The 72,089-nt window shown below is 40.1% G+C and overlaps 1 protein-coding gene across 1 annotated transcript; it reads left to right on the top strand.

The window, feature by feature from the left end:
* The first annotated feature begins 41,156 nt into the window (after positions 1-41,156).
* Positions 41,157-58,321, top strand: mrpl16.S (mitochondrial ribosomal protein L16 S homeolog). The gene is made up of 4 exons (NM_001097032.1): positions 41,157-41,521; positions 50,721-50,792; positions 52,051-52,199; positions 57,711-58,321. Exons 1-4 carry the CDS (start codon positions 41,467-41,469, stop codon positions 58,194-58,196), a joined length of 762 nt encoding a protein of 253 aa, NP_001090501.1. The 5' UTR covers positions 41,157-41,466; the 3' UTR covers positions 58,197-58,321.
* Positions 58,322-72,089: the final 13,768 nt, after the last annotated feature.

The raw sequence follows: 72,089 nt of genomic DNA, 5'->3' as shown, positions 1-72,089 counted from the left end.
ATTCGGGCGAACCCCCGATCCACCCTGAAAGATTTGGGCGAATACCAAACCGAATCCTAATTTGCATATGCAAATTAGGATTCGGTTCGGCCGGCCAGAAGGATTCGGCCGAATCCTGGTAAAAAAGGCAGAATCCTGAACCGAATCCTGGATTCGGTGCATCCGTAATTGTATTGTGTTTATAGATCTTTAAGTCACCTATGTAGAGCAAGATAGGTAGTGGCAGCCAATTTCTTTTTATGAGCAGTTAAAGCTATAAGGTGGCCTCTAATAGTTGCTTTGTGAGCTTCCCAAAGATTGATGGGCTCTGTCCAGTAGCCAGGAGCATATATGTAAGCAGAGGTCCTTAAAGAGATACTGACACCAGAAAATTACCTTTTTTTGTATATGTCATAACATTATTTTTGAATGTTAATTATAATGTTGCCATAAAAGTATTTGTGTGATGGCTTTACATTACCTTTCTTATCCCTTTGTTCCTCTAGGAGGGGCAGGGCCGGAACTAGGGGTAGGCAGAGTAGGCACGTGCCTAGGGTGCAAAGCTGGGGGGCGCCAGGCACGTACCTGCTCTGTCGCCTACCCTGTGCCTGGTCCCGTCTCTCCCCGACTGCTGCTGGTATCTTTCGCGTTGGAGCGAAGTTTCGTGCACGAGCAGTCGAGCGCGCACTGAGCCAGAGCCGTGGCCCGCCAGGTTGAATCAATAAGGCAATTAACATATTTAAGACATAGTCAGTAAGGCAATTAACATATTTAAAAAGTTCAACTAACCTCTGCCATTGACTTGTAAATTAACTCGGCAGGTTTTAAGTTGCGAATATTCGAATTAGAACTGTTTCCATGGTCAAGTTGTGATAAATCTCACATTCAAATTGGTGCTTTTAAATACATATTTGAGTTTTGACACAAAAAAAAATTAGAAATTCAAATACCATTCAAACCTTAATAAATCTACCCCAAAAAGTAGGATTGGAAAAGGTTTGGGCCATGAAAAAATCAAAAAAAAACACATTTAGCTTTATTTGACAAATGTAAATATTAAATTGTTTTATTTATTTAAAACATATCATGCCCATGTTGCCAAGTAGTGATTAGGGAAATTGGTACTTTTTGCTCTGAAAAAACACAACATTGGAGAAATTACACTGCAGTTAAGTTATTTTTAGCTTTCCAGTAGCATATACCGTATATACTCGAGTATAAGCCGAGTTTTTAAGCATCCAAAATGTGCTGAAAAGGTCTACCTCGGCTTATACTCGAGTCAGCGGGCAGTAGCTGAGATTGCAGTCACTTTTAATTATTCCTATACCAACAGTACGCTTGGGGAGAGACTGCAATATCACACAGCGCCCTCTGTTGGTTATATGAAAGAATAACAGTGACTGCAATATCACACAGTGCCCTCTGTTGGTTATATGAAAGAATAACAGTGCGCCCTCTGTTGGTTATATGAAAGAATAACAGTGACTGCAATATCACACAGCGCCATCTGTTGGTTATACGAAAGAATAACAGTGACTGCAATATCACACAGCACCCTCTGTTGGTTATATGAAAGAATAACAGTGCGCCCTCTGTTGGTTATATGAAAGAATAACAGTGACTGCAATATCACACAGCGCCATCTGTTGGTTATATGAAAGAATAACGGTGCCCCTCTGTTGGTTATACAAAAGATTAACAGTGATGGCAATATCACACAGCACCCTCTGCACATGGTAGTGGGACAGTGCACACAGTAATCCTTTTGGCAATTCTCTGTCACCATCAACTTTGCAAAGAAGTCCGGTAGATCGCTGGGGGGTCGCTTTGGCGGAATGTGCGCTGCTGGGAGACAGGGCTGTAGTTGTGTCTAGGCTTATACTCAAGTCAATAAGTTTTCCCAGTTTTCGTAGGTTAAATTAGGTACCTCGGCTTATACTCGGGTCGGCTTATACTCGAGTATATACAGTACAGTACATGCTCATTTCAACTAAGCTACAACTGTTCTTCATAAAAAAAGGCTCCCATGTTGCCAGTTTCTTCCAAACATGGCACCTGGAGAACACCTTAGACAGACAGGAGGAGGGCTGGGGAGGGCTCTGATGCTGTTGGTTGATGCTGATTTTTGCCATTTTTTCTGGTGCAGCTGACAACTTTTCCGGCAAAATAGTATGCATAGTAAATATTTACCTCTGGCAAAACTGCATGTACAGAGGCTTGAAGACCAATCATTGCTTCTTAGAACAGGCAAAACTTTCAAAATTAAATTAGGCATTAGGAAAATGCTTTAGTCCCATATGCATTCCTACTTTGTAGATAAGTAAGTTTGCAGGTAAAGACATTTTCAACTTTAGTGTTTTGTTTTGTATAGGAAGATTTAATTGTGTTAAACATTCATGGCCGGATTAGAGCAGCTGGCGCCCCTAGGCCGCACGGTCCTAGCGGCCACTGCCTGCAGCACTCTAGTGAGCACAGGTACACCGGAGCACTGGGGAGCTGCGCGTCCCCAGTGATCCCTATAGAGCGGCTGGGCGGCTTCCCGCCCTAGGCCCGGGCCTTTGTGGCCTCGCCACAAATCCGGGCCTGTAAACATTGATACAACAAATCAAATGTGCAAACACTGCCAATTTCAGTGAAGTACATAATTTAACCAGTCAATCACTAAACCAGGTGTCCACATACAGTGGTGTGAAAAACTATTTGCCCCCTTCCTGATTTCTTATTCTTTTGCATGTTTGTCACACTTAAATGCTCATCAAAAACCATTAACTATTAGTCAAAGATAACATAATTGAACACAAAATGCAGTTTTTAAATGAAGGTTTACGTTATTAAGGGAGAAAAAAAACTCCAAATCTACATGGGCCTGTGTGAAAAAGTGATTGCCCCCCCTTGTTAAAAAATAACTTAACTGTGGTTTATCACACCTGAGTTCAATTTCAAAGGTTATAAAGCCATTTCTAAAGCTTTGGGACTCCAGCGAACCACAGTGAGAGCCATTATCCACAAATGGCAAAAACATGGAACAGTGGTGAACCTTCCCAGGAGTGGCCAGCCGACCAAAATTACCCCAAGAGCGCAGAGTCAACTCATCCGAGAGGCCACAAAAGACCCAGGACAACATCTAAAGAACTGCAGGCCTCACTTGCCTCAATTAAGGTCAGTGTTCACGACTCCACCATAAGAAAGAGACTGGGCAAAAACGGCCTGCATGGCAGATTTCCAAGGCGCAAACCACTTTTAAGCAAAAAGAACATTAAGGCTCGTCTCAATTTTGCTAAAAAACATCTCAATGATTGCCAAGACTTTTGGGAAAATACCTTGTGGACCGACGACACAAAAGTTGAACTTTTTGGAAGGTGCGCGTCCCGTTACATCTGGCGTAAAAGTAACACAGCATTTCAGAAAAAGAACATCATACCAACAGTAAAATATGGTGGTGGTAGTGTGATGGTCTGGGGTTGTTTTGCTGCTTCAGGACCTGGAAGACTTGCTGTGATAGATGGAACAATGAATTCTACTGTCTACCAAAAAATCCTGAAGGAGAATGTCCGGCCATCTGTTCGTCAACTCAAGCTGAAGCGATCTTGGGTGCTGCAGCAGGACAATGACCCAAAACACACCAGCAAATCCACCTCTGAATGGCTGAAGAAAAACAAAATGAAGACTTTGGAGTGGCCTAGTCAAAGTCCTGACCTGAATCCTATTGAGATGTTGTGGCATGACCTTAAAAAGGCGGTTCATGCTAGAAAACCCTCAAATAAAGCTGAATTACAACAATTCTGCAAAGATGAGTGGGCCAAAATTCCTCCAGAGTGCTGTAAAAGACTCGTTGCAAGTTATCGCAAACGCTTGATTGCAGTTATTGCTGCTAAGGGTGGCCCAACCAGTTATTAGGTTCAGGGGGCAATTACTTTTTCACACAGGTTTGGATTTCTTTTCTCCCTAAATAATAAAACCCTCATTTAAAAACTGCATTTTGTGTTTACTTGTGTTATCTTTGACTAATAGTTAAATGTGTTTGATGATCAGAAACATTTTGTGTGACAAACATGCAAAAGAATAAGAAATCAGGAAGGGGGCAAATTTTTTTTCTTTACATAACCAGTTTATAAGAATAACCAGAACCATGTAGAAGCAACCTATAAAAGGCTTTTCACTGGAGAACTTATACATCATATGTGTAATTGTATACAGTATAGATATATAGCAGTTTGGTTTCTTTTTGGGGGAGACTAGGGGGTATATTTATCAAAAAATGAAGTTAGAGATCACCACAGTACTCTGGAGTGAAATAGCACCTCTTTCCATTCATTTATATGGGATTTTTAAAGGCATATTTATCAAAGGGTGAACTTTCACTTTCACCCTTTGATAAATACTCTTTTAAAAATCCCATAGAAATGAATAGAGAGTGGCAGTATTGCACTCTCGTGGACTGTGGTTATCTCTAACTTCACTTTTTGATAAATATACCCCTAAGCCTCTTTAAATCTTCATTATTCTCTACCTATGACCATAACAAAGAATATGGGTATTATTAGAACGGAATCCAGAAATGCAAATGTGTAGGGAGCATTAATCATACTTCACATGTGTGAATACTCATCATGATGCTGTACTGAGATGCTCAGCACAATAATGCAATATACCCCGGACTGGCTTGACATATTACCAGAGAATCTCTGGTATTACGGAAATTCCGATCAACCCTCTCATGTTTTCAGCATAAGCATAAATAATAGCTATAGCATTAGCATGATCTACATATAATGGTTTTAAAAGTGGACCCTATGTATAAGGTTTCCTGGTGGGCCCTAGAAGGCCCAGATGGACACTGTCATTTTTAACTCATAGGACCAGTTTCTGTGGTTTTATGAGAAATAATTAAAATTTGAGCCCTCAAAGTTTTTGGCAAAAAAAGAAAAATTGGGATGACTACATCATCAGTGTGACTCAGACAGCAACACCAAGTACTACAGGAAGTATCTTAAACAGAAAGATAGGCCCAAGGTTTGATTGTGTCCACAGATCCCAGCCGGCTCCCACTTGTATCCCTTCAAGTCCGAAAATTCTGTTGCTAAAATAAAAGAGCCAGCGCCAGAGGCACGGGAGACAGACAAACAGGCAAATAGGGTAATATAGTTTTGCAATGTTGCCACCTCTTGTGTAGGAAACAGATCGTTTGTTACACCATATATGTGTGACCTTCCTTTAATGTCAACCTCCACCAAAAAAGGGTTAAGAAGACTCTCCTCAAGAGCTTGTTTAGATGGGTACTCACAAACAGGTAATATCAACTTGCACGTAAATTCTGAAGCGCTTCCCTTCGTGTAGACTGTAAATCAACATGTAGCAGCAAATAGTGTAAAAATCTTTTTAATATTTATAAAACAAAGTTTAAAATGCACTCACATGGCAATGGTTAAAATAGAGCATATCTATGCACCGTCCAACTGGAGGCCCCTCTGATTGCACCAGTCCACAGCAACAAGTCCCAAGATGATCAGGCTTGGGAAAACGAATATAAGAATGTTTGCGTTCGTTCCTTGTGTGCAATACTCGGCGCCTACCAGTGACGTCACCTGCCTTACGCGTTTCGTCTTGCGACTTCCTCAGAGGCTTAATTTCAGCTGCGCATGCGTTGATCTTTTATTCCGTCTCTCCTTGCGTCTCTTGACGCTTTCCCCCCACGTTCGTTCGTTGCTATAGGAACGCGTCGCTTTCTGATCGTTAGGACTTTCGTTGCCATAGGGACGCATAGTTGGAAACAGAAGGATCTCTTTATAGCTATTTTGACGGGGCTTCCAATTGGAGGGGATTAAAACAAATACAGAACTTTTTCGAAAATACATCATTATACAAGTTGTTTATGATATTTAACAAAAACCACTCCTATCAAAAAAAGGGGGAAGGTAAATAAAAAATGTGAATATGAATTACAAATAAAAAAATACTCGAAAAAACTCAAAAAAAAAATTTAAATTTTTTTTTAAAAAAATTAATATATAATTGTATATATCTCTCTCTAGATGGATGCACCTGAAATAAAATAAAGAGGGATATTAAACAGCAGTGTTATTTTAGAATTTTTTCATTAACCCTTTACACTTTCGTGCCCACTCCTCGAAACTGGGTGAATGATATTATTTAGCACTATACATTTAGACATTGCATTACCTACAAAAACGCTCTCAAATTTATGTCTACATTCAGACCACTTGGTACTGATGTTTCCATTTGATATATCCATCTACTTTCTATCTGCAACGTCTTTCTCACTAAATGACCTCCTCTCCATCCTCTCTTTATCTGTTCTATACCCCAGAATTTTAAACCTTTTGGATTTTTCCCGTGTGTTGTTTTGAAGTGTTTTGATACACTATGAGTGTCCAAACCTTTCTCGATGTTCCTTATATGTTCTCTCATTCTATCTCGTAGAGGTCTATTTGTTTTTCCAATATATTGAAGTCCACATGGGCACTCTAGGCAATAAATGACATTTTCTGTAGTACATTTTATACATTGTCTAATTTTGAAAACTTCGTTTGTGACATTTGACATAAATTGTTTTTTCTTAATGCCATATTTACATGCTTTACATGTTGCACACGGAAAAAAACCAAGCCAAGATTTATCTATCTCTTTGCGTTTTATGCTATCAGTTATCAGATGGTTATGCTTTAAAACTTGTCTGAAATTTTTTGGTTTTTTAAAAACTATCCTTGGCTGGGGGGGGAGGGACTGGTTAAGTTTTTCATCTCCTCTTAGTATATCCCAATGTTTTTTAATAATTCCCCCTATTTCTTTTGCTATTGGATTATATGTGGTTGAAAAAACAATTTCGTTATCTTCATTTGGTTTCTTTACCTTACCCTCCAACAATGTTGTCCTTGGAATATTTTCGACCTTTTCAATAGTCTGTTTGATTAGGCCTGTACTATAACCCCTTTCCTTAAATCTATTGCCCATAAAACTCAGTTGTTTCTCTATATGTTCTTGTTCGGAGCAGTTTCTCTTGATTCTACACATTTGGCCTAGAGGTATATTTTGTATCCACCGAGGGTGGTGGTTACTTGAGGGTATAACATAATTATTTGAATCCACAGATTTGAAATATGTCTTTGTATGTATTTTATCCTGTTTTATGTATATCTCAAGATCTAGAAACGTTATACTTTCTGTACTGATGGTTGGTGTTAATTCAATATTTAAATCATTATTGTTTAATCCACTTATAAATTGTGTTACTTCTGCTTTAGTGCCTTTCCAAATAAATATAATATCGTCAATGTAGCGCCGCCACAGGAGTAAGTTCGCGCCCAGCTGTATTAGGGGGAGTATATTGTGTATCTCCCATAAGCCCATAAATAGATTCGCATAGCTGGGCGCGAATCTCGTTCCCATGGCGGTGCCACACAACTGTAAATAAAATTGACTCTCAAACCAAAAATAGTTATGTTCTAGAATAAATTCTATAGAATTTAGAATGAATTCTTTTTGTTCACCAGTCATGTTATCATCATTTTCTAAAAAATAAGCAGTTGATTTTATACCTTGGTTGTGTCTTATTGACGTATATAATGATTTCACGTCTAAGGTGCCAAAGAAAAAATTTGGCCCCCATTCTATAGTGTTTAATATCTTTAACAATTGTGTAGAATCTTTTAGGTAAGTGGGTAGTGTTATAACATATTTCTGTAGAAATCTGTCTATATATTGAGAAAGATTACTTGTGATAGACCCAATTCCTGAAACAATCGGTCTACCAGGTGGGTTGTCTCTGTTTTTATGTATTTTTGGTAAACAATACAGAACAGGAATAATTGGATCCCTTATTTTTATAAAGCTATACTCATTTGTATTTAGAATATTTTTATCTTTGGCATTATCAATTAATTTAATTAATTTCCCATTAAAGATAGCCGTTGGATTATTTTTTAGAATCTTGTATGTATTAATATCTCTCAAAAGTTCTTGGCACATTTCTAAATAATTTGCCTTATCCATTAGGACCAATCCTCCACCTTTATCGGCGGGCTTGATTACTATCTGTTCATCATTAGTTAGACCCAATAGTGCTTCTCTTTCTTTTTTCGTTAGATTGGGTATATGTTCATTGAATTTATTTTTATTTTCCCACCTTTGTTGTAACTGTTTAAGATCTCTTTTTACGATCTCTTCGTACACCTGTATGTAGTTCCCTTTTTCGGTTGATGGAATAAACACTGACTTGTTCCTTAGATCTGTGTGGATGTAATTACTTTTAATATCTGTATTATTACTATTGATATTTTGTTTGGTTAAAGGTTTTAACGAATTTCTCTCGATATAATTATCACTACAAAAATATTTTTTCAATGTAATTTTTCGTATAAATTTTTCTATGTCGATATACGTCTCGAACTTGTTGGGTTTATTTGTCGGGGCAAAAGTTAACCCTTTAGCTAGGACACTTTTCTCTGTTTCAGTAAGTGTTTTTTTACTTAAATTAAAAATACCTTTATCACTTTGGGTGTTTGGTGCCTTGTGTTTAAACCCTGCTTTCTTCCCTCTATGCTTTTTTATATCTAAAATCTTTCTCTTCTCGTTACCACATAGTGATTGTGTCTTGGTGATATCCCCCCCGTCGGTGGAAACCGACTGCGATAGTGTCCTTCTATTGTTGTGCCCTGTTTGGGATCTCTGTGATACAATGTTTCCCTCTCCCCTTGTGAATACCTTTTCTGTGGTTCCATCTGTCGCACCCCTAAAAAAGAACCCCATTTTTTATTACTCTATCCCGTGTTCTTTCCTTTTGTTGGTGTAATTATAATTTATATTCCCTCTGTGTTCACTTTTCTTATACTTAGTGTCATTTGTACTCCTACTTTGTATATAATGTAGTTTCTGATTACTTGCCACAGCATCGTGTGTCGATGCCTGACTTTCGACTGGACAGTTGTACCTTTTATTTATATTTCCCCACTTCTTTATGTGTCCTGTCCTATAGTCCTCTATATCCCTTTTAAACTTATGTTTTTTTGTTTCCAAAGTGTTTATTTCTAATCTCTCTAGCCTCTCTACTAGATCTTTTTCTTGTTTTTTATATTCCTCTAACCCTGCAAATGTTCTCATTTTCTCTTGTATTGTTTCAATATCTTTGTTGTATCCCTCTAGTTCTTTTGTTCTTTGTTTGATGATCAGTTGTATCAGTTTTACACTACAACTTTCTAGTATCCCATTCCATTCTGACATAAATTCAAAATTATTTTTCCCAAAAGTGGGATCTTTGGTGAGTCTTAAACCCCTTGGGACAATTTTATTTTCAATGTACTTGTCTAAGGTTATACGGTCCCACCACGCTCTCAACTCTTTTGACATCACATATTCTAGTTCATTAAAATAATCAAACATTTCAATATCTGTTAGATTGTCATCACTTGGGGTGTCTTCCCCTTTAAATAAATTATCAATATCATATTTCTTTGCTTGTCTGAACGTGAACATATTACCAATCCACCAAAGGTCTTCGGGATATTAATCAAGGAAGTATCTTAAACAGAAAGATAGGCCCAAGGTTTGATTGTGTCCACAGATCCCAGCCGGCTCCCACTTGTATCCCTTCAAGTCCGAAAATTCTGTTGCTAAAATAAAAGAGCCAGCGCCAGAGGCACGGGAGACAGACAAACAGGCAAATAGGGTAATATAGTTTTGCAATGTTGCCACCTCTTGTGTAGGAAACAGATCGTTTGTTACACCATATATGTGTGACCTTCCTTTAATGTCAACCTCCACCAAAAAAGGGTTAAGAAGACTCTCCTCAAGAGCTTGTTTAGATGGGTACTCACAAACAGGTAATATCAACTTGCACGTAAATTCTGAAGCGCTTCCCTTCGTGTAGACTGTAAATCAACATGTAGCAGCAAATAGTGTAAAAATCTTTTTAATATTTATAAAACAAAGTTTAAAATGCACTCACATGGCAATGGTTAAAATAGAGCATATCTATGCACCGTCCAACTGGAGGCCCCTCTGATTGCACCAGTCCACAGCAACAAGTCCCAAGATGATCAGGCTTGGGAAAACGAATATAAGAATGTTTGCGTTCGTTCCTTGTGTGTGATGGTTGTTTGCGTTTGTTCCTCGTGTGCAATACTCGGCGCCTACCAGTGACGTCACCTGCCTTACGCGTTTCGTCTTGCGACTTCCTCAGAGGCTTAATTTCAGCTGCGCATGCGTTGATCTTAGTGAGAAAGACGTTGCAGATAGAAAGTAGATGGATATATCAAATGGAAACATCAGTACCAAGTGGTCTGAATGTAGACATAAATTTGAGAGCGTTTTTGTAGGTAATGCAATGTCTAAATGTATAGTGCTAAATAATATCATTCACCCAGTTTCGAGGAGTGGGCACGAAAGTGTAAAGGGTTAATGAAAAAATTCTAAAATAACACTGCTGTTTAATATCCCTCTTTATTTTATTTCAGGTGCATCCATCTAGAGAGAGATATATACAATTATATATTAATTTTTTTTAAAAAAAAATTAAATTTTTTTTTGAGTTTTTTCGAGTATTTTTTTATTTGTAATTCATATTCACATTTTTTATTTACCTTCCCCCTTTTTTTGATAGGAGTGGTTTTTGTTAAATATCATAAACAACTTGTATAATGATGTATTTTCGAAAAAGTTCTGTATTTGTTTTAATCCCCTCCAATTGGAAGCCCCGTCAAAATAGCTATAAAGAGATCCTTCTGTTTCCAACTATGCGTCCCTATGGCAACGAAAGTCCTAACGATCAGAAAAAGACGCGTTCCTACAGCAACGAACGAACGTGGGGGGAAAACGTCAAGAGACGCAAGGAGAGACGGAATAAAAGATCAACGCATGCGCAGCTGAAATTAAGCCTCTGAGGAAGTCGCAAGACGAAACGCGTAAGGCAGGTGACGTCACTGGTAGGCGCCGAGTATTGCACACGAGGAACGAACGCAAACAACCATCACACACAAGGAACGAACGCAAACATTCTTATATTCGTTTTCCCAAGCCTGATCATCTTGGGACTTGTTGCTGTGGACTGGTGCAATCAGAGGGGCCTCCAGTTGGACGGTGCATAGATATGCTCTATTTTAACCATTGCCATGTGAGTGCATTTTAAACTTTGTTTTATAAATATTAAAAAGATTTTTACACTATTTGCTGCTACATGTTGATTTACAGTCTACACGAAGGGAAGCGCTTCAGAATTTACGTGCAAGTTGATATTACCTGTTTGTCAGTACCCATCTAAACAAGCTCTTGAGGAGAGTCTTTTTAACCCTTTTTTGGTGGAGGTTGACATTAAAGGAAGGTCACACATATATGGTGTAACAAACGATCTGTTTCCTACACAAGAGGTGGCAACATTGCAAAACTATATTACCCTATTTGCCTGTTTGTCTGTCTCCCGTGCCTCTGGCGCTGGCTCTTTTATTTTAGCAACCAAGTACTACAGTCATATTTGGTGTCGCTGTCTGAGTCACACTGATGATGTAGTCATCCCATTTTTTCTTTTACTTTAATAAAGAAAGAGGTCTAGCAAGAAAGTCAAGGCAGCATTAAAACAAATCTCAATTCACCCTGTTTAAAAATTACAAAACCTTTCACTATGTCAAAATAGTGTAGTTTCTTTTGATTTAGGTTGATTTGCAACCTAACAATGTTTCTCTCTTTCCTAGTCTCTCACATCGGCACAGTCCTATTATTCCCCAGTTTACTGGAACCGCCCCTGTACACTACAGCAAGTGTTGCAACACTCTGGGAGCCTTTTCCCTGCCAGGGCCTGCTCCACAGTTGCTACCCTTCCTCAATGGTAAAAGTTACATGAATGTGAAAGACTTTCAGTGCATTTATAATGTTATTTACTGTATGCAAACTTTTGCACTATAGCATGTTTTAGTGGTTAGAGGTGACACGGTGGCAAGTTCCTGTGAGTTATGTCCCTGGTGTTGAAAGTCGTCAGTGTTTTTTCAGCAAGAGTTTGTGAACAGTCGGTAAAGGTTACTGATAATTATTAATGTTAGTAATGTTCATACATTAGATTTGGGTGGAAAGTTAACAGATACAATATAAAAAGAAAGTGAGCATATGTTTATTCAGTACTGATACCTTAAGCCAGTTAAAATGTTTGTGATACTTTCCTTTAGTGGCTTTCCTGCTGTGTGTGCTATACACAGGAGCACAGAAAGAAGTACAATAAATTGCATATCTTTGGGAGGGGGTATTTTTTGTTAAGGTTAGAAAATCTGTTCAGAATAAATTAAACAGCAGTTTTTAAGGGATAAAATATAATTTGATACAAGTAACTGTAAAATCATTATCCTTTATAAACAACTAGACATTAAGCCCGTTAAATTAACGGGCGCTAGAACATATGTCGTCACATACCTCCCAACATTTCAGAATGGGTAACATTAGTAGGCAGGGCCCCCTTTGTAGCACTGGTGGCCAGGGGGTTAACATTGGTGGCCAGGGGGGTGTTAACATTGGTGGCCAGGGGGGTTAACATTGGTGGCCAGGGGGGGGGGTTAACATTGGTGGCCAGGGGGGTTAACATTGGTGGCCAGGGGGGGTTAACATTGGTGGCCAGGGGGGGTTAACATTGGTGGCCAGGGGGGGTTAACATTGGTGGCCAGTGGGGTTAACATTGGTGGCCAGGGGGTTGTTAACATTGGTGGCCAGGGGGGTTAACATTGGTGGCCAGGGGGGGTTAACATTGGTGGCCAGGGGGGGTTAACATTGGTGGCCAGGGGGGGTTAACATTGGTGGCCAGGGGGGGTTAACATTGGTGGCCAGGGGGGGTTAACATTGGTGGCCAGGGGGGTTAACATTGGTGGCCAGGGGGGGTTAACATTGGTGGCCAGGGGGGGTTAACATTGGTGGCCAGGGGGGTTAACATTGGTGGCCAGGGGGCATTGGTGGCCAGGGGGCATTGGTGGCCAGGGGGCATTGGTGGCCAGGGTGGCCAGGAGGGTTAACATTGGTGGCCAGGGGGGGGTTAACATTGGTGGCCAGGGGGGGTTAACATTGGTGGCCAGGGGCATTGGTGGCCAGGGGGGTTAACATTGGTGGCCAGAGAGTGTTAACATTGGTGGCCAGGGGGGTTAACATTGGTGGCCAGGGGGCATTGGTGGCCAGGGGGCATTGGTGGCCAGGGGGCATTGGTGGCCAGGGGGCATTGGTGGCCAGGGTGGCCAGGAGGGTTAACATTGGTGGCCAGGGGGGGTTAACATTGGTGGCCGGGGGGGTTAACATTGGTGGCCAGGGGGGTTAACATTGGTGGCCAGGGGGGGTTAACATTGGTGGCCAGGGGGGTTAACATTGGTGGCCAGGGGGGGTTAACATTGGTGGCCAGGGGCATTGGTGGCCAGGGGGGTTAACATTGGTGGCCAGAGAGTGTTAACATTGGTGGCCAGGGGGGTTAACATTGGTGGCCAGGGGGCATTGGTGGCCAGGGGGCATTGGTGGCCAGGGGGGTTAACATTGGTGGCCAGGGGGTGTTAACATTGGTGGCCAGGGGGGTTAACATTGGTGGCCAGGGGGGTTAACATTGGTGGCCAGGGGGGGTTAACATTGGTGGCCAGTGGGACTTACCTGTCAAGTTCGCCGGGGCCCTTTCACGCAGTTTCTCCTTAGTGACGTCTTCTTCCTCGGCGGTGGCTTCTCCTTTGGCGGCGGTGGATCCTCTCTTCGGACGGCGGTGGCTTCTCCTTTGGCGGCGGTGGATCCTCTCTTCGGACGGCGGTGGATCCTCTCTTTAGATGGCGTCAGTGGATCTTCTCTTCAGACAGCGGTGGATCCTCTCGTCAGACGCCGGCGGTGGATCCTCTCTTCAGACGCCGGCGGTGGATCCTCTCTTCAGACGCCGGCGGTGGATCCTCTCTTCAGACGCCGGCGGTGGATCCTCTTCAGGCGTCGGTGGATCCTCTTCAGGTGGCAGATCCTCTCTTCGGACAGGTAATTCCAGCAGCTAACGGTCCGTGGGGCACATGCGCAGTTCCAGCAGCTAACGGTCCGTGGGGCACATGCGCAGTAGTAAGTAAGCCTATGAGTAAGCCTATGAGTAAGTGCCCACACAGGCACGAAACGCGTTAGGCCTCATGTCCTAATAAAATTTTCTAATTTTTTACATTTGATTCTTTATTTTTGGAAACCCTCACATCTTTGTGATGCAGTGTTTTTGGTTCCTTGCACCTTGGGACTGAGGTGAACTGTGAGTGTTTTCATATTTATTATTATTTTTCATTGATATCCTTTTGAATTCAACACTTGCTGTTGTGAGGTGGTATTATATATATTTTTTTCAATGTGGCAGATGCACAAACTAAATTATTTGCACATGCGCAGTAGCGCAATTCCACGGACACAGTGACTGGACGCAGAGACACTTGAGGATTATTATATAGGATGGCAGTTGGAAAATCTCTTTACCTGTAAACTTGTGTACAATTTACCATAACAGAAGCTAAATTTTGTCCATTCTATTGAATAGTGGTCAGGTATAGGGATGGATGAATAAATTCGCGAGACACTTATTTGCTCGTGAAAAATTGGACCAAATAGTCTCACGTATAAAAGTTGGCACACGCGTCATAATTATTTTGACGCCCATTGACTTCAAATCGCTTCATCAAATGGCTCAAATTTGCCCACCACTAGTCAGGTTGTGGTGTATGCAACTTATGGTGTGTTCATAAGTATGCTGGAAGTCAAAGAAAAGACTGCACTGTCTGATTTTACTTATTAGCCAATATAATAATATTGTTTCCCATGTCTTGAAAAATGTATATTTGATTTTCTTTCTGGAGAGAGGCTTCAATCCATGGAGTTATTCATTTCTGGAAGGTGGGTTTTTTGTGGGTACATTACCTAGATGCATGTGGTGGCATCAATCACACTGTAGCTAAGCCAACATTTAAAACCCAACACAGCGTCTCCCAGTGTCCACACTTTCTTTAGTCTAAGTGTCCATTTACTTTTGAGTTCAAGTAACTTAAATCCAGTAGTGATGTGGGTCAAAACAATAGTATCTATATTACCAATAAAAACAATACGTATCACCCAACGTACCTATTGTAATATGGCAATGCTATATACAACTGGCAGTGTTTTACCTTTAGTTGTATGCTTTATTCTATCCCAGTATCTGTAAAAAGACAATTTGGACTAAAAAAGAAATAAGATAACCCCAGGAGGTAAGGGTTTGCTTCCATGTGGACACTTGGGGGCAGTGCTTGAATTGGGAACAAAAAGGTGAAGGGATGGGGTGTGGCATGTGTAGCTCCGCCCATAGAGAAAAATGAAGCTGGCGGCGTGCGTAGGGAAATGTTTTTTAGGGGGCCACACCGCCAACTAAACCAGCATGGAATATTGGCAATTTCATGTATAAATACCCCCAGAACCCATAGCAGGGTGGGACAGAGGCAATTTCATGTATAAATATCCCGAAAATTCACAGTAGGATGGCACAAAGGCAATTACATCTATAAATACCCGCAGAATTCATAGTAGCATGGCACAGAGGCAATTACCTGTATAAATACCCCCCAGAATTCATAGTACGATGGCACAGATGCAATAACATGTATAAATACCCCCGAGAATTCAAAGTAGGATGACACAGTGCAATTCCATGTATAAATGCCCTCAGAATTCAACAACAAACAAAGGCGCTGTAAGGCTACAAATGTAATATTTTTTCTACTTTTTATTACTCATCTTTCTATTCAGGCCTCTCCTATTTATATTCCAGTCTCTTATTCAAATCAAACCATGACTGCTAGGGGAATAAAATGAATAAAAAGCTAAATACCACACAAATATATTATTTCAAATCAATGCATGGTTGCTAGGGTAATTTGGATCCTAGCAACCAGCATGCTAAAATTGCAAACTGGAGAGCTGCTGAATAAAAAGCTAAATAACTCAAAAACCACAAATAATAAAAAATGAAAACCAATTGCAAATATCACTCTCTACATCATACTAACAGTTAATCACATTCAAGCATCCAGTGAAGTTGCTTTAGTCACATTTTTTCAGTTTCTGGTTTACATCCCAAATCAGCCATGCCCACTGTGGAAGAATATTAATTATAAATGCAATTTGTTTGAAAAAAAGAAGTGGTGGGATGGCATCCCGCCACATCCCACCCCAATTCAAGCACTGCTTGGGGGTATATTTATCAAAGAGTGAAGTTAGATTGTCACAGTCCTCTAGAGTGAAATTCCGCCCTAAAACGATAATACCCTTCACTTATCTTGGTTTAACAAATGCGTTAAGTCGTTTTCAAATTAAAAATGAAATCTAATTTCTATTTATAGCTGTTGTAAACATCTTAGCTGTCAATCAAATTTTGTCTGCCCCTCCTCTATGCCCTGGGCATAGAGGCGGGCAGACAATTACTTTCACTTTCCATTCAGCACTTCCTAGAAATCACTGAAAAAGGGAATAACTGCCCCTTTAAGGAGATGGGGATTGGAAATCCCTTACCTCTTTTCAGATTTTTTTTTAGACCATGTAATATATCCATTTTCACATGATTGCATTTTGGGCATGATTTGAACTTGAAGAACATGTCTTTTGTTATCCTAAGTTACTATGTAAGAGCAATTCACTTTAATTTCGTAGGAGAGTAATATGAGAAAATGAAATATTTGCAGATACATTTGCCTGGCACAGTGCGCTTGGGCTGTCACAGATTTTGTTACATGTTTGCTTTCAGCTACTGTTATCACAGTTGAATACACTATAGTGAATAACCTTGTTCCTGAAGTCTCAAACAAATATGGCAGATTTCCCCATAAATTGGACATGTCATAGAACTGCTGCTGTAAATTTCCTTTCATTTATCTACTTTTTGTGCCTTTATAACACAATTATTATTTAGTTTGGATCCCTTACCTACTGTATGTAGTGATATGAATATTCTTCAAATGTCTAATCTTGAATGTAAAATAAATTAGAAACATTTAGTTTCCTGTTTCATCAACTAACCAAGAGTACTACACCTTATAGGATAATAAATTCAATAAATTGGCCTCAGAAAGTGGTAGACAAGAGAATACTTTCTGAGGAAAGCTGATTGTTAGGGGTCATGCAATTCATGATCAGGCAGAAAGAAAGGTAATTGTATACTAAGCCGCATATTTAGACTGCATTAAGACGTCACCCCCATCTGAAATTTTTTTTTGAGGGACCAGCACCACTTACACTGCTACCTGCTTCCTCTGTAGTTACGCCACTGACTTGAGTAGTTAAGGGATAAACAGAGGAAAAGAGATGAGACGCAGCTTGCCAACAAGATTGCATTTCTTCTGAATAGGAGTAAAACAAATAAAACATTTTTTGAGCAGAACAAGGGACTTTGCACATACCCAAACCTCCAGATATGAGAAATTAGTTGCTCAGAATCCACGGAGCAAGAAAGGAATTACTATAATATACAAGCTATTGACGGAAGAGTCAACAACAGAAAAACCTTCCCATTTACGGAAGTGGGAACAAGAGCTAAATATGGATTTGGACTTACAACAATGGAAAAAAATGGCCAATATGGCATACAGATATTCAAAATGTACTAACCACATTGAAAATGCCAGGAAGATATTCTATAGATGGTATAAAACTCAGAGTCTCGTACATAAATACTACCCAAGGGCTTCAGACCAATGTTGGAGAGATTGTAATAATATTGGTAATTTAACCCATATCTGGTGGTACTGCCCAAAAATCTTAACATTATGGAAAACTACCGAAACGATTTTGAAACTGGCTACCCAACTTCATATAATATTAACTTTACCACTAGCAATATTGAATTATGGGCTGGATACTTTTCCAAAAGAAGTACATCACCTTATAATTCATATTCTGACAGCAGTCAGATTATTAATACCTAGGCACTGGAAGACGGCTCAAGTCCCGCAAAAACAGGAATTGGTTTCAGTAATCGATTTAAATCTAGTGTACGAGCAAATGTCGCTTGGTGAATGCGGGTCAAAGAAGGAGTGTGAATATTCTAAGTATTTATGGGAAGAATGGAAAAAAAGATACTACTTACCCGTGGAGGAGCCACATATAGAGGATACCTTTGGAGTATAAAGATGGGAGATCTAATTCTTCTACTTTTACTACTTTTCCTTAATCTTCTTTAATTTCTTTAAAATATTTTTTATTTATTTTTTTGTTTATTATTTATATATATATATATTTTTTTTTTTTTAAGAGATTTTTTTTTTAGAGACTGTGCTCTGCTAGGTGTGAGGTAGGGGAAAGGTCATTGGGGGAATATTGTACACTTATTCACTATAATAACACGGATATTATAATAACACTACACTGGTCCCCGTTCCAATACTGGTACGGGCTCCTCACGCAAATACGAACAATTGTCCCTCATAAGGATAACAACCTTTGGTTTTTATATTAATATTGGTACTTACACCCCATAATAAGCACAGGAAGGTGTTTTTTAGAATAACACGGGCACTGGTCCCTTATAAAATTACTGGTATCTTCAATAACTAAATACTAATCTACTTTTGTATTCACATAATTATTTTTTTTCTTTCACAAGCACCGACACTCTTCTGAGAACAATATCGACATGGTCTCACTTAAAAATGGCACTAGCTATATATAAACACGGCACCTGGTCTTTTAATTTAGTAGTAACACATGACCCCCAGTAGATAGGAACCCTCCCCTTATAACAACACCGGCAGGAGTCAATTTATGTTCTTTTATTCGTTGTGAAGTGTGTTTTCTTAATGAATGTTTCTATGTTATTTATTGTAAAGGAAATAAAATCTATAAATAAAAAAAAAGGAGTAATTGGTGCATTTATTTGGAAGGGAAAATTACAGTTAATGATGGTATAGATAGTACATTGAGGGTTGCAGAAAGAAAGAATTATGAATTACAATGGAAGTCCAATTTTTCAGGGAACCAGAAAAAAATATGTAAAATCCAGGAAATTGAAATAGAAGAATGTAAAATTGATGTTTCACTGTATACGCAAGGAATCACTTCCATGGAATTCAGAAACGGATCTGAGAAAAATGCTGCTGATTTCGGCAAATACTTTGATCCATGAGATAAAAAAAAAATTACAGGACCACTAAATTGTGTGTGATGCATTGTCTTTTAATACTAGACCAGTGACTTATTTATGAGAGAGGAAATTGTTTTGCTAATTACTATTAATTCCCTTTCACAGCAGATTATGATGTTTTAAATTGCTTAACCTCCCCAAACCTGCCTGGCACTTCAATAAAATTTTAACAAAACTTGCTCCCTTACTGACCTATGCTGCGCTGCTATCTTAAACAGTAGAAAGCTTATTCCAGTCCTTCCCAGTTCTGCAGCAAGCAGCTGTGCTCTGATAGGATCATTCTCCTTGTGACTCCACCAATCAGAGCACAGCTGTCTTGACAGACCATTAAATGCACCAATCAAGCCACAGATATAGGTGGGGCTGGGGAGATCTTTTTGAAGGCACTGTAGAAATGATGTTTATGCTATAACCTTTGCCACAGCTTCTAAGGTACTGTACTGTTTACCTTCTAAAAGCTGCCTCACTTGCTGCAATTAAATTTTTGTCACCTAGCATCAGTAATTCTAAAAAAAAATGTTCTTACTTTTGTCACAGTTTTTTTCATTTGGAATCTCATGGAAGTGCATGTGTGAGTAATTTTACATCCTGAGCATTTTAGGGTGAAAAGCACTACCACCTGCACATCTCCACAGTTTTTCTCAAAGTTAGTAGACACTGCTAGAAGTAGTTTGTGTGGGGGGGGAGAATAATTTTTACCCCAACAGATCAATGTCTGAGATTAGCTTTAGGTCCATCTTTAGCTTCCCCAAACAAAATATTCATCCTCCGCCTATGGATTGTCCTGTAACCCTATTCTTACATAGAGAATAATGCACATCATATGCATTTTTAGTACTAGCTGATTCTAGAACATTTGATTACAGGCTGATCACTTCCCGGCTGTTTAACAGGAAACCAATCATATTTGATCCCTGGAAATGTGGGTACATAATCAAAACCCATATGATTCATATTTTTTATATATCCATATTTTTTTTTTATTTGAACACTAAAGTCTTCAGAAACCAAAAGTGGTTTGCACACTTTGTTGACTTTCATTGCCACAAAATAATAGCTGGAATGTGAACTTTGCTACAGTTATTGTATGTAAGGAACTGTAAGTACACTATAAATACAGCTGTTATGGCTTTTATGTGCATCAAATTTGTGTCAATTTCTTAAAGCATTGGCTCCAACAAAGGACATTTCAACAGAAAATAAAACTGAGCCAAATAGAAAATTTTACTTACCTACTTGACGTAAATTCCTTTCCTTCTAGTCCCGACATGTCAGTACACATGGGCATTGCCCTTCCCAGACCTGGAGGTAGGACCTATAACATAGCCAAAATCTTCAAAATCAAAATTAATCATGACCTATAAGACCACATCACTTCCTCCTCACCACAGTTATACTTTTGCCATAGCAGTACATTAACCAAAATAAATAACTTGGGATGGGAAACCCTGTACTGACATGTCAGCACTAGAAGAAAAGGAAGTAAAATTCTCTATTTCTTCTACATTCCTCCATGTCACTACACATGGGATCTACCAAACCATGCACCAAAAGCAAGGGGTAACCATACCAACCACTAAATTACAGAGACCGACACTTGAGGATCATGCATTGCAGATTAAGAATAGTCATATTATGCTTTAAAAGGTTCCCTCAGCGACTAGAGGGATACCTGCAATATGGTTATCTGACATAAAACCCCTGTTAAAACAAAAGGTTCCCTAGGACATAACCAGAATGATGGCAACGGCCATCTCAGAACTAAAACATCCTAGAAACCACCAGGAAACCAATCAGATCAGAAACTAAACACAACTTGGATGCATCTATCACCAGTGCTGGAGAAATACACGATCCTCAGCAATAGCCCTAAAAAGATTTGGCCCGCATTAGCCTATTCCTGCAGCTTAATGGAAGCAGCTCACACCAGTGCTGCCCAAGATCCACCAACTCCATGCTAATAATACCTAATGAACACTTAACTAGATGAACACAACTCTGGGTTATCCTAAATCAGCATATCATTGTAACCATTGTAGAACCATGCTGGAACAGCCCAGTAGCTCCACCAACCACCAAATCTAAACTGGGCATACACAAGGATAAGTTGCTGGACCAGTCAGATGTGACTTAAGGCCATCTACCAGCAAGATATGCTGTTGCCCTAGCCAACTGCTACACAAGCAAGCCAATGGGTCCCAAGCCAATTAGAGTTCTAGAAAACACTCACAAAAGCCGGGGCCACTAAATCACAAGCTGCACAGTGCTACATTTTATGCAAAAACTGAACCAAACCTGTGACCATAAATAGAAGCTACTGAATCCAATAGGCTACTGAACCAACAAACAGCTGGGGTCACAATCCAAAATCAGGCATGCCAGAAGCTCATAGCCTACAAACACTGGTACCAACCAGCAATGATGCACAATCCACTGACAATGAGCCAGCCACCATACATGCAAACCACTGGTGGACCAGCCAGCTATTATGTATTCCAACATAGATGTGCAAGGCCATTGTCACACTAGCAGGCCAAGATGCCCGTCAGCTGCAGTGTATGCAAAACACCAGAGTGGAACTCTAATACTATACAATAGTACATAAGCCAGCTATTGTGAATGCCACCCGTGGAGACAAGGTCACCAACTGCACTGGCACCTGACAAAAGTCAATTTCCACACATGCAACAATGGAGCACAAGCCAGTTGCTGAACTTGCAAAACCCTGGTCCAAAGCAAGCCTTATTGATAATAAGCAGTGGCATACAAGACTAAAAACAATGCATGTAAGGCAGAAGCAAAGATTAGCTGTAAACCGACAAAATATGACCAACCGCAGCTGCTGAATACCAATCAGCAACAAAATTAGCTATGGGCTGTGAAACTCAGAGCAAACACCAGCTGATGGTACAACCCATGTTAGATCCAACCAAATAGCCAATCATGCCTACTGCTGGTGTAACCAGAACGATACCTGCAAGGATTGTAGACAAGACAAAACCAGTGGCTGTTGTTCTGCCAAGGATTGCCGTAAGGCAAACAGACATGCCCACCAAGGGCCACAGCAAGAACAGTAGCCACGCCTATCAGCCGCCACCGCCTAGCCGGTGGCCTATGCAACATAGGTCACAGCAAAGGCTAGCAGCCACAAGCCCCCAAGGACTATAATAAAAACTAGTGGCCACCTTAGCCAAGGGCCACGGAAAAAGGCCAACAGCCCAAGAACCCTGGTAAAAGGCAAGCAGGCACCTAAATTAAGGGCCATGGAAACAGGCCCGCAGCCTGGTAAAAGGCCAACCAAACAAATGTGCCAAGGGAAAAAGATCAATTGAGCCAAAGGCTCATGCAACATGCCAGCAGAACAAGGGCCCTTGTAATAGGCCAGCAGAACCATGAGCCGAGGGCCATAGTAAAAGGCCAGCAGACCCATGAGTCGAGGGCCATGGAAAAAGGCCAGCAGACCCATTAGCCATGGACCAAAACAAGGGCTCTAACCCAAGCCAAGGGCCATAATGAAAGCCACACAAACCCAGCTCCCTGACGAGAGGCCCAAGGCCACACAAAGGACCATAGATTACAAGCAGGCTTCAAGCCTGTTAAGGTGCCAGCAGACATAACAGTAAGTGCCCTTCAATCTACCAACAATTAAAGAAGGGAAACCTACAGCAAACAAAACTCAGTAGATGTAGTATAACTACAACTGAGCTCCCAGCAAAAACTACCAGATGGGAATAGAATATCTAAGAGAAGGCCTACATCACACAAAAATACACCATATAAATCGGAACACTGCCTGTTAAGTGTGGAAACATCCTAGGAAAAAATCGGGTACAATGCTGCCACAGCAGAACAAACCCCTAGCCAGTCCTGGAAATACCAGGTGTAATAAGAGCATACTTGCCTACTGTGTCTGCACAGAGAACTCGGGCTCACAACCCTAAGACCTCTGATGACATCAATACAAGAAGTCAGAGGATCACCGGCACACAACCAGAAAATATGCGCCAGATAGTAGGAATAATCCAGTCAGATCCTTGGTGGCTGGCTGCTTCTTAGGAGCAGACTCAGGGATGTAACTACAGAGGAAGCAGACCCTGCGGCTGCAGGTGGGCCCAAAAGGTATAGGGACCCCATGAGGCCCAAATAAAGAGCAATTTCAATATATATTAGTAAAACAGCACAACCTCTGGATATGTTAGGGGCCCTAAAATCAATTTGCTGTGGGGCCCAATTTACTACACTGAGCAGACTCATTGTAAGGAAGGAAGGGGCTTCCATACTGCTTCAGCAGTGCAAGCCTCCAGCCAACCCTGCAAGCACCCTGTGTAATAAAAGGCAAATATCACCTCTGTGTCTGCACAGAGGACAATAGAAACAACAATAGCAAAAAGGCCCAGAGGAGTATCTGCACCTGACCTGATAGCAGTGACTAGTTTGCAGGATGGAAACTTCAGCTAGAATCCTGATAGCTTTCAGCTAAGGGACATAATTAGCTTATTAACGTGCAGACTTCCCAGTGGATACTGATAAATCATACTCACACTGCTTCAGCAGAGAGATTCACCAGCCAGTACTGAAAGTACCTTGTGTAACAAGAGCCAATACTGCATTTTGCACAGAGGACTCCAGCTCACAACATAAGACTTCAGATAAATGAAGTCTGAGGAACACAGGCACCTTACCAGATAGCTCAGGCTTGTCAGCAGGAAAATCCCGACAGGTGGAACAGTACTTGTTAAGAGCAGACTCATAAGAAAGGAAGGAGATGCCATACTGCTTGAGCAGTGCAACCTGTAGCCATTCCTGGAGGTGCCTTAGTAACATGAGCCAATATAACTTCTGTGTCTGCACAGAAGATGCAGGTTCACCCCCATACAAAGCTTAAAATATAAAACAGCAATAGCAACGGGGCCGAAAGGCACACCTGCACCCTATCAGATAGTGACTAATTAGCTGGATGGAAACTACAGTCAAAGCCCTGATAGCTCTCAGCTGAGGGACATAATTAGCTAATTAGCATACAGACTTTCCAGTGCACTGAGCATTTTAAAACACAACAGAAAATCAATACATACTTACCGAGATTTTCGTTTCCTGTACTGGAACATGGCAGTGGGCACTGTAGGGTTAATCCCTCCTGTCGCAGACGGAACAGGAACTTCCTAATGAATAAATTAACCTCCCTTCCCCCGCGCCGCCATCTTTTGATTTCTTGACTCCCCCAAAACGAGGGTTGGGAAGCTTTGCCCACTGCCATGTTCCAGTACAGGAAACGAAAATCTCGGTAAGTATGTATTGATTTTCTGTTTTCCTGTTACTTACACATGGCAGTGGGCACTGTAGGGACATACAGAAGCAGACAATACATGGGTGGGTTATGCCAAAGAAATTTTAATTATTTAGAGCACAGTTAAGAACTGCAGAGCCAAAATTAGAAAGACTCTTTGAGTAAACATCAAATTTGTAGTGTTTTATAAAGGTGTCCCACGAACTCCATACTGCTGCTTTGCAGATGTCTTCTGAAGTTACCTGGGCCCGGAGTGCCCAGGATGCAGCTGTACCTCTGGTTGAGTGTGCCTTCAGCTGAGAGGGTACTGTGTGGGACTGGTGTGAATATGCCATTCTGATGCATTCCTTTATCCAGTTAGACACCGTTTTTTTGGTAGGTTGATTACCTAGTCTTGTACCTTGAGTAATGATTAGCAACGAGTTAGTTTTCCTGATTTCCTTGGTTCTTCCAAGGTAGATTTTGAGGCATCTGACAATATCTAGAGAATGCCACTTCTCCTCTTCCAAGGAACTAGGGTTCTCAAAAAAGGTAGGTAGTATAATGTCTTGAGACATGTGAAACTTTGACACCACTTTTGGTGTAAATTCATCCAAAGTTCTTAATATCACTTTATCATTATAAAAAGTGATTTTGTCTGGTTCTGCTGATATAGCGTGAATTTCACTCACTCTTCTGGCAGATGTTATGGCAAGAAGAAACGCCAGCTTAATGTTAACCATTTTAAGAGGTACCTTGTCCAGAGGTTCAAAAGGAGTCTCTGTTAGGGCTTTCAGGACCAGACTTAAATCCCATGGGGGAACTTTGGTTTTAGATAAGGGTCTCGTTCTTTTTAGGGCTTGAACAAACCTTTTGATTAGTGGTCTGGAACTCCAGTTTATGCCTGAGAAATGCGAAATGGCCGTAATCTGGCCTTTGAGGGTCGAATTGCTCAATTTTAATTCCACTCCACTTTGTAAGAATTCCACTATTTGTAATTCGGAGTTCTGTGTGGGGAGTGTATTCCTGGTGGAACACCATTCTGAGAATTTTTCCCAGGTCTTGTAATATTTTTCAGTTGTAGAGTGTTTTTTGGCCGCTAGCAAGGTGGTGATTGAGCCTTCTGAAAGGCCTAGGGATCTCAGTTTCTCACTTTCAAACGCCAAGCCGTTAAAGCGAGTTTTTCTGGATAGGGATGGACCCGTGTCTGCTGAGTGAGGAGATCCTTTCTTCCTGGCAGTTTCCAGAAATTGCCTTTGGCCAGTCTGAGAAGTTGAGGGAACCACACTCGTCTTGGCCACCAGGGAGCAATCAGGATTACATTGGCTTGATCGTCCAGTATTTTCCTGATAACTTTCGGGATCAGTACTATTGGAGGGAATATGTACAACGGTCCCCAGTTCCAGGTTATTGATAAAGCATCCGTCAAGGTGGCCTCTGGATCTTGTTTCCAAGAGCAAAATGTTTGCATTTTCTTGTTGAACCTGGACGCCATCAAGTCCATCTTGAAAGGACCCCATTTCTTCCAAATTGTTCTGAAAACTTGGTTGTTTAGTTCCCATTCTCCTTCCATTGGGGGAGATCTGCTTAATTTGTCTGCAATCTCGTTGTTTTTCCCCGGGATATGGATTGCTTTCAGATATAGTAAATTCTTTTCTACCCATGTAAGTATGGTCATGGTCAGGGATAAGAGGCTCCAGCATTTTGTTCCTCCTTGTTTCATGAGGTATCTGACCGCTGTTGTATTGTCTGATTTGATCAGAACTGCCTTCGATGATATTAGAGGAGTGAAGGCTAAGAGGCTCAGGTGGATTGCTTTTAACTCCCGCCAGTTGGATGATTTCTGACTCTCTTCTTTGTTCCACCAACCTTGTACTTTGTGTTCCCCCAGGTGGGCTCCCCATCCTGTACTGCTGGCATCTGTGGTAATTGTGATCCCATAATCTACCAAGAGGGGCATGGGGACTGACAGGTTCTCTGCTTGCGTCCACCAAGTTAGACTCTTCAATGTTTCTTTCCCCAAATAGATGAGTTGATCCTGCTCTTGCTTCCTGTTCCATTGGGACAGGAAATCGAACTGGAGAATCCTGGAGTGTAGCTGTGACCATTTGACACAGTCTATTGTGGAGATCATTTTCCCCAGTAACTTCTGGCAAATTATTGTTGTTGTAATAGGGTGGCGAATGAGTTGGTGTGTTTGTGAGATTAAGTCCTTCATTCTCACCTCTGGAAGGCTCAAGAGCATCTTTTTGGTATCCAAAATCGTGCCCAAATATTCCAGTCTCTGACTGGGGATGAGTATGGACTTTTCCTCATTTATTTTCCAACCTAACTGTTCCAGGTAGCTTTGTACTATTATTAGATGAGTCTTCAAAGTTGCCACCGTCTGTGCTTTGAGAAGGATGTCGTCTAAATAGGCATAAATTTGGATTCCCTTGAGCCTCAGGTTTTCTAGTACTGGGGCTAGGATTTTTGTGAAAATCCTTGGAGCGGTTGCCAGCCCGAAAGGCATTGCTGCATACTGATAATGTTCTCCAAGAATTTTGAACCTTAGGAATCTTCTGTGAGCTTTCCAAATGGGTATATGTAAATAGGCGTCCCTTAGATCCAGCTTGACCATCCAATCTCCTTTGGATAGGGCTGCAGTGATTGATCTTAGGGTTTCCATTCTGAATGTAGGAATCTTCAGGTTTTTGTTGAGGTTTTTTAAGTTCAAAATAACTCTGTATTCGCCATTTACCTTTCTTCGTAGGAAAAGATGGGAGTAAATTCCCTTGAATCTTTGATCTGGGTGGACTTTTGAGATCACTTTGTTCCGCCATAAGTCTCTTATTATGAGTCGGAGATGTTTTGTGGCTTCTTTTGTTCTTGGTCTGTCTGATGAGATGAAAGAGTTGTGGGGTTTCCTTACAAATTCCATTTGATATCCTTTTGATACGACCTCCACCGCCCATTTGTCTCTTATGTTTTGAGCCCAAACTGTCTTGAAACTGTTCAATCTTCCTCCTAGATAAGACAGCTGGACTCTCGCACCTTCATGCTTTTTTGTCTGTTTTGGGCTCTCTTTTGTAACCCTGTGATTGGAAATTTTGGCTTCTGGATTTCCATTGCTTAGGGTTGTACTTTCCTGGTCTATATTGCCTTGCATCTCGAAAGGAGTTACGCTGATTTTTGTAGTTGAACCTTTTATCTCTTCTTTCTTGAGGTAGGAATGCAGATTTTCCAGCTGAGGCTTTAGAGATGATCCAAACTGGTTCCAAACAATAAGTCTCCCTTAAACGGTAAAGAGCACAAGTTGTGCTTTGATTGGGAATCTGCGTTCCAATGCCTCAGCCAGAGGGATCTTCTTGCCGCCACCGCGAGACCCATTGATCTGGCTGCCAATTTGACATTACTGAGTGAGGCTTCCGCAGAATAATCATTGCCTATTTTGATATCATGGAGCATTTCCAGAAGTTTGGATCTTTCTGTCCCTGTCTTGATGGCATTTTCCAGCTCATTTATCCAGATTTTATTAGCTCTGGTTGTTGTAGTATTAGCTACCTCAGCCTTACAAATAGCCCCCGTCAAGAGGTATAATTTCTTTAAGGTGGCGTCTTGCCTTCGTTCCATTGTGTCTTTGAGGGATACTCCCTCATCTACTGGTAATGTGGTTCTTCTGGCCACTCTGGTAATGGATGCGTCTACTTTGGGTATGTTATCCCATGTTTTCGCATCTTCCTCCGAGAAAGGAAACATTTTCTTAAATTTTTTGGAAAAGGTAATTTTCTTATCAGGTGTTTCCCACTCCGTTTCCATTGTTTTCTTAATAACCTCGTGCAGAGGAAATAAATGGTTTTTCTTCGCTGATGATTTAAACATTTTGTCACCTTTATTAGTTATAGATTCATCTCTTAGGTCTAGTGTCTTTCTAATTGCTTTGATTAGGGGCTCCACCATCTCTGGTGATATGTCTGATTCCTCTTCTGAGTCTGACTCCGAAATTTCACCTTCAGATACTGGGGAGATCGTTTCTCTAGGTCTGATACTTATGCTTTCATTTGTGCTATGTTGTTCTGCATTAAGGTTACTTAAGACTTTGTCCGTGACTTGTGAAACCATATTGGACATGGAATTGTTAAATGAATCTTTCATCCACTCCATTAGGTCTGAGAACTGTTTGGAGTTGACCCCCGCAGCCTCTTCCAGGCACTTTTTGCATAATCTTTTGTCTGGCAATGCTGCATGTCCACATGAGGAGCATTCATTTCTACTGGATTTCCTCCTTTGATCTTCCCTGATTGGAGAACTTCTGTAGAAAGGATAGTTTTATTAAAAATCTAGCACATCTCTTTAGTATTTGTGATTTTTTTAAACAAACCAAATACACTCACCCCCTTGAGCCTGAATATGAGCGTCTACAACTCATCACACCAGTCCCCTGTTGAAACAATAATTGTACTGGTGCTTAACCTTATCCTGTCCGTCATGAGGCTAATGCGTAAGTATAAGGGTGTCTACTTACAGTTAGTACACCTAATATCACTTGTGGCACAATCCAACTGTTTGGCAGCTTCACAATATCCTGGAGGGGGAGATAGAGACGCAGTATTTCTATTACACATACAGCAGCGTCTAATCCTTTTGGCGCGTTTGCTTTTGAATTTTTCGCGCCTGCGCATTACCTTTCTGCAGGTTGCGGTCATTCAGCGGTTTATTGCGCATGCGCCGATAACCGGCATTGCGACTTACTACACTGATCGGCAACGGATGGCCAAGGACTCGCCAGTCCCCCCAGAAACGCACACAAGCACAAAGGCTCGGTCCTGGAGCTTCAGCGCAGGAGATGTTTACCACGCTGGCACTTGTTGGGGGAGTGCAGGAAGAAAAAAGATGGCGGCGCGGGGGAAGGGAGGTTAATTTATTCATTAGGAAGTTCCTGTTCCGTCTGCGACAGGAGGGATTAACCCTACAGTGCCCACTGCCATGTGTAAGTAACAGGAAACAGTGGATACTGAAGTGAAGGAGGGAGATCCTACCTCCCTGTCCAGTAAGACTAAAAATAACTGGTGAGGAGGAAGTCATGTGGTCTTGTAGGTCATGATTCATTTTGATTGGCTATGTTATAGGTCCTACCTCCAGGTCTGCCAAGCAAAAGTTCATAGTACTCTTATGTTAAGGTCAATTTGAATAGGGCAGGTACATACTGTATAGGTAGTATGGATGTCTTAATTAGAGATATTGGTGCAAATGCTTGAATGCAAATGCTTGAAGTGTCCACTTTTTATTACAAATGTCAAAGGAAGCATAATTAAGACAAAAGAGATCCTCTAATGCCCAACAAATAAATGTGGCATGCCCCTTTTTTGAAAAAAAAAACATTAGCACAACAATGTTTAATTGTTAGGACTTTTGAAGGCAATCCCGCTTTAAAAAATTAAAAGATGCCAGCGGTTTTTACAATTTTTATGACTTTCCGGCATACAGGATATGATGTCTCTGACATAAGATTGAGGAGGATGTAGCTTCATTTTATCAGTTTGTCTGGTCTAAGATGGCGAAGGAAACTCTGGCGAAAGCTGTAAACATTCTGTAAAATTCGCACTTTAGTGAATTAGAGAAGTACCAATTACTCGCCTGAGCAAAAATTCAACTGGTGATATGGCGCGAAACTGCACTTGCGATGGTGATTTCGCTACGAAATTGTCATGTTTGCCTTTTAGTAAATTGGTGATGTCCCTGCAGATTAGATTTCTGGTAAATTTTCGGTAGTGATGGCCACTTTGCCCTTTAGTAAACCTGCCCCCTTGTGTTGTACGTTATAGATCCATGACTAGTTGATTTACAAACTTAAGTGCTAAGTACAACTTGTAAAGTAACTTTACAACTTGTAGTGAACTGTTCAAAAAAAATTGCTGATTGGTTGCCACTAGCAACTACACTGGTGTCAGTCTTTGGCCAGTCTTTCCTCATTGCTAAGATTTTCCATAGATTTTACCATTTTATTTGCCCTTCTCTGTACCCTCTCTAATTCAATAATGTCCTGTTTGAGCACTGGAAACCAAAACTGTACAGCATATTCTAGATGAGGTCTTACAGTGGAAGAATGACCCCCTCCTCCCGTGAATCAATGCCTCTTTTAATACAGCTCAAGACCTGAATGCCTTAGCACCTTAGCTGCTGAATGGCATTGCTTGCTGCAACCAGTTTATTATCTACAAGGACTCCAAGTTCCTTTTTCATCATGGATTTGCCGAGTGCGGTCCCATTAAGGGTATATGTGGCTTGGATATTTTTACATGCCAGGTGCATGACTTACATTTATCAACATTGAATCTCATACATGTATTTAGCAGTTTACAAAGAACCATAATAAAGCACCTTAAAGTTCAATAAGTATATTAAGCAGGGCAGCATTCCATATGTCGATGCAAATCAGACAAAAGATAATAAACTGGCTCATAGCAGGTTGAACTGTGACCCGGATGCACTTAGCCCCAGACCCTACGCATGTTTTCACCCACTGCAATTTCAGCAATATGTGGTAATGTTAATCTAATGTAAATCTACTTACCATGTGAAAATTTTACCCAAGTGCAGTCGCCCTGAATCCATAGCTTGTGGGTACCCTTGTAATTTTGCTAATTTGAATGCATGTAACTGCTCAATATTGATTACTGGCAACACCAAATTGGCTGTCTTAGCTCGTTAAGCCTTGAACTTCATAGGCAGGTGTGTCCAGTCATATGAAAAGGTATTTAAGGTGGCCAATTGTAGGTTGTGCTTCTGTTTGACTCTCCTCTGAAGAGTGACAGTATGGGATCCTCAAAGAAACTCTCAAAGGATCTGAAAACCAAGATTTTTCAGTATCATGGTTTAGGGGAAAGCTACAAAAACCCAGAGGTTTAAATCAGGAAATGGAAGGCCACAGGCACAGTTGAGAATGGTTACAGACAGCCAAAGATCACCTCCAAAGACCTGCAAGAACATCTTGCTGCAGATGGTGTACCTGTACATTGTTCTACAATTCAGCACAAAAGAATTTGCACAAAGAACATCTGTATGGCAGGGTGATGAGAAAGAAGCCCTTTCTGCTTTCACGCCACGTCACTTGTTGTATGCAAAAGCTCATTTTAACAAGCTTTGTTCATTTTGGAACAAAGTGCTTTGGACTGATGAGACAAAAATTTAGTTATTTGGTCATAACAAAAAGCGCTTTGCATGATGGAAGAAGAACTCTGCATTCCAAGAAAAACACCTGCTACCTACTGTCAAATTTGGTGGAGGTTCCATCATGTTGTGAGGCTGTGTGGCTAGTTCAGGGACTGGGGCCCTTGTTAAAGTTGAGGGTCCGATGAATTAAACCCAATATCAACAAATTCTTTAGAATAATGTTCAAGCATCATTCACAGAGTTGAAGTTACGCAGGGGTTGGATATTCCAACAAGACAAAGACCCTAAACACACTTCAAATTCTTCAAACGCATTTATGGCTGTCGGGAATGGCCGTCACAGTCCCCCAACTTGAATATCATTGAAAATCTATGGGATGATTTGAAGCAGGCTGTCGGTAGCCATCAAATTTAACTGAACTGGAGAGATTTTGTATGGACGTATGGTCCATAATAAAATACCTCCATCCAGAATCCAGAAACTCATCAAAGGCTATTGGGAGGCGTCTGGATCCTGTAACATTTGCAAAAGGAGGCTCAACTAAGTATTGATGTAATATCTCTGCTGGGGTGCCCAAATGTATGCACCTGTCTAATTTGGTTATGATGCATATTGCATATTTTCTGTTAATCCAATAAACTTTATGTCACTTCTGAAATACTACTGTTTCCATAAGGCATGTTATATATTAAAAGGAAGTTGCTACTTTGAAAGCTCAACCAATGTTAAACAAAACTCTTAAGAATTAAGAGAGGTTCCCAACTTTTTCATTTTTCATACTTTTTGTATCAATGCGTGAAATTGAAAGTTCATGCTTTGATAAATATGCCTTTCAAAATCCCATAGAAATGAATGGAGAGTGGTGGAATTTCGATCTCTAACTTCACTCTTTGATAAATATACCCCCAAGAGTTGGGGATGTGAGAGCTGTTGCATCTGGAAGTTAAATGGATTTACAAATTATGTACTAGGACTTGAACTCTGTTTTGATCTAAGGTATTACTTTTAAGATAAAGTTATAAACAATGTATTTAGTAACTTGCAACAGTGTATGTGTTTTGTATGCCGGACATTTCAAGATATATTAATAGTAATAGTTTTATCTTGTAATTTTGAAATTTGAATAACCAACTATGTATATTTAAACTAATATTTAAACATCCTGGGTTAGTCTTGAATTTATATATAAAGCACTTATTTGAGCCTTTTAAGTGGGGATGTGAAAAGTTAAAGGAACAGTTCAGTGTACAAGTAAAAACAGGGTAAATAGATAGTATGTGCAAAATAAAAAAAAAATCTAATATAGTTAGCCAAAAATTTAATGTATAAAGGCTGGAGTGACTGGAAATCTAACATAATTGCCAGAGCACTACTTCCTGTTTTTCAGCTCTATAACTCTGAGTTAGTCAGCAACTTGAAGGGGGGCCACATGGTACATATCTGTTCAGTGAATTTGCAATTGATCCTCAGCATTCAGCTCAGATTCAAAAGCAACAGATATGACCCATGTGGCCTCCCCTCAAGTCTCTGATTGGTTACTGCCTGGTAACCATGGTAACCAGTCAGTGTAAACCAAGAGAGCTGAAAAGCAGGAAGTAGTGTTCTGGCTATTATATTACACACCCAGTCACTCCAGCCTTTATACATTACATTTTTGCCTAACTAACTATATTAGAAACATTTTTTATTTTGCACAGCCTATCTATTTACCCAGTTTTTATTTTTACACTGAACAATTGCTTTAACCCTTTAAGTGCCAGCAGAATTTCACATTTTGGTTACGCGAAATGCCAGCCGTTTTTGAAATATTTTGTGCTCTCTCACTTTAGGGGCATTTTCTGAGGGGAAACCTATAGTTTACCTAGGAAAACTATACATTGTTTTTTTCGGTAGAAACTGAGCTTTCTAAATCTGCCTGAGTTTTCATGTATTTCCACCTGTGCAAAAAAATTTATAGTGCTAAATACCAAAAAAAAATGAAAAATTACCATTTTTCATCGTATATCAATTTATACCAGAAAAATATTTCATTTTACGGATGAAAATCCAACTGATTTGAAAAGCCTTATGTCTCTCGAACGTGCCAATACCAGATATGTATAGTTTTAGGGAGATTTAGGATTTCTGTACAGCAAAAACTCCCGGCAGTATATTACCGAATTTTGAAAGCACTAAGGCAGAAAACGGCATGCTTTAGATTCCAAGGCAAAAAATCCTGAAACCGTAGGTTTACCCCAGAAAACCATACATTTTTGAAAAGTACACATTCTGCCGATTACAAAATGGGTAACTATGTCTCTCTACTCCCAACTACCAAACATAAAAGCTTGTCTGAACATAGCGGTTTTTCAACAAAAAATTCAAAATTCTGAAAAATCATTTCAAAGGTTTTATTTTGCTGCTCCGCATATCCCAAACTATATTAGGTACCAAGAAAAAGCACCTGAAATATGATTGCCAGGGGTCCACTGAACAGTTTGATACCCATTATGCATAGGTTTACCAAAGTATCTGGCATTTAGAGACACCAATATGTAGTTAGCACATCCAAATTGTTCAGGACTTTACTTCAGCTACTGAGAAATCAACACATTGACTGCATTTTTTGTGGGGTAAAAACACAGAAATATATGTTTACCCCCCAAACCCATATATTTTTGGAAAGTACACATTCTACTGAATCTAAAATGGGTACCCATGCCTTTCTGCTCCAAACTACTGAGTCGCAAGGCTTTCCCACAATTGTCGGTTTTGGTGAAATATCTGAAAATTGCCTCAAAGCTTCAACTTCCCAGCACCATATCACCCATGTATCGTTACGCACCAAGAAAAAGCACCCTAAATATGATTGCCAGGGTTCCTCCAAACAGTTTGGTGGCCATTGTTCATAGGTTTACCAAAGTATCTGGCATTTAGAGGCCTCAAAATGAAGTTAGCGCATACAAATAGTCCTGTGGGTAACTTCATCTAATGAAAAATCAACACATTGACTGCATTTTTGTGGGGTAAAAACACAGAAATATATGTTTACCCCCCAAACCCATATATTTTTGGAAAGTACACATTCTACTGAATCTAAAATGGGTACCCATGCCTTTCTGCTCCAAACTACTGAGTCGCAAGGCTTTCCCACAATTGTCGGTTTTGGTGAAATATCTGAAAATTGCCTCAAAGCTTCAACTTCTCAGCACCATATCACCCATGTATCGTTATGCACCAAGAAAAAGCACCCTAAATATGATTGCCAGGGTTCCTCCGAACAGTTTGGTGGCCATTGTTCATAGGTTTACCAAAGTATCTGGCATTTAGAGGCCCCAAAATGAAGTTAGCGCATACAAACAGTCCCGTGGGTAACTTCAGCTAATGAAAAATCAACACATTGACTGCATTTTTGTGGAGTAAAAACACAGAAATATATGTTTACCCCCCAAACCCATACATTTTTGGAAAGTACACATTCTACAGAATCTAAAATGGGTACCCATGCCTTATTGCTCCAAACTACTGAGTCGCAAGGCTTTCCCAAAGTTGTCGGTTTTGGTGAAATATCTGAAAATTGCCTCAAAGCTTCAACTTCCCAGCACCATATCACCCATGTGTCATTACGTACTAAGAAAAAGCACCCTAAATATGATTGCCAGGGTTCCTCTGAACATTTTGGTGGCCATTGTTCATAAGTTTACCAAAGTATATGGCATTTAGAGGCCCCAAAATGAAGTTAGCACATACAAATTGTCCTGTGGGTAACTTCAGCTAATGAAAAATCAACACATTGACTGCATTTTTGTGGGGTAAAAACACAGAAATATATGTTTACCCCCCAACCCCATATATTTTTGGAAAGTACACATTCTACAGAATCTAAAATGGGTACCCATGCCTTTCTGCTCCAAACTACTGAGTCGCAAGGCTTTGCCAAATTTGGCGGTTTTGGTGAAATATCTGGAAATTGCCTCAAAGCTTCAACTTTCCAGCATCGTATTGTCCATGTATCATTACCAGCATAAAGCATCCTAAATATAAACATATGGGTCTACTAAACAGTTTGATGCCCAATGTGCATAGATATACCAAACTATGTGGCGCACAGAGACCCCCAAATGACAATATGTATAGACATTTTCACGGCTGACGCGCTGGCTGCTGCAATATAACCACCCGGTGTGTGTATTATGCGACATTAGACCACCTAACAGTACAGAGACCCCAGAAAACCATATATTTTCAGAAAGTACACATTCTGACGAATCCAATATGGGTAAATAAGTGTTTCTACTGCAAACTGCAAAGCAATGCTGAACATAACGGTTTTTATCAAATTTCTGAAAATCGTCACAAAGCTTGAATTTTACCCCATTATATGCCCCACATTTCGTAACTTATCAGTATAAAACATCCTAAATATGAACGCCAGGGGTCTACTAAACACTTTGATGCCCAATATGCATAGATATACCAAACTATGTGGCGCACAGAGACCCCCAAATGACAATAGTGTATATACATTTTCACGGCTGACGCGCACTGGCTGCTGCAATATAAGCACCTGGTGTGTGTAATATGCGACATTAGACCCCCCTAACAGTACAGAGACCCCAGAAAACCATATATTTTCAGAAAGTACACATTCTGACGAATCCAATATGGGTAAATATGTGTTCCTACTGCAAACTGCCAAACTGCAAAGCAATGCTGAACGTAACGGTTTTTATCAAATTTCTGAAAATCGTCACAAAGCTTGAATTTTACCCCATTATATGCCCCACATTTCGTAACTTATCAGCATAAAACATCCTAAATATAAACGCCAGGGGTCTACTGAACACTTTGATGCCCAATATGCATAGATATACCAAACTATGTGGCGCACAGAGACCCCCAAATGACAATAGTGTATATACAATTTCACAGCTGACGCGCTGGCTGCTGCAATATAAGCACCCGGTGTGTGTATTATGCGACATTAGACCCCCCTAACAGTACAGAGACCCCAGAAAACCATATATTTTCAGAAAGTACACATTCTGACGAATCCAATATGGGTAAATAAGTGTTTCTACTGCAAACTGCCAAACTGCAAAGCAATGCTGAACATAACGGTTTTTATCAAATTTCGGAAAATCGTCACAAAGCTTGAATTCTACCCCATTATATGCCACACATTTCGTAACTTATCAGCATAAAACATCCTAAATATGAACGCCAGGGGTCTACTGAACACTTTGATGCCCAGTATGCATAGATATACCAAACTATGTGGCGCACAGAGACCCCCAAATGACAATAGTGTATATACAATTTCACAGCTGACGCGCTGGCTGCTGCAATATAAGCACCCGGTGTGTGTATTATGCGACATTAGACCCCCCTAACAGTACAGAGACCCCAGAAAACCATATATTTTCAGAAAGTACACATTCTGACGAATCCAATATGGGTAAATAAGTGTTTCTACTGCAAACTGCCAAACTGCAAAGCAATGCTGAACATAACGGTTTTTATCAAATTTCGGAAAATCGTCACAAAGCTTGAATTCTACCCCATTATATGCCACACATTTCGTAACTTATCAGCATAAAACATCCTAAATATGAACGCCAGGGGTCTACTGAACACTTTGATGCCCAGTATGCATAGATATACCAAACTATGTGGCGCACAGAGACCCCCAAATGACAATAGTGTATATACATTTTCACGGCTGACGCGCTGGCTGCTGCAATATAAGCACCTGGTGTGTGTATTATGCAACATTAGACCCCCCTAACAGTACAGAGACCCCAGAAAACCATATATTTTCAGAAAGTACAAATTCTGATGAATCCAATATGGGTAAATAAGTGTTTCTACTGCAAACTGCCAAACTGCAAAGCAATGCTGAACATAACGGTTTTTATCAAATTTCTGAAAATCGTCACAAAGCTTGAATTTTACCCCATTATATGCCACACATTTCTTAACGTATCAGCATAAAACATCCTATATATGAACGCATGGGGTCTACTGAACACTTTGATGCCCAATATGCATAGATATACCAAACTATGTGGCGCACAGAGACCCCCAAATGACAATAGTGTATATACATTTTCACGGCTGACGCGCTGGCTGCTGCAATATGAGCACCTGGTGTGTGTATTATGCGACATTAGACCCCCCTAACAGTACAGAGACCCCAGAAAACCATATATTTTCAGAAAGTACACATTCTGACGAATCCAATATGGGTAAATATGTGTTTCTACTGCAAACTGCCAAACTGCAAAGCAATGCTGAACATAACGGTTTTTATCAAATTTCTGAAAATCGTCACAAAGCTTGAATTTTACCCCATTATATGCCACACATTTCGTAACGTATCAGCATAAAACATCCTAAATATGAACGCCAGGGGTCTACTGAACACTTTGATGCCCAATATGCATAGATATACCAAACTATGTGGTGCACAGAGACCCCCAAATGACAATAGTATATACAATTTCACAGCTGACGCGCTGGCTGCTGCAATATAAGCACCCGGTGTGTGTATTATGCGACATTAGACCCCCCTAACAGTACAGAGACCCCAGAAAACCATATATTTTCAGAAAGTACACATTCTGACGAATCCAATATGGGTAAATAAGTGTTTCTACTGCAAACTGCCAAACTGCAAAGCAATGCTGAACGTAACGGTTTTTATCAAATTTCTGAAAATCGTCACAAAGCTTGAATTCTACCCCATTATGTGCCCCACATTTCGTAACTTATCAGCATAAAACATCCTAAATATGAACGCCAGGGGTCTACTGAACACTTTGATGCCCAATATGCATAGATATACCAAACTATGTGGCGCACAGAGACCCCCAAATGGATATATAGTAGATAAAATTTACAAGGCAAAACAAAATAAGGCAGTAAAGAGTGAAATGCAAAAAAATCCAATAAAACCACAAAAATCAATGTTTTTTTTTTCCAGACTAGTGTTATCGGCCGTCAGAATCACAGTTTGAATATTTTAGCTTGGCCAAACAGGTTATACGGCTAGAAACAAGTGAACACAACATACGCAGAGCTGAAAATGCAATAAAATGGCTAAAAATTCAATAAAATGGCTAAAAATGCACCAAAATACCCAAAATTGCAATATAATCACCGAAATAACATACAAAAGATATTGCACAGTACGGTTAGCGAATACGTTATTCGTAATGGCAATAAAACATTTTTTTCAGCCAAAAAAAGAGACGATGCGATAAGAAAAAAAAAAAAAGCCACAATGCCATGTATGTGCGTGTGCGTGTGTACAAATGGTAAATTACATGTTATGTGCGCGTGTGTGCGTGTGCACGTGTGTGTAAGTGCAGTGAGTGTAAGTGACCCCCCCAATCCCCAAAAATGTATGTGTAAGTGTGTGTAAGTGTGAATCTAAGTGTGTATTACTGTAATAAGTGTGTGTTGGTGTGTTTGTGTGTGTAATTGTTGCACTAACCTGAAAAAGTCGCTGGAGACTGTTGCAGACGATCAGGAACAGCCCCTGGAAGAGATCTGCGATGTCATCTGTGTCCCTGTGCTGTGGGGGCGGAGATCTACGGCGCGGTGTAGGCTGCAGCAGCAGGACACGTAAGTAACACGTGCCTGCTGCTGTTTTTGGTCCCTGGGCGATCGCGCCCCAGGGGCCACTCGATCCCCTGCTCTGCTCGTTGCCTAGGGGCAGGGGATCGAAGCGGAACGGAGCGAGCGTTCTGTGGCATTCAAGTTACTTTTCCACAGAACGTAGATTCTACGTTCTGTGGCACTTAAAGGGTTAAGGATTAATTATATGGGTATCAATGAGTATATACAGTAAATGTGATTTTGTAGAAAGGATGTTAGGAGTCACTGAGGACGTGCATCTGACTCTAGACTAGCTTTTCATGGATGTTTAAATACTGTAAATATTTGAAGCTGTTTTAAGACTGACTGCGACTCTTTAAGCTCAGGTGTGTGTAGCCTAAAGGGGGGGGGGGCAGGATAGGGTACAGCTATGTGCCTCCACCAGCACTTCCACAAGTTCTATTGATCAGCATGTTTTCGTTCTATAATAGTCTGGGTACACCAAGATCCAGTAAAGCCATTGCCCTAAAGCAGGGGTCCCCAACCTTTTTTTTTACCCGTGAGCCACATTCAAATGTAAAAAGAGATGAAGAGCAACACAAGCACAAAAAAGGCCCTTGCGGTGCCAAATAAGGGCTGTGATTGGCCATTTGGTAGCCCCTATGTGGACTGGCAGCCTACAGGAGACTCTACTTGACACTATACTTAGTTTTTATGCAATTTAAACTTGCTTCCAAGCCCAGAATTAAAAAACAAGCATCTGCTTTGAGGCCACTGAGAGCAACATCCAAGGGGTTGGTGAGCAACATGTTGCTCACGAGCTACTGGTTGGGGATCACTGCCCTAAAGGGACAGCACCTTTAGTGATTAAGTTGTGGACCAGGGAACCCCGTGAACGAGGTTATCTAGAATAGTTATATCTGTTATAGACTCTCTAGGAGAGTAAGATAGCGAGCTCAGATAGCAAGAGCAGCTTTGTGCTCGATCAAGGATCTGTAGCAGGGAGTAGCTTCCCAAGGCTCCTAGATTGCCTTTAATAAAGGGACCACGGTGGATAGGGTGTCAGGCTTAGACTCCCTCTAGCTGACCACTCCACTGGGTGGGATCCGGACCACTTTGAAATATATCTGCCTGACTGAATTGATGTACTGCTTGACTACAATGCCTTATGGGAGTCACATTCCTCAGCTTTGTCATCCAACCTATTCTGTCATGTGATGTAACATCTGCCTATACCTCATCTGATGTAAGTAAACCTGGGGATATTTGTCTTGGTACAAATAAACTATTCTTCTGTTGTTTCACTTCCTGGTGTCCAATCATTTTCTAATTTACATGCACAGTAGCCTGAGAGTTGTAGTTCTACTACACCCTTATTGGAATATGAAGTGTTGAGTCACAATGTAACCCATGCTCCTATCACTAGCTGGACATTAACTCCTTGAGGTTTGTATAGCCCAAGTTAGCGTTACATAAGTAAGGAATTTCCATAAAACTATATACATTTAATACTGACACCCTTAAGATTTAGGAAATTTTAAAAAATTGTCTGTCGGTTAACACATATGAAATGTGAATTTCTGTTGACAGTGAAAATACTAATGATTTCCTTATCTATATTGACACCTCTACCTTCGATTAAATTACATTCCCAAATACTAAAAATGCACTCTTAGATCTGCAAATATATGCAGACCTAATATGGTGCATTAATGCATTTAGATGCCCTACCACAGCAAGGATTATGCGTGGTAAAGGTTTTTCATGTTGGGACACACACTAAGCATTAGCGTTCCAGCGTGCTCATTTTTGCGCATGCGTTACCTTGCAGTATAACTGGGCGGTGTGGCAAAGATTTTGCGTGTTTTTTTTTTTTGCAAATAGTATTGTTTCCCTAAATACAGTGCAGCCTCCATTAGGCCGGCCTCTTGTGAAGTAAACGATGTTCTTGGTGAGCGGTGACCTTTAAATATTACTGTGCGGTTTGTCGATTTTAAAATTCAGGGACATCTCCTGGGCTGGGGCAATATAATTCTGGAAATTAAACCGATTAAGAAGCACTTTATTAATGTAGCTCATACAGTCAGCTTGCTAATATGCGGATACAGGGATCACGAAGCTTGTGCTTGTTCAACTAAGTGTAGAAATAAACCTATAATGTAGCGTCACCTTCATTACGGGAAATCACTTCCGGATCTTTCTGGAATTTCTTTCGTGTCCTTGTAGGAGAGCGAAAAAACTATTTCCTACTTGTCGAACACGTCACTTCTGGTCAAGATGGCCTCGTCCATGTGACCTGAGTGCGGGCGTCTGTTCATTTACCATTCTTGCCCCGACTCAAATAAACGCAAAAATGGTGCTGATGCTTTCGAACAGGGCAAATGTGGCTGGTCGCCTCTTTTTATCAGGTGAGGGCACGAAGGATTTATATTTAAAATAAATGTTATCAGAAATTGGTTTCAGTATGAGAAGGATGCGATCCGCTCCTCAGGTTATTGAACTATAGTCCCCTGATATGTTACTGATATATAATTGGTGTTCAGAAAATACTGAACACAAGCATTTGTGTGCAGGGGTTTTCACCTGGTAGCTGCTCTCATCCGAACACTTAGAGAGAAGCAGAGGCATGATTGTTAAGACAAAGCAACAACGCTGTGACAAGTGTTTTTATAGAGCTCACGTTCTTCAGTTCTTAATTTGAACCACAGTGGGGCATTATGGGGGGGGGGGGGTGATTTATAAGTTTGAGCAGTGCATGTTTATTCACATACAGTGTGGTTATGTATATGATTTAGGGATACACCGAATCCACTATTTTGGATTCAGCCTAACTCCCGAATCCTTTGTGAATGAATCGCCAAATACCGAATCAGAAGGGGAAAACCGGTTTTACTTCCTTGTTTTGTGGAAAAAAAGGTCACTCATTTTCTCTCCCTGCCCCTAATTTGCATATGCAAATTAGAATTTCGATTTGGTTTGGCCGGGCAGTGGGATTCCTGCTGAAAAAGTCAGAATCCTGTCTGAATCACGAACCGAATCCTGGATTCGGAGCATCCCTAATATGATTTTCTCTAAACATCTACTTTTTTGATTTTTTTGGAGGAAATGGATTGGATGTTTGTGTGAGCGTGGCCATTGTGTAAGAATAAAGCACATTCATTGGTCCCAAGTTTTAATAGTAAATTATCCTATACATGTCATACATTTTCAGAAACCAGGATTATTAGTTACAGATTTTTGATAATTTGAAAATGTATACACTTGCGCTGAATGATTTTAGTGCTTCATGGGGCCAGGGAATATTCATGAGCTTTGTACAAATACAATAAAAGGAGATACCCGGCGCCTGTGGCAACAGAAGTCAGAAACTAATATGGTGTAGTATGTTCAGTTATTTACGTGCCGCCCAGTGTTCACATAAATTATTACAAGGGTGCTTGTTTTCCACCTTTAGTAGTTACACCAAGATTTGGATTAAGACTTTGTGCTAATGATGGTGAACATTCCTGTGTTTGGTCCCAAAAAATACACAAAGCAACCTCCACCGAATGGCCAAAGTGCCTACTTACAAACCATTGGTTTGGTATATCGTGTAGTATGAATCCTCACACGGAACTCCCTCCGGCTGTACATGTTTCCAGACTCCAAATGCAGAGATAAAAACCAAAATAGTGTAATAACTATTTTATTAAAATGTAAATCTTTAAAACTATTTCATTCACATTTCATTATTTTAACAATTGCATGTAGTTCAAATGGGGCACACTATTGTTCCAGGGGATGACCTTGCCAGTGTCTCTTAAATCAACCTTGTGGTATTTCCTGCAGCCCTGTGCGATCTCTCCTTCGCTTAACGCATTTCGCCGATTTAGTCAGCTTCCTCAGAAGCATAGGTTAAGTTTTGTAGCCTATTTTATTAGTAATAGAGTTCCGCATCCTTGGCAGGCCAATGCTGCTTAAAGGGGCTTTATTGTCAAACAATGAACCCCTTTTTCATAAATACAATTAAACTTTTACTCTAGCTTTTAAAGGGGTTGTTCACATTCCAAACCCTTTTTTACAGCTCCGTTGTTTTCAGGTTGTTCACCAGAAATAAAAAAAAAGTTTTGAGTTGCTTTACATCTTTTATATTTCACATTTTTCCAAATAGTATAAAGTTGGATGTTCCTGTCTCTGGTGCTTCAATCTGGTAGCTCAGTGATTCAATTGCAGATTCTGAACTGTTTTAGTTTGTTGATACATTTCTCGGGAACTTCTGTGTAATATTATTGTATCGGTTATAACAGCTGACAGGATTCTGCTCAGCAGGACCAAAGAAATGTATCAACTAATGTATTAGTTTAGGACCGTTGCAGAGGCCGTGACCCCCCCCCCCCAGCTGCTTCCGAAAGACATAAGAATGTGAAAAATTAAACATACACTTCAATATGAGAAAAATGGTCACAAATAGAAGTCGTTAAAAAAAGTATATTACTGGTGAACAATCTAAAAACAACTGAACTGAAAAAAGTGTTAAATATGCTTGTTTCATTAAAATTTGAAGTGTTTATTTAATATACAATGTATAGCTTTAGTGCTTTTGTTTATTCATCCTTAATTAAAATACTTTGTTTTGCACACTAATTGTTAGGCAAGGGCATGACCAAGCTGCAGTGTAGTAAATGTAAGGACAATGACACAGGACATTTTGTCACCCACGATTAAAGTGGACCTGTCGCACATAAAAAGCTGCATTATGAAAGTCTTTTGCAAATTAAACATGAAACACAAATTATTTTTTCCATTAAAACATCCAAACCTGTTAATAAGGAGTTTAAATATCTGAGCTGTTAATCAAATATTGTCCAATAACAGTCCCAAAATGTTGCCAATTACCCCCTGTCCTGAAATGCTGGGATAGATTTTTCTCTCTGTGCCTTTTAGCAGCTCTGCTCACATTCCAAACTTGACTACATTTCATTAACTTAGCCGGCGCCATGTTCTAAAGTCTACGTCACTTCCCCATAACACTCAAATCCCCACTATTTCCCCGTGCTTGTAAAATCGTTAGTTAAACACATAAATAAATGCTTTTTTTACTGATTACAGACCTCAGTCAAAAAAAACACGCAGCCTTTCCTCCCCCTTCCTTCCCTGTTCGCAACACTATCTTCAAAGTGGAGCGGGGAGTTTAGAATGGCATTGCATCACTATGGTAACAGAAGCTCTCACACTCGCTTACAAGATAGTGTTGTTTTGTCTGACTGAGGTCTGTAATCAGTAATGCATTTATTTATGTCTTTAACCAACGATATTACAGTGACAGTGTTTAAAGACTGTTCGGTATCATGTGTCAATGCTGCACAATTATATTTTATTGCGCATGCCCAGGGCTTGGGGGGAATGGTTGTGCGCATGTGCAAGCCCTCATATGGGGATTTTTATTAAAGGGATACTGTCATGGGAAAACAATTTTTTTTCAAAATGAATCAGTTAATAGTGCTGCTCCAGCAGAATTCTGCACTGAAATCCATTTCTCAAAAAACAAACAGATTTTTTTATATTCAATTTGAAATCTGACATGGGGCTAGACATATTCTCAATTTCCCAGCTGCCCCAAGTCATGTGACTGATAAACTCAGCTCAGCCAAACAAAAGAACAATGGGAAGGTAACCAGATAGCTCCCGAACACAAGATAACAGCTGTCTGGTAGATCTAAGAACAACACTCGATAGAAAAAACCCATGTCTCACTGAGAAACATTCAGTTACATTGAGAAGGAAAAACAGCAGCCTGCCAGAAAGCATCTCACCTAAAGTGCAGGCACAAGTCACATGACTGGGGGCAGCTGGGAATTTGACAAAATGTCTAACCCCATGTCAGATTTAAAAATTGAATATAAAAAACCCGTTTGCTCTTTTGAGAAATGGATTGCAGTGCAGAATTCTGCTGGAGCAGCACTATTAACTGATGCGTTTTGGAAAAACATGTTTTCCGATGACAGAGAGGGATGATCCCCATAAGTCAGCTATGGAGGCGCACACAGAATCTTGGCCTAGCCAGGCTTTGTCTTCGGATGGTCTGCTGCCTTTACCGGATGACCGTAAGGAACCTGCATTGATGGTACAATTTAAAGCTTTATTACAGGAAGAATTGAATAAGACTGCTTCTGAGATTACGACTAAGATTTCAAGTGAAATCCACAAATTGGGACAGAGTATTGATGTGCTGGAGAACAAGATGGATGATGTGGTGACTGTATTGGATGCCCATGAACAAGATATAGTACAGATCCAAGCCCAAATAAAAGACGCTATGGATAAAATAGAAGATGCTGATAACCGTTCTTGCCGTAATAACCTACGCATAAGAGGGATTCCGGAGACGGTAACAAATTTACAGACTGCGACATTGGCAATCCTTTCCACTTTGTTACCAGATCTACCTGCTGACAGATTTGAATGTGACAGGGTACATAGGGGCACTTCGGCCCAAGACCCAAGAGGGGCCTCCGAGAGATATAGTTCTCCGGCTACACTTTCATCAAACACAATTGAAGGCCATACAAGCTGCACGTCTGTCACAAAATCTGGTTTATGATACTCATAAGTTTCAGGTCTATGCTGACCTTGCTCCAGCAACTCTGCAGAAACTTAAGGCTTTTGCTCCAATTGTTCACGTTCTCCAACACCACAATATTAAATACCGCTGGCCATTTCCTTTTCGGATGATTTTTACCTACAATATCCAACAGCATTCCTTTTCGGATTTGGAGATGGGTATGGAGATATTACTTCGTCTAGGCTTAACGGTTTTGTTGCCACAGCCTCCGAATACTTCACCTACAAAATCCAGGCAGGCTCTTTCTCCTATCTGGCGAAAAGTTGGCAAGTCGCCTGCCCAGAGATCGATTCCTTCCTCTTCTGGGAAGACAGAATCTTGGATATAGGCTACATTTGAGCTACCAGTTATTTTCCAAGGGATAACTACATGTTATTTACTGACATCTATATGTTGGGTAAAGTATGGCTATCTTTAGAGCGAGACATAATATAGCTTCTGCTAACTATTGTTATAGTTCATGTTCTGGACTTGTGTTTGAAGCTCTTTTTTCAGTATGTTGGAGAGGCTCCGTGATTTCCCCCAATTCGACGGTGTCCTGGTGGATTGGATGGTTTCCATCCCACTGGTTACGTCTTTAGTTGGACTTGTGTTTAATGTTTTTATGACTATAATTTTGTTTTTGTTTTTTTGATTCTCTTTTGGTTCTTCATTTTTGCTCGCTAACTATTTTTTTTTATCCTTAAGCTGCTAACTTATTGTATGGGGTCATGGGATACTGTATACTAATAGGCCTAAGGGGCGTCTTAGCGAATGTTATGCTGTTGTTTGTGCATTGAAATGGGGTTAACTGTTTTGTCTCACAATGTTCAGGGTTTAAATTCCCCCTTGAAATGGAAAAAAGCTTTTATGTTTTATAATTCTCTTAAGGCAGACATTGTATGCTTACAAGAGACGCACTTTTCTTTGCTTTCTCATCCCAAATTTTTGCATAAAAAATATCCTAGAATTTTTTTGGTTATGGGATCTACTAAGACAAAGGGGGTAGCGATTTGCTTTCGAGCTGGGCTGCCCATTCAAATATTGGACCATTACTCCGATCCAGAGGGTAGATTTATAGGGGTGACTTTTGAACTTGAGGGACAGCGGATATCTGTAGTATCTTATTATGCACCTAATATTCACCAAGCCCAATTTTTTGAAAAATTGCTTATATATGTTTCAGGTTTAGATAATCGCAATGTTTTACTGTGTGGTGACTCCAACCTCATTTTAGACAGGATGTGGGATAAGCAACATATGTTCAATCCTATCCCCCAAACTCATCCTAAGAAACCTGATGCACATAAGGTTAAGACCAAATATGGGATTTTTAGGGTTTGTTGATATGTGGCGTGAAGATCACCCTATGACTAGGCAATTTACACACTATTCCCACCCTCACAAGATGCATTCCTGTATAGATCACATCTGGGGTTCCCAACGAATATTTGCTTTATCACATATATCTAAAATATTAATGACCCCTTGGTCAGATCATGACCCGGTGATTGTTGGGTCCCTTAGGAAAAAGATCAGGGAAAGAGAGATATTAGAGTTAACTAATTTATTTACTACCCTTCACACTATAAAAATTTAGATAACCCTTCTCCGGCACTAAAGTTCAAATCAATTTGGTTAGAACTAAATTAGATCTTGCATTATCTTTGAGGGCAGAAAAATCTTTGAGATAGTCACAGCAAAGATTTTATATGGAATCGAATAAACCAACTAAATTACTAGCCTGTAGACTTAATCATAAACTAGATTTTCCCCCAATAACCTCTATTAAAACTGCATCTGGTAAGATATCTAGATCTTTGGAGTCAATCATAAAATAGTTTTTGCCGCATATTATAGTAAATTATATTCTAACCCATTTCAACCCTCACAGAAGGGGATGTCACAGTTTTTCCAAGAGTATATAGACTTCTATCGTTAAGTTTAGGGCATAAACAACTTATGGAAGCTCCGATTAAGATAGAAGTGATTTCTGTCATTAGCTCACTCCAACTTACTATAACACCAGGGCCAGACGGTTTTTCTGCCATCTATTATAAAAAATGTGTTAATATTCTGGCCCCCCATCTTACTCAAATGTTTAATGGACTTCTCCAGAGTGCTCAGTTCAATGTAGAATCGCTCTTAGCCGATATATCACCACCCCCAAATCCTCTGGAACCAACAGATTGTAGCAATTTCAGGCCTATTTCAGTGTTAAATATCGATATTAAAATTCTATCGAAAATATTAGCAACAAGATTGAGCTCTTTTGTAAATCAATTGATCCATAATTGATCCATAATGATGAAATGGGATTTGTGAGGGGTCGCCAAGCATCTGATGCTGTAAGACGTCTAGTATTATTAATTTCCCGAGCCAAATTGATATCGAGGCAAGCTATGGTTTTGAAATTGGACTTTAGGAAAGTCTTTGATTCCATCCTATGGTCATATCTAAGAACAGCGTTGCTCCATTGAGGATTTGGGGTTAATTTTCTGAAATGGGTTAGTGCTCTTTATACTAAACCTACGGCTAGAGTCCATATAGGCCCAATTCTTTCTGATGTTTTTCCCATGTCCAGAGGAACTCGGCAAGGCTGCCCCTTGTCACCCTTCATCTTCAATTTAGCTATTGAACCTTTGGCAATAGCGATTAGAGCTAACACCAATATTAGTGGCTTGGATCTTAAAACTCATCACAAAGTCAGCCTATTTGCTGACGATGTGACATTGTTTTTAACGCAACCCATGACATCCTTACCGAACCTATATAGTTTATTATCACTATTTAGTCGCATTTCAGGATTGGAAATAAATCCAGAAAGGACCCAGGCCCTTAAATGTTGGTCTTCCCCAGGATGTAGTTAAACTTTTGGCCCTCAATTTTACATTTAAGTGGCAGAAATCAGCAATCTCCTTTTTACGAATTTCTCTAACTAATAGTTATGATTCGCTATATCAAGCTAATTACCCTAAACTTTATCTTAAACTTGGGAAGATGCTAGAGGATTGGAACAAATACCACATTTTGTGGTCCGGTAGGGGTTTGGGCAGTCAAAATGACATTATTCCCGAAACTCTTATATTTTTTTAGAGTACTTTCCATCCCACTTAAGCTAAATGATTTGAATAAATGTGTCTCTAAGATTTTTAGATTTATCTGGAATAAGAATCCTAGGGTTAGCCGAACAGTGTTGTATAGATCCACGTCACAGGGAGGGTTGGGCTTACCTAATCTTAGGTGGTATTATTTAGCATCCCAACTCTCACAACTTCCAGACGTGCACAATACTGTTTCACCCTCCCCCCAATGGGTACATATTGAAAATACTTATACATCCCCATACGATGCATCCAATTACTTATGGCTATCTAAAGCTCACAGGCCGAAACAAATGAGCCCCTTTCTTCACCATTCTCTGTCGCTGTGGTATAACTCCCTACCTCATGCTCTATTGACATTATATACTCCAGCAGCTTCAATATTAGGAAACCCATTATTTCCACTAGGGACTTCTAAAAATCAGTTCTCATGGTGGACCCATAAAAATCTTATTACGGTGAAATCCCTAATTACACCTTGGCAGGTCTTAAAGATAATTTTAATCTGCCGGAATCTGAGAGTTTCCGTGCGCTTCAAATTCTCCATTTTATTAAGCACATGTTGGAAAATAGGCCCACCCTATGAGAAGCTTTATTCCTTTTATGAAAAATGGTGTATATGGGGAACTTCACCGAGAGGAGCCATTTCTCTCTTATATAGGCAATTTAATACTCCACCCCGAATCCTAGAAGTGAAATATATAAAGGCATGGGAAACAGATATTGGGCGTTCTCTCACTGAGCAGGAATGGTTGAAGACATGGGATAATAATTGGAGAAGTTCCATCAATACAGTTATGTTGGAAGCAGGATACAAAGTATTGTTTAGATGGTACATGACTCCTGATGGGATATCTAAGTCCCAAAGTCGCTTGTTAAATAATATCTTGCTAGCATCCAAACAAGTCATTGCTAAATCATGGAAATCACCATACTTAAAAGTGGAATGGGTTAAAGCTAAATTAGATTGGATTTTTACTAATGAGAAGTTGACTAGCAATCATTTAGATAAGTATCATACCTTCTGCTTAACTTGGCAACCTTGGATAGTTTATCGGTATAATGGGTCTTTACCCAATTACTTCCTGCCTTTAAAGTATCTTGTGGATGTGATGTGTTCTGAGTGATCTGAGCGGTTAGACAATTCATGTGGTCCAAGCTCTATTAGCTCTTCTATTCCTGGAGAGTGGGCTTAATGGGTAAAACTTTAGGTCTAGGTCAATTATGTCCATATAGTTGGCAAAGTGTTACCAGGAGTCTCGGGGGTTTTTTTGTTTTTTTTTCTTTTATTTTTAGATTTAGCTTATGGTTATTGCTTTTTTGTCATTTTAAATTCCTGAAAAAATGTGTCACGAATGTTAACAAGTGATATTGTGATATATTACCTATGCCTTGTGAATTTTGTACTATATTTTCTTGTTGACACATCAATAAAAATTTTGAGAAAGAAGAGGGATGATCTATATTTTCAATGTACTTACCAAATATTTGGAATTAGATTTCAGAAAAATTTCCCAAGGAAATGTTTCTGGAAAGCAGATCTTAACATACTGGCCAATATTTTGAGCTGCATTTGTATTTTAACTTTTTAGTTCTCCTTTAAGGGCATATTAATGGCTGAAAGTGAAAATGTACACTTTGACAAATACACCTCTGAAATTGAAAAAAAGAGAGAGAAACCGAGCTATGGAATTTCATTCTGGCGGACTGTGACAAGCTCTGTTTTCACAGTTTGATAAATATGCTGTTATGTTTGCTTAAGACACAAAGCTGTTTGAAGTAAGAAAGTCTAAGCAAGATGTTTTTATGTTGACATATTATAGCCCTAATCATTAGGATTATAATATTTTGTGCACAGTGCTGTATGTCTGTTTTTTCTTAAATATATTTTCATTCTGTAATGTGATCTTCTATACTCTACAGGTTGTTTGGAAAATACACACAGAGCTGTCACAGTTGGTCTGAGAACATTTGATATTCCCCCTGATTACAGTGGTAAGTTATACAGTTAAAAAAAACTGTCAACTTTTCCAAACACACTAAAGATGAATCCAGATAAAAGCAAATAAACGCTCCTACAGGATAGCTATCTTTTCTGGCTTCATGATCAGAAACAGGATGATCTTCAACATTGTTAAATGTTTCATTCATCATGATCCAGTCTATATTTTGATTAAAAGCTGGAAAAGATATTGTATTGTCTTTTCCAAGCCTTTGCAATCTAGAAAAATTACCATAAATTGTTTATGCTGAAGTTTAGTTAAAGGGTACCTAATTATTCAAAACCACAAAAACATTTCAGGTTAGCCATTGGTATAAATTTGGCAGTTCTTACTGGGATTAGGTACTATCTCAACATGACCTTATATGAAGCTTCTAGTAGCACAGTATTGATAGAGCTCAGTTTGGTGATCCGCAAAATGTTGGACAAGGCTTCTGCTTGTTTATTTGGTTAACATCTTTTTCCCATGCCTGGACCTAGGCTGATCCCTGGGATTGCTTGTTTTACTAAAGGCTAGGTCAAGCATAGAGGACAGTAGAAAGGATGAATACATCCTTTTTATAAGAAAGAGATATTACCTTTTGTCATTGTTCAATGTTTCTTTCAGATCGCTAAATAGTGTTTGTTTCACTGCCGGGCTTTAGGCTGGTGTCACTGCCGGGTTTTAGGCAGTGACACCAGAAATGTAACTTTGTATTTAAAATTTTTGACTTTTTCTTTTATTATTTTAACTTCTGTGTCTGTTATTTAATGTTGGTTTCATTTATACACCCATCTATTGTACAGTGCAGCAGAATATGTTGGAGCTTTGTAACTGCTTATATGTACATCGTGGTAAATTGGTTTGCATTTAGGGTGAGTGGGGTCAGGGTTAGCCCCTTAATGACCAGGGGAGATTCTAGCCCCACCTGAGGTGGCTTTTGCAATGCCATCTCTTCTGTGCTTACCTCTACATCCCCGGAGGGTGTGCATGACGGGCAACATTGCTAGCTTTTTGCTGCCTCTGGTAACTTGTGTGGCATTGACGCTTGAGGAATGGTTCTTATCTTGTCTCATGGCAGAAACTCCCCTGTTAATCAGCAAGATATTCACTGAGTGATACATTTCTTGAAAACACCAGACTCTGTGCACAATACAGCACCCCACAACTTTATTCAAGTCACTCTACTCAATTTACTGTAAAATACTGATGTTAATAATGTGGAAAGGTTTTCCAAGCCAGATATGTACTAACGTACTTTCTTTGAACAGGTGTTAGTATAAGGGACAAACCCAAACTGCGCTTTGTAAACAAGGTTCCTGATCTTGTTAAGGTAAATAAAGAACCAAAAAACTTAAAGGATATTCGAGGACCAGCAAAAGAGGGTCAGGAATTTGAGGAGGGTGAATATGGTATTGTAGTAAGTATGTTTTTTTTTTTTTTTTTTTACATAAATCTCCTCTTTAGAACAACAATGCATAGCTCCAAGAAACAAGCTTAAATGTTTACATACAACATTTGAAAAAGTAAGTATACCCCACATTGCAATATATTACTTCTTTGGCTTACAGATATTTCATCTTCAGTTCAACAATTTTGTTACATAAAGGCTATATAGTAAAATTATGCATGATATATATTTTGTAATTCATTGTGTAACTGACATGAACATAAACACAATTTTTACATGTGGGAAAAGCACATTCCGCATTTATCAGTGACTCAACTAACTTAAATTAGGATCAATTGCACCAAAGGATTATGGAGGATGTGGATAATGTTTTATTCAAACCCCATACATTTACTTACTGTTTTCTTTATATTTTGTTTGAATGAAAACCAAATAATGACTTGATCACATATGTTTAAAAAGAAATAAACCTTAAATGGGAGAAAGAAATTTAAATTAAACCTACTTATATCCTTACAAAAGTGTAATTTATTTGTTTGAAATGGAAGAATTAAATTGAAGATATTTTTCGGGTTTTAGTTACTATATAGCATCTGATCCCATGGTCTGAGGTTTAATTTCATCAGTTAAATGCTTGGATATTGCTTGCTCTGTTCCTAGGGGACATATATTTATTTATAGAAAACTTTTGTTAGGAAGAAAGAACCCCACTTATATTGATTTAAAACTTAGTACCGGTTACTTGTTAAATAGGTAACTCTCAATTTATCTCAATTTTCTGTGCAACGTGAATCATTAATTAAAAAAATATTAATTTATTCACCAATGGTCCATGGAACTTATTCAATCATAGTAATTAAAGTGCAGATGACAAGGTAACCGGGACTGTGTTCTCGTTTTTACCTGCCCTATACTGTGTAAGAAAGTTGGCTAAACCTCATAATCCACAAATCTTCGGCCCCTTAGAAATGTAGCAAGAGGAGAAAAATTCAATGTGAAGGAAGCAGTTACCTCCCAAACTCTACCCATCCCCTTAGGTTTCAGACTGAATTGTTAATTAAAAATTATAAAATTGGCTTCCATCTGTGCAGGGGAATACTGTTAAGCAGGCTGGAACAGCGCAAACAGCAGCGAAAGAGCCAGAGATCCAGGCACAGACATGGGGAAACTGCGGAAGAGACCGTCACCAGTCACAAAAATGTCATTTTACCCCAAATCTGGAGCGCAGCCATACGCGTGTCTCTCCCTCCAAGATGGCGCAGAATATGGAAACGGCAGCCCAGAGCGCACGGAGGCAGAGGCAAGTACAGTCATGCAGCCCCACTTAGAAGCGAGATCTCCACAAGCCATTACATTACTCATACTTAAAAACCTGCTTACCACACTTAGGACAGACCTCCAGGCAGACCTCAGGGGGACAGTGGCAGAGCTCCACAGCGAAATCAGACAGATAGGAGAGTAAAATGGCGGAGTTAGTAAGCTCACACAATGAGCTGATTGATTCAAACGCAGCACTTGAACATAAAATAGGCCAACTAAGTAACAAAATGGCTGATCTGGAGGACAGAAATAGGAGGAACAATATTATACTGAGAGGCATCTCAGAACAAATAAAAATGGAAGAACTGCATCACCCTTAAGGCATTCCGAGATAAGCATGATATACCTGAGAAATATAATGTGCTTCAATGCTTTCCTAACCTCTCAGCGCACACAATGAAAAAACTTAAGGAATTCGCTCCTGTCACCGCTGCACTAAGTGAAGCAAACATACCATACAGGTGGCTCTTTCCAGTAAAGCTCAGGGTCATACATAAATATACACCCTATATTATGGGCACGTCACAACATGGAGCCCAATTGCTAAAGCAATGGCAGATTTTACCGAACCACAGCGCTCTGCCTCAAACAGCTACCAAATTGCCTAAAATTCCACAGGATTGGCAGGTACAAAAACCAACTCAGCGTAGAGCAGAGACCGGGCGGAATATACATGATTATGCCAAATCGGATGACACTGAAAAAACCTGAAAGTCACAAAGTTCTATACCTGTCTAGACCCTCCTATGGTAATAAGCAGGTGAACAGTTTCCATGCCTGAAGACAACTACTTCACAAGTTTTGATCCCCCCTACAGGGAGCTTCCCTGATGCTACTACCTCCCCCCGACCATGGCTTCAAAGTGCAATTATTTGCACATTAAAACACCTATGCTGGACATAACGGAAAACAACAACCACGTTTGCCACGACGAGAAAGAAAAACACTTAACTGACAAAACGACTGCAAGTTTAGAAGGGCAAAACAAAATCAAACCCAACAAAACATTGACCAAGAAGATTAGGGAGGTGAAGAATCAACTATATGAAATAGACCTCATTAAAATACAATATCACCTACAGAGGCTACGTTTAACTCAATACACAAAAGGCAACAAAGCATCAAAACTACTAGCCAACATGCTAAAGCGACAACAAAAGAACCAAGCTATAGATCACTTACTCGACAAAAACAACGGGAAAATAACTAACCCCAAAGAAATAGTGGACAAATTTGAGAATATTATGCAACCCTATATAACTTGAAGCAAGACACGACCACCCCGCAACCGACTTTACAGGACAGGACAAATTTCTAACAAATGCAAACCTCCCCCAAGTAACTTTAGCACAACTAAACCATTTCAATACACCTATCCAACCTACTGAAATCCAGGAAGCGATAAATACCACACCAGCAGGGAAAGCACCTGGGCCAGATGAATTGACCGCATCTTACTATAAACTATTTCAAACGATACTTATCCCCCAGCTGACCCAACTATTTAATCACATACAACAAGGGACCCTACCTGAAGAAATGCTGACAGCTACTATCTCCACTATCCCTAAACCGGGTAACCCCCAACCCAATGTGCCATCTTCCGATCCATCTCATTACTAAATGGAGATACAAAACCATACGCAAGTGATAGCAAATAGACTACAAGGAATCCTCCCAGACATTATACACAAGGACCAATTAGGATTTACCACGGGAAGACAAGGAGCGGATAACACAATATAGCTTATATCCCTAATAGAGGAAGTCACTCGCCATAACACACCAACAATTTTGCTAGCTCTGGATGCCGAGAAGGCTTTCGATTGAGTTCATTGGCTATACATGGAGAAAACCTTACAAGCTTTTGGTTTTCAGGGACTGATATTACACACAATTTTAGCGCTATAATCCAAACCTACAGCACAGGTTAACAACATGGGGCTTCTCTCAAAACCTTTCCACGTTACAAATGGAACAAGACAGGGCTGCCCACTCTCACCGCTCTTATTCAATCTGATCTTGGAACCACTTGCAAAAAATAGAGACTTGCCAGAAATCACAGGAATAAACAGCGCACAATCAGAACATAAACTAGCGCTTTTTGCAGATGACATATACTAACCCTTACAAACCCGGAACAATCACACCTGACACCGACAATGGCATTACTAAACCAGGGAATACTAGACCTAGCTCCAAACATAAGGAAAATAACATTCCACATCCTCACAGGAGGCCCGCCTACTTATACCAAGGCCCTGGAAGTCTACAGATCTACCCAATAAAGAAAAAAAAAATCGAATTAAACTTATCGTCTCAAATCTCACTCATGAGAAATACGCAGCAACGACCCAAACCACCCCCCCAATCAAGTTATATGCCAAGAACTATTGGAACTTACCCCTCACAACCCCTCCGTGCCCTCCCTACCCAGTTCTCTACTTACCTTTCTATATATATATATATAGATAGATAGATAGATAGGTTGGGGATAAAGAGGAGAGAAAAGGTCTCCACAGACTCGTGTTTTGCAATTTAGCTTTGTCAAGGTGAAGTTCCCTCCTCCTGTTGTCCCCTCTGATCTGTCTGCTTGTATTACTTCACTTGTCCAGTAGTATATGCTAGGCTCCATTTTGAACTTCGAGTGGATCATATTATAATCTTATATTATAATCTTTTGATCTATCTGGATGTTCACTGCTGTCAAAATCCTCACAATTTGGAAATAACTATCTTCAAGGTGTCATTCTGATTGAGTTCAACTGTCTGCTGACATTCCTGAGGTTGTAAGTTATTGCTATCTCAAGACAACTTGATGATGAGTTAAAGAGATCACACTTCCAATGCTTATAAAGGGAGGCAGAACAGGTGGGGTAGCGTTTGGGGGGTAACTGCTTCCTTCACATTGAACTTTTCTCCTCTTGCTACATTTCTAAGGGGCCGAAGATTTGTGGTTTTTGAAGTTTAGCCATCTTTCTTACACAGTATAGGGCAGGTAAAAAAGGAGACCACAGTCCCGGTAACCCTGTCCTCTCCAAGCTTTGTGGTGTCCCAGGGAAATAAATCAATTAGGCAGTAGAAATTGGGACAACGCCACCTCTCTTTATTTCATTTTCTTATCTATTCATACAATGTGAGCAGTTGGTGGATACAATTCATTTTCTATTCATTTTTTTCGGCTACCAATTAATTCTCTCTCTTTTTAGTACTATGAACTGTGACTTTAATTAAGTGATATTTATTGCTTTCAATTTAGATTAAGATAAGCTATTCAAGTATATTATATCACTTGTCACTAAGATAAAAACAAATTAATTGAACAGTGGGAATTCATGTCCTTCTCTTTATTAATTAGTTTTTAATTGCACAGCACTTTAATCTCCATGATCTAATAATCATTGGACTAGTAGTTAATTGATTTTTTAATTCTAATTCATTGCACTGCACTTTAATTATTATGATTTAATAAGTTCTATGGACTATTGATAGTTTTTTAATTAATGATTCATGTTTCACAGTAAATTGAGATAAATTGAGAGATACCTATTTAACAAGTAACCGTACTGAGTTGTAATTTGATATAAGTGGGGTTCTTTCTAACAAACGTTTTCTCTAATTGATATACTGACGTTTGTCAGACCCCAATTATGATCAAAGAGAGAGAAATGTAATTAGTCTGACATGGGGTATTATGCAAACATTTATTTTAATATATTTATTTTATATATAGTATATATTTTTTCCCTTAGTATTTGGAGTTATTACTATGATAATGTAAAATCTGATTCTGAGAAACAGTAGAATTTTCAGTAGAGAGATTTATTGCAATGTCCTCTCTGGGCCTTGTACAGATCTGCTCAGTGCCCCTGTTTATGATTTGAATCCGAGCAGCCTGTGTGTGGTCACACACCGGCTGTTAGCCCTATATACTGACCTTGGCTTCAGCTCCACTGTGTGAGAGCACACAGGCTGATCGGATTCAAATCAATGGAGCAGTGTCACTGAGCAGATCTGCTTCTCTCAGCCTGCAAAAATACAACAGCCAGAGCCAACAGCCTATGTGCCCATAGCCTTGGAAGGTTTAAATACTTTGTTTTTCAAATTTTCTTTTACTCACTAGATATAGTATCAGCCCCTAAAAACTGTTTTTAATAACATTTCTGAAAATAAGATTACATATATATTTTGTCTCTGCAGGCTTTGGGTGGTGGTTATTTACATTGGGGACACTATGAGATGATGCGTCTGACATTGAACCGAGCGCTTTCTCCTCGTACAATATTTAGTCGTTGGCTGGTGGCCCCACCTCACAAGCCTGTAACACGAAAAGGTCTTGGCCAACGTATGGGTGGTGGAAAAGGTGCAGTGGATCATTATGTCACTCCAGTCAAAGCGGATCAACTAATTCTTGAGGTGGGAGGCCGGTGTGAGTTTCAAGAGGTTCAACCAATACTGTCCCAAGTGGCAAAGAAACTGCCCTTTCCAGCACAGGCTGTAAGCAAAGAAACTCTAAAAAAAGCACGCCAAGAAGTAGAGGATAGAGAATTAAATAACCAAAACCCATGGACTTTTAGCCGTCTAGCAACACGAAATATGATGGGCTGTAGAAAATGGATAAGTGCATTTGACATTCGAAATAAGGGCAGGTACTGGGGCAAACGCTGCTTGTCTAAGCGTGTGTAAAGAAAATATGTGATATATTTATTCATAAATATATACAGATTACTTACCAATTCACAAAGCATTTATGAAGAATTCGTATTTTATAATGCATATGGAGTATTTGAATTAAAGGGATTAAAACTACAGTTCTTGCAGTTTGTTTTTATATATACAACAGTAACACCTAAACAGTTCCAGAAATGTTATTAGCACTGTTGAAATTGCAAGATATTGGTTTAAAATAGTTTGAAACACAGACTGATTTTAAAATATTGCCTTTTTGACCCAAAGACTGATCAGGTGTGTATTGTCTAATCTGGCAATGCACAATGTCTGTTTTTACTGATGCAACTGATGGATGTGGACCCATGGAGATTTGTGCTTTGGCTCATTAATTTCAACTTTCGAAAGTTTACTGTCAAAATGTTGCAGCATAAGAAAATAGTCATGTTGAATACCAAAAATGGCATTTCCTTGATAAACAGAGGGATACCGTTATTCCCAGTTTTTATGGTTTCATTCCGGCCATACCAAATATACCATTGCTTAAGCCAGCATCCACCCAACTTTTTACAGTGTAACTTGATCTGTTCGATCTGGAGCTACAATATTTAAGCAGAAACTCTTCTAAATGGAGGATAAAAATGTAATAAAGTAAAGCAAATTAACACAATTATCATGCGTAAATTTAATTTGAGGTAAGGTCCTATTGATCTCTAAACAAGTGTTGCTTATTCACAAGGTAAGCACTCCAATAAGCCTATACACCCTTTCTGCTCTTATTCTGAAACAAACTGTTTATATCCACTTTTGCTCATTTCATTTCTCTGCTTTCTTGTTTTAAATTTATTGATGAGGAGCACATTGACAGCACCTGATGAGTTATGACCGTGATGATTAGCCATGACCAAAATGCACTTTCAAATTTTAGTTCTTTTTAGTTAAAATATAGGGTGTTTAGTAGTGATTTTGAACAGCAACGGAAAGTACAAAGTATGGATTGAAGGAATATACTGCAACCTCACAAGGAGGGTGAGATGGATTGTCACTTTTGTAGTTTGTGATCAGACTTCAAAAATATTTTGAAGTCTGTACAATAATTACTTAGCGTGAGGGGTTTTGGTGACTTTACTGAATTATAATGTGTGTTAACTTAGACCTGTCACCCAGACACACAAAGCTGTATAATAAGTCCTTTTCAAATTAAACATGAAATCCTATTTCTATTTTTTATTAAAGCATTCATAGCTGTGCTCATTTAAAAATCTCCGCTATCAATCAAATATTGACTGCTCCTCCTCTATGCCTTAGGCATAGAGGAGGGGCGGACTATTACTTTCACTTTCCATTCAGAACTTCCTATATGTCACTGCACTCCCCACATTCCCCCTTTCTCTTCACCATTTTATTGTGTAGCCAGGGCATGGGGACGGACATCGGGTCCCCCATTCTGGTGCACAAACAAGATTCTGAGAATGATGCAAGACTTGCCTTAAAAATGGTGTCCACAAAATGGCTCCTGATGCTTGTGATAATTATGAATTCCCAGACTGAAGGAAACAAGTATTAAAAAATATATATTGTGTAAGTAAAGTTAATTTTGCTTGACTAATGTGATACAATAGGATTTTAAATATATTTTGGATGACCGGTCTACTTTAAATCACTTCTTTAAAGTTCCAAATAACCGACGTTGTTCTAAAATCTGGAGGTGAAAGAAACACTGGTAACCTTAATCTAGCCCAAACTGAGAATATAATTTGACCTGTTTTTAGATAGTAATATGTTTTTGAATTTTTTACAGGTTTTTACATTTGAGGTGATTCTAACAGATAAAGGACTGATCTTTTGAGATATTAAACATTTTTAGTTCTGATGGTTTCAAGATAGAAACATTTTCTGCAACATGTCATGGCTCGAGGGGGTTCATTTATAAACACTGGGCAGTAAACCATGAGAATAAATCAGATTATTGCTTTCTGGGTTCAACTTGCTATTGTCTGAAAAAAAGAGAATAGCTGGTTGCTATGGGTTACTGCCCAGGTGCAAATTTGCCCAGTGTTTATAAATGAATCTCAAGATCTTCATAATTTGTGTCAAATGTGCATCTGTAGTAACGTTATAAAGTTGTAAGGGGCCAGAAACGTTTTGGGGAAAAAAACTTTTATCGGCCCCATTGCAATATATCTGTTTGCAGGGCCAAGCAGGCAGCGACCCTTAAGTTTTGCTGGCAATATCGCTTGAAATGGTCTTTAAATGTACGTTGTGTCTATCAATTAAAACGATCGTTTCGAGATAATCAAGGTCTCATGATAACGATTGGATCCTTTAAAAATCTTTACATCTATGACCAGTTTAAGCCATGAAATTAAGAATATTTTGAAAATATATAGAGTGCCAGCCTTTTATAATTTGTTTGATCTCTTGACTGAAATTTTTGAGGTTTTTTTTAGACACTGAGTATGACAAACTGCTGGAGGACCACTAGCATTGTCACTGTATGTGTGAACTGTTATCTTAGAGTCCTAATAGGTTTACCTGTCTCATGCTCTTTTCATATACTCCCTGTGTGTAACATTCTCTGCCTTCCCTATGCTCCCTGTGTGTGCGCCATACTCTGCCTGCCCTATGCGTGTCATACTCTGCCTGCCCTATGCGTGTCATACTCTGCCTGCCCTATGCGTGTCATACTCTGCCTGCCCTATGCGTGTCATACTTTGCCTGCCCTATGCGTGTCATACTCTGCCTGCCCTATGCCCCCTGTGTGTACTATACTCTGACTTCCTTATGCTCCCTGCGTGCCTTACTTTGCCTGCCGTATGTTCCCTGTGTGTGCCATACTCTGCCTACCCTATGCTCCCTGTGCGTGCCATACTCTGCCTGTCCAATATTTCCTGTGTGTGCCATACTCTGCCTGTACTGTGCTACCTGTGTGTGCCATACTCTGCCTTCCTTATGCTCCATGGGTGTGCCTTACTTTGTTTGCCCTATGCTCCATGGGTGTGCCATACTCTGCCTTCCTTATGCTCCATGGGTGTGCCTTACCTTGTTTGCCCTATGCTCCATGGGTGTGCCATACTCTGCTTGCCATATGCTCCCTAAGTATGTGCCATACTCTGCCTGCTGTACGCTGTGGAAAGTGAGCCTGGTAGGATTTGTTCTGGTTTGTTTTTTTTTTGTTTTTTTAGTTTTTGGAAATTGTTATTAGGGGCCATGGTGGGATTTGAGTTCTCTTTGCATTCATCAAGGATCAGGAGCCGGCAGTTGTTGGAAGGTAAATTTATTTCCAGAGCAAACAGAAACAGAAGAAAACTATTTTTGCTAACTTTTCACAGAAAGCACTGTTCCAACTTCATATATAATAAAAACAGGGTACCTTGTAACTAGCCCCTTTCAGGTAGCCACCCTAAACTCAGACTGCTTGCTCTGAGATCAGGAGTTCTCATAAACAGCATTTTGTATGTTGCTGAAGTATGTAAGTCTGCCTTTTCCGGCAGCCCATTCGTAAAGGCACATTCAGCTACAACAAAGTTGAAACTATTAGGGTAGAACACGGTGAGGTTCGAGACGACACGTCGCATGCGTTCTGCTGCATGGCGACGTGTCTTCTCGAACCTCACCGTGTTCTACCCTAATAGTTTCAACTTTGTTGTAGCTGAATGTGCCTTCAGCTATAGATAAAGATACAGGAAGTCAAGGAGAAGTCGCAGGTTAGAACTACATTTATCCAACTGTTGGATGAAAACGCAGTGTGCTGTTGTGTGGTATAAAAACAATACCACATATACAGGCAGACAAAATAAATCACTGTGCATATCCTAACATACTCCATAGATTAAGTGGAAGTTTGTTCTTCACAATCTCTTCCTGAACAGTACCAAACCTAGATAGGTGATCAGCATTTTTATGCTGACTCCCTGGTTTGTAATGTACTGTAAACTTGTGAGGTTGTAAAGCCAGGTACCACCTTGCTAAAGTAGCATTGTTATTTCTCATTTGGTTGATGATCAGAAACTAAAACAAATTCCTTTCTGGTCAGATAAACGTAAACTCTCTATCTCCCACTTAATGGCCAAACATTTCTTTTCAATAGTGGAATATTTCTATTCTCTAGGGAACAACTTTATACTAATACAATTGGGTGTTCTTTCTCATCTTGTATTTGGCAACTAACAGCTCCTCTCTGATTCATCAGAGAAATGGTAGTGAGATGTTGGATTAGTCAAAACTGGGCTGTGCAATGTTTGGGTTTTTTTTAGAGTGATAAAGGCTTTGTCACAATCCAGTGTCCACTCAACAACATTCCTTTGGGTCTTTCTAGTAAGATCATTAAGACAAGCTGTTAGGTCTTTTTTTAGGTCTAGCAGGTTATTTATCTCAAATTTCTCTGACTTAACTTCTTTTTTTCATCTTAGGGACAGGGGCTTCTTTTACTGCCTTTATCTTTGAATTTTCTGGTTTAACCTTGCCATTGCATATTACTAACCTAGATAAGAGGTTTCTTTTGAGCTATAGAGCATTTGGTTTTGGTTTATTGTAAGTCCAGCATTGGAAATTACACAAATGACAGTCTAAATGGACAAGATGAGACTTCCAATCTGAGCTAAATATGATGACATTGTCAAGATAAGCAGCACAGTATGAACTGTGTGGTTTTCTCACTATATCCATTAGCCGCTGAAATGTGGCTGGTGCCCCATGTAACACAAATGGCATATGTGTAAACTGAAATAACCCTTGGGGTGTTGAGAAAGCAGTTTTCTCTCGGAATTCTTTATCCAATAAAGTCTGCCAGTAACCTTTTGTTTGGTCAAATGTAGAGATATATTGGGCTTCACCCAGGTAGCTAATCAGATCATCAATGAGGGGTATTGGATAAGAGTCAAATTTTGAAACTTGATTCATTTTTCTGAAGTCAATGCAAAACCGCTTTTCCCCTTTTTTCTTGGGCACAATGACAAATGAACACCATGGGCTAGTAGATGGTTCAATGACACCTAGCTCTAACATATTTTGCAATTCTGCCTCTATTGTTGGTTTAAGTTTCTCTGGCACCCTGTACTGTTTTTGATGTATTTGCTTTGCATTCCCGTGTCAATAATGTGTTGAACTATATTAGTATGAGCAGGTTTAGATACAAATTTTGACTTGTGTTTTTAAACAACAGATCTAAGTCTGTGTTCTACTCGGATGTCCGTTCTGTATCTCTTTTTAGGTCTGATGATTCAGAAAAGTTATGGGACAAACTAGAAAAAGCTTGCTCAATGACATTTGGGCAACATTCTGAGAACACACTAGGTCTGTCTACCCACGTTTTTACTATATTGGAATGAAAAAATGTATTTTGCTGTATTCTACCAGGCATGAAAATTTCATAGTCTACTGGACCAGTCTGATGTATTACTTTAAATGGTCCTTGCCATTTAGCTAGCAACTTATTCTCAGAAGATGGCAAAAGTAGAACTTGTGGAAAAAATGTTTCTCTTTGGCATATTTGTCATACTATTGCTTCATGTGTGACTGTGATTCAGTGAGGTTAGCTTTGGCAAATTCAGTCATCTGATCTAACTTGTCTCTCATAGAAATCAAATAATCCACCAAATTCTTTTGTTGAGATTCAGGTTTCTCCCAGTTTTTCTTAATAGCATATAGTAGTCCTCTTGGCCACCTGCCATTAAGCAGCTCAAATGGGGAGAAGCCACTGGATGCTTGAGGAACCTCCCTATATGCAAATAATACAGTGGTTTGAAAAACTATTTGCCCCCTTCCTGATTTCTTATTCTTTTGCATGTTTGTCACACTTAAATGTTTCTGCTCATCAAAAACCGTTAACTATTAGTCAAAGATAACATAATTGAACACAAAATGCAGTTTTTAAATGAAGGTTTACGTTATTAAGGGAGAAAAAAAACTCCAAATCTACATGGGCCTGTGTGAAAAAGTGATTGCCCCCCTTGTTAAAAAATAACTTAACTGTGGTTTATCACACCTGAGTTCAATTTCAAAGGTTATAAAGCCATTTCTAAAGCTTTGGGACTCCAGCAAACCACAGTGAGAGCCATTATCCACAAATGGCAAAAACATCGAACAGTGGTGAACCTTCCCAGGAGTGGCCGGCCGACCAAAATTACCCCAAGAGCGCAGAGACAACTCATCCGAGAGGCCACAAAAGACCCCAGGACAGCATCTAAAGAACTGCAGGCCTCACTTGCCTCAATTAAGGTCAGTGTTCACAACTCCACCATAAGAAAGAGACTGGGCAAAAACGGCCTGCATGGCAGATTTCCAAGGCGCAAACCACTTTTAAGCAAAAAGAACATTAAGGCTCGTCTCAATTTTGCTAAAAAACATCTCAATGATTGCCAAGACTTTTGGGAAAATACCTTGTGGACCGACGAGACAAAAGTTGAACTTTTTGGAAGGTGCGCGTAAAAGTAACACAGCATTTCAGAAAAAGAACATCATACCAACAGTAAAATATGGTGGTGGTAGTGTGATGGTCTGGGGTTGTTTTGCTGCTTCAGGACCTGGAAGACTTGCTGTGATAGATGGAACCATGAATTCTACTGTCTACCAAAAAATCCTGAAGGAGAATGTCCGGCCATCTGTTCGTCAACTCAAGCTGAAGCGATCTTGGGTGCTGCAGCAGGACAATGACCCAAAACACACCAGCAAATCCACCTCTGAATGGCTGAAGAAAAACAAAATGAAGACTTTTGAGTGGCCTAGTCAAAGTCCTGACCTGAATCCTATTGAGATGTTGTGGCATGACCTTAAAAAGGCGGTTCATGCTAGAAAACCCTCAAATAAAGCTGAACTACAACAATTCTGCAAAGATGAGTGGGCCAAAATTCCTCCAGAGCGCTGTAAAAGACTCGTTGCAAGTTATCGCAAATGCTTGATTGCAGTTATTGCTGCTAAGGGTGGCCCAACCAGTTATTAGGTTCAGGGGGCAATTACTTTTTCACACAGGTTTGGATTTCTTTTCTCCCTAAATAATAAAACCCTCATTTAAAAACTGCATTTTGTGTTTACTTGTGTTATCTTTGACTAATAGTTAAATGTGTTTGATGATCAGAAACATTTTGTGTGACAAACATGCAAAAGAATAAGAAATCAGGAAGGGGGCAAATAGTTTTTCACACCACTGTAGATATGAGAGTAATTGATATGGAAAGGTTCTCACTGATTGTATACCTAGAAACTGGTTTATCTGTCTCATTAAATTGGATGGAAATTTGAAGCTTGGTCTGTAAGTATGGTGTGGGGAATACCCATGTGGCTAAATAGTTTAATCAGTTCATCTGCAATTTTCCTGGTAGTGATATTTTTCAAAGGAATAACCTCTGGGTAGCAGTCATATAATAACTCACAACTAATGTATATTGGTTTGCTTTACTGCTTTTTGGCAAAGGACCAACACTATCCATGGCTACTCTTTCAAATGGAGTAGCCAAAGGAACTGGAACCAGTTAACATTTTTTTTTCCACCTGGAGAAGTATATTGACATTCTGCACAGGATTCAAAGAAAGTAGACACATGAATGTATTTTTGCCGAAAGAAAGAATTAATATTCTGGCTACCATTTTCTTTCTACCCAAATTGCCTGCTAATTGTATAGAATGAGCTATTTTCATAATTAGCTCTCTGTACTCAGAAGGTACCACTAATTGCCATGGTTGTTCTTTAGACTGGGTGTAGACACACCAGGACAGGAAATACCTCAGAATTTATACAGAAACACACCAGTTTATTGTAGAGCACGTAGATTAGGCATACAGGGTTAGCTTACTTGGATGGAAGTATGGTACAATATATATGGGTCCACACAGGCGATAAATCCACACAAGATATAAGATCCAGGCAGTGCCACTAATAGGCAGGTACAAATCCCTCCACCTAGGCCAGGAGCTGAGGTTATATTCCCACAGCAGAATGGAACCGAAGCTCTAGTCCAGTACAGGATAGATACTGATCCTTTGTTCCCCCAGGCAGTGTATTTTAGAATCCCCTGCTGCAGAATGGGGGGAGGGAGAGGATAGGGTGTGGGCCTTTTGTTCAGCCCACGTGCACGGCTCTCCTTTGGAGGGAAATTTCAGGAGCAGAGGGCTAGAGCCAATAAAACTAGGAGGGAGCGCAGGGCCTGCCTTGGACAATACTTTTAATACAGGGAAGGAGTTCTGTATTATAACAACCCCTCCCCCTACCGGAAATATGAACCCAAGAGGCACCCACACGGGTTACTTGCTGGGTTTATGTAGAGTCATACCCATGTTTTGGTTTACTGGTCTTCTTGCCTGGACAAGCCATCAGCATTTTAATGCTGTGTACCCCGTCTGTACTGAATTGTAAAGTTATATGGCTGGAGGGAGAGGCTCCACCTAAGTAAGCGCCCGTTATCCCCAGCTACTCTGTTAAGCCATATAAGGAGATTGTGATCAGTCATTACAGTGATATACAGATATGGCTGGAACTTTTTGATAGCCCAAACCAGAGCCAGACATTCTTTCTCTATTGTGGCATATGCCACCTTCCTAGAAAAAGTTTTCGGCTGATGTAGGCCACAGGATGCTCCTCCCCCTTAGCATTCACCTGACTTAGGACTCCTCCCAGTCAAAAGGTGGAGGCATCTGTATGAACCAGAAAGCGTTGTTTATAGTCCGGGCAGCAAGAATGGGTGCACTGGTCAGGGCTTGTTTAAGGGCTTGGAAGGCCTCCTCACAAGCAGAAGTCCACAGCACGGTTTGTGGCATGTGCTTCCTGGTCAAGTCCATCAGGGGTTTCGCTAAGGTGCTAAAATTGGAAATAAACTTACGATAGTAACCAGCAGTACCCAGGAAAGCTAACACCTGTTTTTTAGTCTGGGGAGTAGGCCAGTCACAAATAGCTTCCAGCTTAGCTGGCTCAGGGCGTAACTGTCCACCCCCCACTCTGTGCCCTAGGTACTGAACCTCAGCTGTCCCTATCTGACACTTGTCAGGCCTTACTGTCAGTCCTGCCTCCTCTATCTTTTTTAGGATTCTTTGTTTTGTTATAGGTGTTCTTCCCACGTATCATTAAAAATGGCAATATCATCTAGGTAGGCACAAGCAAATTCTTGACACTGCTCCAGCAAGCAGTCAAAGAGTCTTTGAAACATGGCTGGAGCGTTTTTCATGCCAAATGCCATTACTAGGAACTCAGAGCCCAAAGGGGGGTTATAAATGCAGAACATTCTCGGGCTGCCTGTGTGAGGGGAATCTGCCATTAGCCTTTGCTTAGATCTAAGGTGGTCACATACTGGGCCCCTGCTAATCTGGCTAAAATACATGTCAATACATGGTATGGGATAAGCGTCACTAATTGTTCTTTAATTCAATCTCCTGTAGTCTACACAGAAGCAGGAAACGGGGGAGAACCAGGGGCTGTGGGATGGCTGGATAACCCCTAATTGCTTCATATCCTCTAACTCTTTCCTCATGGTTTCCCTAACAGCTTCAGGTACCTGGTATGGGGCCTGCTGGATGGGAACCTGCCCTGGAGTCTCCACATGGTGGGTAATTAGAGGGGTGCGCCCAGGCTGGGTTGAGAACATTTGTGCTCGCTTGTTAAGGATACCCTGCAAGTCATGTTTCTGGGAATCATTTAAGTGATCCCTAAGTGGTAGTTGGTCAAGGGAACCCTTACACTGTGCAAATGCTAAGAGGTTAGGGAAGTCATCCTTCCCCGACTCAGTTGATGGTGAATGGCATATGGCTAAGACCGGCAGGCCCCGCACATAGTATGGTTTGAGCATGTTTACATGCACTGTCCGTTGCTTGGGCCCGCTGTGGTCTATGGTCACTACATAGGTAGTGTAATTTAACTTGTGGATAACCAGGAAGTGTCCCTCCCAAGAAGGCTGTAATTTATTCTGGGGGGGGGGCTGGGATGAGGACCAAGACTTGCTGTCCCTCAGTGTACTCTCTGAAAAGAGCTTTCCGATCATACCAGGTCTTTTGACAGGTCTGTGCAGTTCGCATCTGATCCGGCTGGGAGATCTGTGGGTGAACTGGAGCAGATTCAGTGCTGCTTTGGTGGGGGTCTCCAGTTAAGTGAATATGGCTGGCTTGACTACAGGTAACAGCTCCAACAAAGCGACTTTCCATGGTGCCCAGCTCATTACCTAAGAGCACATCAGCAGGTAGGCCCCCCATAACTCCTATCCAGCAGATCTTCTCCCTGCAGCCATAGTCCAGATGGACAGCAGTTTTGGAATATATTTTAGTTCTTTCCCGGCAACCTCAATTAGGATACCAGGCCCAGGGTGTATGGCTTCGGGTCTTACCACTCTGGGATCAGCAATGGTTAGCAAGGCTCCAGAGTCCCGGAACCCAGTGATGCGACACCCATCAAGAAGGACATCCTGAAGATGGCATTGTCTTTGCTCAGGGTAGCTTTGGGGTACTTTACAGATGCCATAAACTCCCCTGGGGGTCACAGAAAGGGTTGGTATAGATGACCATTCCTCTGGGGAGGTGGGCATTTCCTCTGACCATTCTGGATCCACCTCAATGTAGTTAACTGTGTGGGGTTTCACAGATTGTATCCCACTTCTGACCTTAGGACAGATATGCTGTGTGTGACCTGGTTGTCGGCATAAATAGCAAAAGCAATCCTGGGACCTGTTGACATGCCGAGAGGAGATGGATTTGGCCTAGAGTTAGAGAAGAAGTGCTGCCAAGGGACACCAGAAGTGTGGAGTGTGAATTGATGCCTGGCACCTTGTGAAGTCATTGCTGGAGCACTTTGTCTTGGTGACTGCTCTAGAAGCCTTTTCCACTGTGGCTTGATTAAGAGAGCCTCATCTGCTAGAGCTGTAGTATCATCAAGAGTGGAAGGCTTGCGTTCTTTCACCCACTCTGTAATTTCTCTGGGGCAGGTGAGGTAGAACTGCTCCTTCAAAATCAGCAATGAATAATCTCCTCTGCTGAGTCAGCCAGTTCACCCTGTAGCCACCTATGGCAGGCCTGAGAGATTTTCTGCCCAAATCTTTTAAATGACTCAGCCAGGGAGCATCGTGCCTCCCGGAAGCGTATTCAATGGCACTCTGGGGTAACTGCATAGTGGGCCAGGACAGTCTGCTTTATGGCATGGTAGTCATGCACTGGTCTTCAAAGTCCCTTAAAAACCCATCTACATCTCCCATACTTTCGTGAAAGGCTTTGAACTCCTTCCTAGAGATTCTAGGCACATAATTCTGAAGCACAGCTTGGTTCATTCAGACTTGGGCTTCAGCTTCAGCACGACTGAGAGCACTTTCTTCCACATACAACTGTCTGGCATCCCTACGATCCTCAAGGTTGGCGCCTGGATCCAGTATTCAAATTGTTTTCCTCTGCCCAGGCAGCCCAGGGGCATGCATTTTGTGGGGTTAACTGCTTCTGGCTGTCTGATATTCTCCTCTTGGACAACCTGTACTAGGAGGGAGTGCAGGGCCTGCCTTTGACATAGGGAATACTTTTAATACAGTGAAGGAGTTCTGTATTATAACATGACTCATTGATTTTCTGGTCATTGACTTGCTTGAGCAACTCTCTCAAATACTGTCAAATATAGTTAGTTCCATAAATCTTTGGACAGAGACAACTTTTTTCTAATTTTGGTTCTGGTCATTGCCACAATGAATCTTAAATGAACAACTCAGATGCAGTTGAACTGCAGACGTTCAGCTTTAATTCAGTGGGTTGAACAAAAAGATTGCATAAAAATCGGCTCAAAAGTAATTGGACAATTGACTCAATTCGTTATGCCATTATCAATAAAGCAGATAAAAGCCCCGGAGTTAATTTGAGGGGGGGGGGGGTGCTCATATGTGGAAGATTTTGCTGTGAACAGAAACCATGCAGTTAAAGGATCTCTCCATGCCGATGAAACAAGCCATCCTTAAGCTGCAAAAACAGAAAAAAAAAAATCAGATATTGCTACAATTTTAGAAGTGGCAAAAGCTACAGTTTGGTACATCCTGAGAATGAAAGAAAGCACTGGTGAACTCAGCAACGAAAAAAGACCTGGACGTCCACGGAAAACAACAGTGGTGGATGATCGCAGAATCATTTCCATGGTGAAACTCTCAAGGAGGTAGGTGTATCAATATCCAAGTCTACCATAAAGAGAAGACTGCATGAAAGTAAATACAGAGGGTGCAATACAAGGTGCAAGCCACTCATATGCCTCAAGAATACAAAAGCTAAATTGGACTTTAGTGGTGGATGATCGCAGAATCATTTCCATGGTGAAACTCTCCAGGAGGTCGGTGTATCAATATCCAAGTCTACCATAAAGAGAAGGCTGCATGAAAGTAAATACAGAGGGTGCAATGCAAGGTGCAAGCCACTCATATGCCTCGAATAGAAAGGCTAAATTGGACTTTGCTAAAACAAAAATCTAAAAAAGCTGCTGCAGTAAAGGCCTGGTCAAGCATTAAAAAGGAGGAAACCCAGAATCTGTTGATGTTCATGAGGTCAAGACTTTAGGCTGTCAAAGGATTTTCAACCAAGTAAATTTATTTCCAATTTAAAACAAAAACAGAATAGTATTTTTGCTAACTTTTCACAGAAAGCACTGTTCCAACTCTGTATAACAAAAAAAAAAACAGGATACCTTGTAACTACCTCTTTTCAGGCAGCCACCCTACACTCAGACTGCTTGCTCTGAGATCAGGAGTTCTCATAAACAGAATTTTGTATGTTACTTAAGTATGTAAGTCTGCCTTTCCCAGCAGCCCATGCTCTTAAAGGCACATTCAGCAACAAAGTGAAACTATTAACAAAAAAAATAAATTTATATAAATATACATTTTGCTTTCTATCTCCCTTTAAAAAGAGCTTACAATCGCATTATTCACAAAAAAACACAGGCAAAACCAAATCATCAGCATATAAGAAAAACACATTTTGTTTACATGTGACCTGCTTCAGCTTTTACCAATTGCTAATTAAGCTCAGTGCATCCATCCTGCAAACACCCAGTGCTAAGGTTTTGCTCACATTATACCAAATGGGAACAGATACACTTGGTAAGATATCTTTTTGGTGAGTTTTGTAATGCTGGGTAAAAGTGTCTGCATATTAAGAAAAATGGGGAAAAAAGAGGTTTGCTGGCCAGCAATAGAGAAAGGGGAAAACATTTATACCACACATACAGGCAGACAAAATTAATCACTGTGCATATCCTAACAGACCCCTTAGTTATTTACTCATGTGCTCTGGGTGGGTGCTGTGTTATCCAAAGGGGAGGAGGTGGCATACGGATGTAAGGTATGTTTATGGTATATTACAAAAATTAAGATTTAATATACAGTTCATCATATTGAAATAAGGAGTTTTCTAAATATAAAGAATTACAAATTAGGATGGTTCTGAATTAATCATGTTACTCTTCAATATCCTCCACTCAATATTTGTCACTAATCATTCTCTGTTCAGGCAGTCTGATTTTGAATCACAGTTAGATCAGATACAACCTTTGGGGAGGGATCATATTGCTTATAAGATGTATTACAGCTCACACATTTAAAATCACCAGGAATACTGTCTCTGTACACGCAGGATGTTTCTTTTTTTTTTAAGATTTCTTTGTGCTACAGTCAGTTATTTTGGTGAGCGCTAATACATATGCTAGAAAAGGGAGCCTCCGTAAAACATATATTAGATCAGTCAATTAAAATCTGACACCCAGCTCCTGCATAGAGAGAGAATGAATAGAAACAGATGCTGAGGGAGGCTGAGAGAAAGGATACAGCATTTTTAATTGATAATATTTACAAAGCTTCTTATTTCAGAAGCTTATATTATATTTTCATTATGAAAAGAGTATAACTTGGGAATATTAGCTAGTCTCAAACTATATTAAAAAAAAAAAAAAAGAGAGCGAGTATAACAAAACACTTATCG

The sequence above is a fragment of the Xenopus laevis genome, chromosome 7S (genome assembly GCF_017654675.1).
Source record: "Xenopus laevis strain J_2021 chromosome 7S, Xenopus_laevis_v10.1, whole genome shotgun sequence".
Taxonomy (NCBI): domain Eukaryota; kingdom Metazoa; phylum Chordata; class Amphibia; order Anura; family Pipidae; genus Xenopus; species Xenopus laevis.
This window is presented reverse-complemented; position numbering and strand designations above follow the sequence as displayed.

Coding starts and splice junctions, on each gene's coding strand:
- mrpl16.S (NM_001097032.1), top strand. CDS start 41,467: ATGGTGCTGATGCTTTCGAACAGGGCAAATGTGGCTGGTCGCCTCTTT. Junction 41,522..50,720: donor TGGTCGCCTCTTTTTATCAG/GTGAGGGCACGA, acceptor TATACTCTACAG/GTTGTTTGGAAAATACACAC. Junction 50,793..52,050: donor TATTCCCCCTGATTACAGTG/GTAAGTTATACA, acceptor TTCTTTGAACAG/GTGTTAGTATAAGGGACAAA.